Source organism: Patella vulgata, chromosome 1 (genome assembly GCF_932274485.2).
Source record: "Patella vulgata chromosome 1, xgPatVulg1.2, whole genome shotgun sequence".
In the NCBI taxonomy this organism is placed as follows: domain Eukaryota; kingdom Metazoa; phylum Mollusca; class Gastropoda; family Patellidae; genus Patella; species Patella vulgata.
In genome coordinates, this window is record NC_065879.2 from 31,106,433 (window position 1) to 31,167,380 (window position 60,948).

The window sequence follows — 60,948 nt, forward strand, 5'->3', positions numbered from 1 at the left end:
TAGGTATAATCAAACGAAACATTTCGAGGAGTATGATTTAACTTAGCCTAAGCAGAAACTGTTGATGATCGAATTTATGTAGTGAAACTACATACCAAGTTTCATCACTCTCATTCAATAAGAATCTAACTTGTTCCTAAGAAGCCAACAATCAATCTACTTAGCCTTAGCGGAAAAGGCTAATCACCGAACTGTTAAACATACATTATGCAAGAGCTAAATCTACCTATTGCAGGGCCCTTATTCACGAAAACTAAGATACAATCGAAATTTTAAGAAATACTGCAATTCGATTGGCTGACCAATATGTAAATTGGATATATGCAAATTGATTTTACTGGTCAGCCAATCGAATTGCAGTATTTCTTAAAATTTCGATTGTATCTTAGTTTAAGTTTTCGTGAATAAGGTCCCTGGTCTTTCTGTGGCCCTGGAATGTTTTCTAAATTATTAATTAAACATTAATTAACTGATCCAAGCTATAATCAACTCTCGATGGCACCCGATTTCTCCGATATTAAATAGATTAGAACGATTCAGCCATATTTTGATTTAATTTAAAAATGGAGGAGCGAGACTTAGCTTCGAACAACCAGTACAGTGGTTGAAATAATTGCACATATCTCGTCAAACCTTCAAAGGCTGACATCTTCGCTTGCAATAAAGTAATTTGAATGAAATTATCAAATTGTTCATTTTACATTATTTGTTTTCGAACTATTATAGCAAGAATGGCTAGCTCTTTACCTAAATCTTACATAATGTATCTTTAATCAAGGCACTCATTTGTAGCACCATCGGTCGTCTGTCAGACATGGAGGGCGGACCCACGTTAAAAAACCGGTCGCCTCTTCCGGCGTATGACCCATGCATTCTTTTCTTACTACATATCTTAGTATCCTTGTGGTCGTCTAGAATTTTCTCTTGTGTTTTTTGGCTTCCCTTTCACGTTGTGTATTTTCTTCTTATCTAGTAGTTAAGGCGGTTGTTTTCTCAGTAGCTAAGACGTTTGTCTTACCAGGAATAACAACGCAACAGCTCAGTTCTACATTTTATATATCAAGCTAGATACATATAGTACAATGCATAGATTACAATAAAGTCATTCCCTCAATCCCAGTCTTGTAGCTTTGAGTGTGGACCTTCAATTGTCTAAAGCAGTGGACACATTAGCCGAATCGTTCGGCCGAATGGGTGGACACACTAGCCGAATGCTTCGCCCGATTTAACCTGCCGATTGCATCACCTTTCACGTCACATGATTAAACATGGCGGCGCCTATGTCTTCAATCTATCCATTCGGCAAACCTCGACAGATTCTACGCATCTAATCTCGGCTGTATCACCATTTCCGCCATATTTGAACTATTTTAAAGGTTCCGAGAGTGTATTATATCAACAAACGTCACGTTTGGCATTGGGTTTGGGGAATTAACAGGGAATTTTATCAAACCAGCAGCCTTGAGACAATATCTCTGCTCATTTAGGTATATACACTCTACAAAAGACGCAATTTGGGACTTTTTTGTAAAAGCGACACGTTTTCCTGTTTAAAGTAAACCGGCAGCCGCATCGCAAATGTATTGGCGTAGGTACATATCACTTACTGTCATACAGCCGAGATAAGATGTAGGGTAACGGAATCTGTCGAGATTTGCCGAGTGCAATCTATCATGTGACTTCTCGATATGAGTGGTGATTGGCTAATGAATTCTATATTCGGCCGAATGCTTCGGCGAAGCGGACACACCAGGCGAATATAATTCGCCCGAATAAATATTCGGCCGAATATATCAAACCTGTTTGATTCGGGCGAATCATTCAACCGAATGACAGTGGACACACTAGGCGAATTTCGACGCCGATTGATTCGGCCGAATCATTCGGCTAGTGTGTCCACCGCTGAATTGGTCAAATATGGCGCAATTACATGTAATTATAACGATTGGTTAATTAGCCGAATGACATCGAAAACCACCCTTATATGGACAGTGGAAACTTACACCGGAAGTGTCACACGTGTTATTTTGTTATTAACCTAGAATTAAATGTTTACCAAATTATAACTCTTTTTATGTACTCATTATTGGAGTACATGAGATCTGACTTCTATACAACACATGTATGCAAACCCAGCAATTATTTAAAGATTTAATATAACGCTACCACCAGTTTAAAGAGCAAAAGGTCTACCTATCTTACTACACATTTAATAAACACCGGCACCACGTTTCAACATTCTAACTCAATTAGAAACAGCGTTCTTGTGTCCGAAAGAGTTTGACAAACAGGCCCGTTTTAATAGTCCCCTGCTTTCTTCGAAGGGGAACAGAAAGGGGAACATAATAATCTTGTTTTGTAAATAGATCTAAATACAGGGACCGTGAGAGAGAGAGTTGGGGCACTTGTCCAGGAGCCCGGGTTCTAGAGGGGCCCGGGGTTGCGACGAGTAATGTTTTTTTGGGTTTTTTTTTTAAATAAATGTTGGTATAAATTAATAAAAAAAAATACACTGTTACTTGATCATACAGTAGGAGAAACTTTGTGACTGAATGTGGGTACCTGGTGGCGTGGGTAGGATTAGAATCGAATTCTGTCAGCCCACTTTGTTTGGAAACATTGGTGAATTAAAAACTGTAAGCCACCAGTACGGGCCTTCGCACCGTGGGTACCCGGTCCGTCATCGTTCCGTTTGAGGGTCTCGTCACCGTCAGTATACCCGGGCCACCTTCGGTTGGAATCCAGTTCAACATGATTTGGGGTATTGAAAAAATAAACGAATAGTTAATGTTATGAAAAAAATTATTTTCTTTTTGATATTTTGGCGTCTGATGGTTTCCTGTAAGTGTCGTTTACATCTGAATATTGTTACATCAGTAAAACTAAAACGTAGTACATGTATTTGGTATGTCATATGTTGTTGTGTTAAATCTCAGTTTCTGTGTTTTAGCAAAGTGACCTCCAGTTACCCCAGATATACGCCAAAATGGCGGTAGACACCATGTATCTTTCAAACATTTTCGAACCCGGGGGGAGAGACCACACATCCCCCCTCCGATTAGCTCTGGGCCCTGTCGCGGGCCTTCTCTAAATGTGTCCCTTTGCTCTCGAAAATGTTCAAATTTGACCACTAAAGACCAGTCGAACAACAAATTTTGTTTAAAGATGGGTTCCCAGAAAGTATTTATCGGGTGGTTATTTCCAATAAAAGTATGGTAATTTTGGTCTATATGGAAAGTAGAGATATCCAATCTTACTAGAAAAATAGTGGATTCCCCGAAAAACACTCATGGAGCGTATACAGGACAAAAATGTAAGGGTTCCCATAATCGACAGCTCGACGATTAGTAATTTCTGCACGCGTGATGTCAAAGGTCACACGCGAACATTGAGCGCTTGATGTACAAGTTGATAAACTTTATGAAGAGTTAGACGTACAACACTTTCTGAGATAAAAATGACGGAAAGGGACGCGGGTAGTGGATAATCCGAGAATTTAATTAAGATTCGATATTTGTAATAAATAGTAAGCGATTAAAGACAACATCGTCTTATGTATGCAATGAATTCTCCTCTGACTTCTAAGAGAGGTAAGTCACGTGACGTAAACATGGCCTGGTTTGATCGAATTTTTATAGCAGGACAATCCTTCGCAATTACAATGTTTGAGAAGGATTTGAAGCAAAGTTATGACAAATTAATTAGTTTGAATATGTTTTTAGTCCATATATACCATTAAATCACCCAGTTTGTACGGGGGAACCCATCTTTAAGCGGTTTCATATAAATTTATTTTGTCAGTTCGTTAGACAGTGGAAGACATGCTATGATAGGCGCTTATTAATTTTCTGAAAAGTTCGCAGTTCGCCCCTACATTTTGTCAAGATCTGAATAGTATGCGTCCACGCCTCTTTACATCATTCTTCTGGGAAACCTACGGTGGCTGATTTAGGACAAGCAAATTAAAAAATAATATCTCAAGCGATCGCAATACTAAGTCGAGCGATTGAGATACTAAGTCGAGCGCTCGAAATAATTAAGTCGAGCGCTCGAGACAATTTAGTCAAGCGCCCGAGATAATTAAGTCCAACGCTCGAGATAGTAAAACCGAACACGTCTCAATTGATGTTTAAGCTGTATATTTTTGTGCATCATTTAATGATAACATTGCAGAAGATAAAATTAAGTCGAACGCTCGAGATAATACAATCGAATACGTCTCAATCGATGTTTTAAGCTGTATAATTTTTTGCTTTATTTAATGATAAACTTTCAGAATAATGATATTCATTTGTTCGTTTTTACAAACCATCCAAAGCTGCAGTGGCGGAGCTGATACCCCCCCCCCCCCCCACATGCTCATCACCAGCGCTCGACATAATAAATATTTTTTTTCCATGACCTAAATCAGTCACAGTAGAAACCTGTAGTCTGAAAGCATAAACTTTATTAATTTCTTTGAAAAACAGAAAATTGCCATATGCGTTACATGGGGATTGACAAAGCATCCATCTTGTGTCAGAATGAGAGTTAATTAGGAACATAATTGGACAAATAAACTCAAATGAGAGAAATTTTAATAGTGTTGCTTGCTATCTGGGGACGTAGGCTAATCGACGACACATTTCTTTTTCTTGGCATTAATGCTTAATGATTACCTACGTAAATGGAAATAACTTTCCTAATCAGTGTGAAAATTTTGATAGAAGACGGATTATAAGACGCTGTTATTATGTTATTTCAAAATACATTTATGTATGAGCTAAATCTGCCTATTCAAGTATTATATAAATTATTATTTACATCACAAGTCCATAACCACTTCTCAAGGCAATCGGATGGCCGAGATATTTACTGGATTAGAACATCCGGACCAATTAATATTGTAACGTTAAACTGATAATCAAGCCTAAGTTTATCATCGTAGCAATTGTACTAGACAATCGATACTATTTGGGCTAAATCTTGTCAAAATGCAAACATTCAGAACTTCGCTTAGAAAAGAGTAATATCAATTAAATGTTCAATATTCATTTTTTTATTATCTATTTTTAAACTATCATAGCAAAAACGACCATCGCTTTGTCTAAATCTTACATAATCTATATTTTGTAATCTCGCTAATAAATCATATGTATTGGCTTTAATTTGTATCTCAGGTGGGTGGGGGTGTATGGTCGAATGGTTAGCACGTGCACGCTGTATCATAAGGTCTGTCATTGAGTCAACTGGCGAGGTTTCGATTCCCCGGTTGTACGTGACAAGGAGTAGGGTTGTCTGTCCAACCTCGTGGGTTTTCTCCGGGTCCTCCCACTGCTAAAGACCCGTACGCGCAAGCGAATTATTGAAATAAAATTGAATCTCGCAGTACTGTAGAACTATTTGGCAAATAAAATACTATAATATGCCACATCTTCCAGCTTCTGTGTTTGATTTAGGGTTTATGGACTTATAAGCGTACGTAGTTTATTCTACCAATCCTCGGTCAGCGCTAGTGGGAATTTTAGCAGCGTATTAAGAGATTAAACGTGTCAACAGGAAGTAGCACGCCAATTACTTCCTCTTTATATCGGTGCGAATGTGGTTCCAGCTATTTAATGCCTTCCTTTACACCAGATTTGTGTGTTAATTGTTGTTGGGTTTTGCTCGGCATTTCTGATCTTAAGGTGAATGGATAGGGCAGTAAACAGCCAAGACGTGTAAAAATGTCCTGGTAAAATGTGTCGTTTAATGAAACTCTTGTTAGGAATTTCAAGAGTCGTGACTCGAAATTTGGATGGAAATGCCGAAGCAAGACTGGAGACTGAAAATGATGCTGCGTAGTCACAGTGGCTTCCAACATAATTTTGGAAATCTGCTGCAGCTGTGCGTATTTGAGAAATGTAACATTTGTGTCAGACCCTTCGTAAGTATTTAACTATGATCGAGATGATGGAGTTCCAGACTAAATAACTTCATATCAACAGTTTTATAACCATTTAACATGGCATTTCCGATGTGACAGTTTGAATTGACTCCCGGTGTGTGTTTGCTCCTGGGCACTTGCGCATGTCCGAAACTGTTAGCGTTAACAACAAAGCTATTTATATCTACTTCCGGTGGTGTGAGATGGTTCCTGATTACTGATTACTTCAGGAAAAAGTAGGCCTATTACGTATTTGGTTAGAGTTTTGTCATTAATAAACATACTTGTTATCGTGATTAGCTGTTGTTTAAAGCCAGGCGCAGACGGGCAACTTTTTCGAGCAACTTTCAGGCAACAGTGAAATCGCTGGTCGTTGAAAGAAAAAATCGCTCGTCTGCGCCAACGGGCAACAATAGTTTGATATTCGAGAACAGAAAATCGCTCGTCGCCGAGAAATTGTTCATCTGTTGCTTCAAAATTGCTCGTCTGCGGCGGTAGGCGACAACAGGCAACAAGCAACTGGTTAACTGTCCAATCAGCGAGCGCTCTACTGTCATGTGATACTTCAAGATGGAACAGCTAACAACATTAACATGATCACGTGATATCGGCATTCCGGATACATCCGTGGAAAAATTGCTTCTCGTTGCCAGTCAGCGCACACGGGAGACCTCGAGTTGCCAATTGCTCGGAGTTGCCAGTAGTTGCCTATTGCAGCAACAAGCGACGAAAAGTTGACCGTCTGCGGCGGTAGGCGACAACAGGCAACAAGCAACTGGTTAACTGTCCAATCAGCGAGCGCTCTACTGTCATGTGATACTTCAAGATGGAACAGCTAACAACATTAACATGATCACGTGATATCGGCATTCCGGATACATCCGTGGAAAAATAGGAAACCTATTTGACCGTGAGAAAAAGTTAGGGGCAACCCTAACACGGGGGGTCAATGCACACCGTGTCCATAACGGTGTGAGCTGACTCCTACAACTGCGCATGTGCTAAACGGTAATCACACACCAGGAACCATCTCACACTGTCACATCGGTCTGAACATTGGCACATTGGCACGTAAGAAGACCCTTGCTCAACATAGCTATAGAAATGACAACTACCATGTTAGTCTAAAAAAAACTATTGTGTTGAAAAGACGTTAAACCTCATTCAAAACTGGTCGTGTCTCCTTGTACATCTATTCAAATAATTAATATTACACGTGAGAGAGAGAGAGAGAGAGAAAGAGAGAGAGAGAAATGGGGTTTAACGTCCACTCGACACAAACTAGGTCATTTCGGGACTAACATAGGGTTTAATTTTATTTCAATAATTCGCTTGCGCGTAGGGGTCTTTAGCAGTGGGAGGAAACCGGAGGACCCGGAGAAAACCCACGAAGTTAGACAGGCGACCCTACTCCTTGTCACGTACAATCGGGGATTCGAAACCACGCCAGTTGACTCAATGACAGGCCTTATGATACAGCCGCACGTGCTAACCATTCGGCCATCCAACACCCCAATATTACACGTAATTTGCTTTCTCATGGCTGACATTTTGTTTAAAGCAAATCCCATTATTGATGAAATGAGGGAATTCGCTGAGCTTAATCCACGTTTATTAGGACAGTTTGTTAAATAAGAAAACAAAGACTATCATTCACACAAGACAAGACGAGAATCCAAACACGGGCGGTAATCTTCGACTAATTAATGAGCGACACAGGTGTCAGATATAACACAAATTGTTTAGTTGTATTCATCTCGGCTTTGTTTTCACAATTAGTGATTAAATTGGTAGTTTGAAGACTACGGTCCCCAATTAGCTAATCCAGGTGCTTCCCGATAAAAGCACGCTCTATGACATATATTCGATAAGGATGAATCCATAAATTACCACATATCAAATAGTATTGATGCCATTAACACGATCGATTTCCCTTGGGTGCTGCAACCATTTTTGAAAGTCTACGTGACTATTTCCCTACAGAACGCTTTTTCGCGCGCTCACTTTGACGTTTTAAGAGAAAATTCACAGTAATTAACATATCACTTAGTCGGAAGCGGACTTTAAATAAAACTATTTCACACAATAATGAGCAACTTGACCCCAACTGACCGTTGCCTGTAAGGTTATTGTTCTGATGTGGGTAATTCTAACGATTGGTTGTCACAAAAGAAGAAGGCATGGTAACATCAAGTTAACCAGCTGCTGTATTAAGCCACCTTTCTAATATTTTGGTGTGAATGAGAGGCAATTATTTGGCCAGGCAGCACGACAGTCTGATATGGCTATTCCCCAAAAGTTCAAGTCGCGTGGTGATGTGGGCCAATGTCTTTGATTGGTTTTGGGGAACAATACCTATTTACACTTACCCTAAACCCCACATCAGTACATAGTCGAAACGCAATAGGATTAGGATAGGGCTTTCAAAAACCAAAAACCTTTCGTCGTGAAAGTTTCCATGCCAGCTTTTGTATTGGTGATTTTTATCATATGCAGTATTTATTCAAGATGTTTCCATTAAAGTTTGCCACAGAATAATCAATCTTTGGTTCCACCTATATACTCATTTCTTGTGTTACTGCTCTAACGAAATGAAATGAAATGGGGTTTAATGTCCTACTGTTCTGCTCCTATACTGGGCTAATGAAGACGGGCATACGCCATACAGTGTGCTATGAGGGAAATTTTCCCCGGGCAGCGGCACTATCGCCTACTCTTATATCGAATTCCAACTGCCAAGGGATCTTTTACGTGCATTCCAATGTATACACGGGACCTCAGTTTTTCGTCTCATCTGAAGAACTAGACAGCTGTCCTGGTCAGGCCCTCCGTCCTGCATCACTGACAAGGGGGAACCACGCCGGAAAATCTGGATGAACTTTCTCGGCCAATGCAGGGATCGAACACCCGACCTCCAGGCTAGCGAGCCAGCGTCTTACCCACTTAGGCACGTGATCCTTACTGCTCTAATAGTACCGGCATCAACTATGTGTTATTGATGAGATAGGATACGCTTACTCTTTCTAAAACACCTGATACATGATATCACTTCTTATTTATGTACCTTTGTATATTCACCAGATTTAATAATCTAAACAAAATCTTTGTAAATATGTTTACAATTTTAAACCGTTAGGATATACATTTCATTTTATTAAATTTAAAAAAAGCTTATTTAACTCTTTCATTGACCCCGTTTGATCTGCTTGTAGAACAATCTTCACAAGTACTTCTTGCACGTATTATATATAAATTTACCCGAGATTTCACACGTGACCCATTAATCAAATCCAAAATCTGTCATGAATTTGTAAGATTCTTTAGTTATACATTTCTCGCCCAGAAATCTTGTCTTTTAACTTGTATTTACATTTGTTATATAATCTAAGCGGTTGGCGGCATATTATCGAAAGGGCGACATTGGAGCCATGCATCCATAACTAATAAGATTCTAAGCTTTTAAATGAATAAAGTCCACTCATTTCACCAGATTATTATGGTGCCTGTAAGGTTTCTGGTCGTGATTAGGAATCCCTTGCAAACAACGATTTTGTAAAAGTTGAATTTCTAAAAGGAATAGCCATCGAAACGTGATTCATTTCCGTTCAGTATTTCCAGAAATAAGCTGCTCGAGACACCACCGCGAAATCTAATTGATGGGTATTTTTAATCCGTTTTAATCTAAGCCGTAAGATTTTGATTTTGTTTTTTTTTAATTAAATGTTTAACTTATCAATCTGAGTACGTATTAGCATTGATTAAGCCGTTAAAAAGTGTGACGGTGAGGTCCTTCAGCTATTACAAGAATCTGGAATTGTTCTTCAAATCTTTAATACTGAAAACTTATAATAATATTTATCTACATACACCTACAGGACCGCGGATAACCGACTAGTATCTACTGCTACGTCGGATAGACCTAAAAGACTGACGTATCAAGTACAATCACATATTTATATGGAATTACTTCTAATCACTTGTCGAGATCAAGTCTTAGTGTTGACATAAATAAGCATTGACGTAATAATGTACAATATAAGAAATAAAACAATGGTAAATAAAACAATTGATAGATTAATAATATGACTGACATGTTCACGAGACAGGCCATATTGATAGTTACTGTCTATCTATAAAAGTTTGCGTGGTCTCCCCTTGTCAGTGATGCAGGACGCAGGGCCTGAGAAGGACAGCTGTCTAGTCGTTCGGATGGTACGTAAAATCGAGGTCGCGTGTACACATTGGCGTGTACGTAAAAGATCCCTTGATAGTTGTAGTGCCGCTGTCCGGGCAAAATGTCCCTCATAGCACATTTTATGGTGTATGCCCGTCTTCATTAGCCCAGTTTGGAGCAGAACAGCAGGACGTTAAACCCCATTTCATTTATAAACAATAAAGGGATTAAAATAAATTAACATGTCATTAGCATTACATAACATTTCATCCTTGGCTAGTCACCTTTTAATAGTACACACATAATTAATGTTTTGAAGGAATAGAATAGTTATTATCCCTGGGCTTTAAATGAACTCAGTTTGAAGGCTTTTACTCTTAAAATTAATAATGTATTATCTTAAATATTCATTATTTAAATTATAACATATAACTACTATAACCTGTACGGTTATAAAAGCTTTATATTTTCCGAAAATGTACATTTACTTTAAGTAAACAACAACACCACCGCCTTCTTCTTCTTTTAGTGTTAAACGTCCGCTTCCACTGATTGTGTTATCGCAGTCAAGTTGTCTTATTTCAGTACCTGTAGTAAACACACGAGGTTGAGAGAGAGAGAGAGAGAGAGAGAGAAATGGGGTTTAACGTCCACTCGACACAAACTAGGTCATTTCGGGACTAACATATGGTTTAATTTTATTTACATAATTCGCTTGCGCGTAGGGGTCTTTAGCAGTGGGAGGAAACCAGAGGCCCCGGAGAAAACCCACGAGGTTGGACAGGCGACCCTACTCCTTGCCACGTACAACCGGGGATTCGAAACCACGCCAGCCGACTCAATGACAGACTTTATGATACCCACGAGGTTGAGAAAGCGCCCCTATCTCTAAGCCACCCACACACGCTCACACCAGGGATCCAAACCACGACCGCAAGCCAAAGGTGACTGGCCAGCTAGAGATCGAAGCGCGAAACTCGACCACAAAGTCACCCCAACCCCCTACGCCGCTGCCATACCCGTGTTAAAGTTATTGAAGGTTTGGTTATCTGATTATTTCAACCAAATTATATATTTTTAAGGTGAACAATACACTTCAAATTGCAACAGTCGCCATTTTAATTCTATTCTTGAGCAGTTTGATAAGAGGTTATCTTTCTTCAACTAGTAGACATCAAGTCTATGTTAATGCTATTAGTAAAATATGACAATGATGGAATCTAGGATTACAGTCGTCAGTAAATAAAGCCTATTATCAATTCACAACGGCAACTATTCTATATTTCTTTTTTTTAATTTACGTGCCGATGACTGTTGTAAAAGAAACAGAAAATATTTCTCTTCAAATAACCGGAGAGCCACAATTGTGAATGCCATTTGGAAGATTATCCAAGACAGGTGCAATTGAAATGGGGACATTTTGATGGAATTCATTTGGAGAAATTCTCTTTATTTCTCTGTAGAGACCTGTATGTGAATTGAAAACCAGTATTCACTAATTCAGAACGACTGAAGTACGCGATTCCTGGTAATAGGTTTAGCATCGATTTCGGTGTGTATCGTCGATTGAACAAGCTTATTAACGTAATTGACACGCAGAATGACAGACAGAAAATATCCCAATATTAGTAAATTGCTGTTTGTAAATTCCATTTCTCTCGTGACCCTCTTATCTGTGTAGGGGGCGCCCCGGGACATTAGGCAATAACTCTTCTTCAATTGGAATTTACATCTATTCAGAAGACGAAAGCTTGGGTCACACCACTTACCCATAATGCATTTAAGAAATTCGTCATTTTAAGATTATTGTAAATCGGGAAGGGGACAGAAATTGAAAAGGAACCTATCATTCTCAATTTCTGTCGCTATAATTGGCCTAGCCGAACTGAAAGCAAGAGCTCTACCTAATTATCAGGGTCTGGTGGCCGTTCATTAAAGCCATGATTACTTGGGTTAATAAGAAAAGGAAAAGGAGTGTAATTTCTGTCGACGACATCCCATCTGCTCCAAGTTAACTCGTTAATTTGGAGATTTCGTGACTACTGATCGCCTTGCTCTTGTCAGTAGGCTTCAATTCAATGAATAAGATAGACGAAATGGAATCTCTGACCTAATACACTTTCATTAGATAGTAATAGACACCAGGCTACTCCGTGTACCAATCAAAATACTGCCTTGATTAACATATAGTCTTCATCTTTGGTATAGTATTTAATAGTACACATATTGAACTAGTAGTCATTAGTACACAAATAGTACCGTTATACAAAAGTTCAAAGGAGATTGTTAACAAAGTGAACTTTATAAACAGCTTATTTGTGGTTAAAGGGACAGTTCAACGTGTAGTTTGCCATGGGGGAATTATTGCCCAGATGGTGGTGTTTCTGCCATTTAAATTGGACCTTTTGCGTACACGCCAACGTGTCTGCAAGACCTTAGTTTTTTGCCCCATCCGAACAACTAGACACCCTTCCATTCCTGTACTAATACAATTGAATAGAGGAAAACCAATCTAGAAAATCCCGATGAACTTTCTTAAACAACACCGGGATCAAACTGAGCCAGCGCGGCTCCCGAAAGTTCAAGGGGAAGCTTATTTAAATGGTAAAAATTTGGTTTCGTTGCTATGAAATTGCTGTACCCAATACATGTACTATGTTTATACAGGAATAGATAAATGTCTTAATTATGTTCGGTCTAATTAAAGTTGGACTTTTTCGTTTCGTTTCTTATTCGTTTATTTTGTATGGTTAACATTTACACTCCGCTGTTGTAACATTATTAAGACAAGACCCGACCGCTCATTCAGCCAGGGGATTAATCTCTTTGGTCATGATGGCGTTAACCAATTATAATTAAATATACATCAAAGGGAACGAACAACTGCTAAAGAACTTTTCAGATTTTCATTTAAAGATGCATTATGTAAGAGCTAAATCTGCCTACTGGAGGTCTTTTTTCTAGCTTCAAATGTTATGTAAACTATTATTTAGACATTTATTGAATTGACAGTCCCATATTCAACTCTATTTACTATCTGGTGTGGATTAGACAAAGTCTAACATAGTGTCGTTAAACTTTGAGACCCCGCTTATTTCAATGACAATGGTAATTGACAATTGAGACTACATGTATATAGGCGGTTTCTTGTCAAAACTTTAAACATTCATAACTTCCTTCTAATAAAGTAATTATCAATAAATTCATTTTGTTTTATTATATACAAACAGTATACCCGGCTTCGCCCGGGGCCCAGTTCACACAGGGCCCAAATTCGACCGGACCCAAATTCGTCCGGGCCCAAAATCGCCCGGGATCCAAATTCACGGGGTCATGCTGGTTAATTTGATACCACATAATGTGCGGATGCCGAGCGACGACGAAGCGTTTTTCGCCCATGGCCCAGGCACAGTTCGCCCAGGGCCCGAATTCGATGACCGCATTCACGGGGTAGTTAATTTGATAGCTTATGTGGGGGTGGGTCGCTTGGACGAAGCATAACGGGCGAATCCTCACATACACACACAGAAGGATCTTTGATTTTATTTGTATAGATAGATTTTAAAGGAGCTAAATCGCTAATATTTTGGACCTAGAAATTGACACAAATGGGTAGCACCGCATATAATATTGTAATATGAATGTGTATAAACTGATTTACATTCAATCATTTCTGTTTTCACTATAATTTCTAATCAGTTATTTTCGGCGAAATACGCCAGGAGTCTCAATCGATTGGCAATCTTTGGTGTCTGGTTATTCCAGTCTCCACCGATAGTCTTTATTGGGCATGCTCTCCAGAAAAGAATATGACGTCGCGTTTGACATGACTTCTGAAATATGTCTAGCACCGTTCTTCGAGTCCCTTGTTACAAATGGCACTGAAAGGCATTATGGTACAAATAGAAATAAAACAACGATCTAATTTAAAACAGATTATTTTATGTTACTGAGTTGTATCAGTATCCGAGATAAACTTTTAACTCTTATATTATTATTTGACGAATAGAAAACAATCGGTAGTTATTAAAGGTGTTCCCCAAGGATCAGTATTGGGCCCACTTCTTTTCCTTATTTATATCAATGACATTACTGAAAATATCAATTCTAATACATTGTATACGTTTATTTGCAGACGATACGTCGTTGTATCTAACTATTGAAAACCCAGGCGAATGTGAAAATGTAATAAATTTAGATCTGAATTTGATAAATAGCTGGTCGACTAAATGGAAGGTAAGATTTATCCCCCTAAAACAGTTTCCATGACATTCTCTAGAAAACAATTCCAAACCTCTTTTGAATTAAATTTTAACAATGTTAGATTTAAAGAGACAATAACACTCTTGCTGGCTTGACAGCTCCAGAAAATAAAAAAATAGCCTTATTCTAAGTACTAGATGTGTTAGTGTCTTACCTGTTGTGTAAATTATCCATTAAATCCTATTTTACTTGTCCAGAGGGTTCAAAAATATTTTTAAATCCAAGTCACATTTGAAAAGCTTTACGTCAGGCTTTTTAAATCATTTAGTTGAATTTTTCCAATTTTTTAAATTAGGTGTGGTAAGATGAAATTTATATCACCAATTAATTTGAATATTGTAAAATAGTACAATTTGTTGACCAGAATAAAGATTGGGACATATTATTCAGTTACAACAAGAGTGGTATTGAGCCTTTAAGGAATCGATATACCACAAACACCTTGGTCTTATTTTACAAAGTAATTGTCAGTGGGATAACCATATTGAATATGTAATATCTAAAGTTAAACGCTCTATTGACTATCTTAAAATATCGTATTTCTCGTAAGTCTTTAGAGATTATTTAAAATGCATTTATTGTGCCCTTATTCGACTGCGCTGACGTCGTTTGGGACAACTGTAACAAATTTGAGTCATTAAAATTAGAAAATCTCCATCTAGATGCACTGAGAACGATAACAGGTCTTGCTCGAGGTACTTCCCATAATGTACTTTACCATGAATCTGGATATAACCCACTATCAACAAGACGTATAAGGCACAAGCTTATTATTATCTTATGTATAAAATGTTCAATAAATTAGTTCCCCCTTTCTTAAGTCTTCTAGTACCACCTAAAATTTCTGAAGTAAATCCTTACCCTGTTCGTAATAACAATGAATTGAAAAATATAGCTTCTAACACTAATTTAAATTACTATAAAAACTCATTTTTGCCCTCAACAGTTGACCTCCACTATACAAAATTTCAAAATTAAAATAAGCGTTAACGATCATGAAATACCCAAATATTATTACTATGAAGAAGAAGAAGAAACTTTATTGCATAAAAAACCTTACAAGGCTATGTGCATATACAAATAAACATAATAGAAATATACATGAAACAAACAAAGGATACATACATGGGCATAATTATACAAAGATACACAGCTTTATAAAGACATAAACGAATTGTATACAAAAGCTCCTAAACATTTTAAAATTTCTGTATTTTTATTCATCAACAGTATTTTAAATTGTTGTAAATCATTTAGTTTATAGAAATTTGGTTCACAAACTAGAATTAATCTGAACAGTTCTTTTCTTTTTTCGTCATGTCTTTTACAATTTGTTATCAAATGAATTTCGTCTTCTACCTCCTGACATACATTACACAAACGATCGTTTACGTCTAATTTTAAATATCTCCCTGTTTCGATTTTCAATTTATGTGCGCTTATTCTTAGATCTGTTAGTGCTTTTCTGTGTTTTCGATTTCTTATCACATCTAAATAATTTTCATAATTTATATCATTTTTTTATAATTGCATATGTTTTTAACTTATTTAAGGACGTTCCATCGAGGCCTTTATTATTATTTCTTTTTTCGGACAGTAAATTATTATAGTATGATTTCAAATCTATGTTTGATTTTATATATTCACAATTCTTTATAAATAAAAACCAGCTATATCTTCCGTCTGCATGCATCTTTTGATTTTCAATCAAAGCAAGTCTTGTTAAATTTGAAGTTGGTAGTTTCATAATTCTTTCATAATTTTTAAGTGTTAAACATCTAATAAAGCTTTCAATTGGCGTGCATCCCATTTCTGCACGTACAGCTATGTTGCTACTCTTTCTGCTTGTTTCTAAGGCATATTTGCATATTTTAATGTTCAATTTTTCTATCATTGTTGAATCTATATAGGAAAGATGATCAAAATATTTGTCTTTTAAAGTACATCTGTTTTTAGCTTTTTGTTGTTTTTCGTCTATATCCATGAACCATATATCCGAATTATATGTAATGATCGGCCGAATTTGGGAGATAAAAAGTTTCTTTACAAGATACGGGTCCGGATTTATTTTTGTTAATTTGTTAATCATAATGTTGAATGCCTTACTTCCTTATGGAGAACGTAAATTTCAGATTATACATTCCAGACTTCGTAATTGTAAAAGTGCTCTAAACTTCCATAGATTTTTAATGCATATTTCACATAATCTGACATGCAGATGTGGCCATATTCAAGAAGACAGCGACCATTATTTTCTGCACTGCCCAAATTATTCGTCTCAGCGTATCTCAACATTAAAAACCCTCCCAATTAAATCCATACATACAAAGGCGTTCCTATATGGCGATCCCAACGAAAGTAACTCGTACAACGAAGTGAATTTTAGTAAAGTTCACAAGTATTCAAAACTAACCAAGCACTTTGAATAGATAAGGTAATTGGCAGGCGACGGTGATTGATGTTAAATAATGATGATGATGATGGTGGTGATGATGACGATGACCATGAAGATGATTTATTTATTTATTTATTTGTAAAAATGTAAGATATACTATCTTTGAAATTTGTACATTTTAGCAATGTTATTGAAATTTGTAATTTACATCGAGATGAATTTATATAAGCTATGGCTTGTTTTCAGATCTACAATATCAGTACTGTAAATAATCATGATGTAATAGAAATAAAATATTGTTTGAACCAATTTCTGTTACAGACCATAACATGCTATGTTTGCATTTATTTCGTAATTTCTATTTATTAGCTCGTTTTAGATTTTTGTCTTAATTTCTTCCACAATTTTATTAATCGTTGGTAACAAATATGTTTCATGACGCAAATGCAGGATGTGAAGTTCAACATCCAGGATGATTCTATTAAAAATATTTATAAACTATTGCAGTTATGACAAAAAGTTATAAATCATAATGTTAATCTGCCTGTGTACAATACTGAAATCACATCTCATAATATATTACAAAATACATAGGTAGGTACAGGAAAAAACATCATTCTGGTCTTTTGTGTAACATAAATAATAGCTTTATATTTGTGCAAGTTGGATTTTTTGCTTTTTTTAAGTATTACTAATGAGATTAAAATGTCCCCAGATCAAGATAAATCCCTTTTTTTATGAATTTCTGGATATATTTGTATAATCAATTTATGATTGTAATTTTATAAAATATGTATTGTGCATTTTTTTTCCTCAATGCCAGATGTGCAAACAAAAACTGTAAGCGCACGCCAATGCAAACTCAACCGGCAATTATATTTATTATTCTATACAACTGATAAGGAGATTATGAATATCGACAGTTCGACGCCATATAAGACAAATAGTGCAACTGTCCTCACTCTCACCCGACCGCCCCACCCTAACCCTTGATGTTACTTTATCAGTGTCATTATTGTGGCGGAATTTTATCCGTAGGCAGGCGGAAATTCGAAAACCAAAGTGTCGTTGCGTAACAAATGAGACATTTGCCCTAGAAAGAACGCTTTAAAAGAATAAAATATACTGTTCCGTCTACACAATACAAAGGTCGTGTTGTGAAAACATACTGTTATTGTTCTATGGTTATCCAATGCAACCAGCGCTAGGGTGTGTGTGTACCTGCCTACACTTCGTTAAATTCCAACTGTCACAAAACTTTCCAAAAACGCAACCCCGCTTACTTGGTTAAGAACTCAGGGAAATAAATTATGAAAATCTTTTGTTAATTGCGTGTATTCTAACCCTACAACACAAACAACGAATTCTAAATGTGCCCGTCTTTCTGTCCTTGTAAATCATTCTTTATAAGTTTAATTAACAAAAAGGTTTGACTTGGTTTGATATTGGTAATTTTCTGATATATTATGGTGTTCACATGTCCAGGTATTTGTATTGCTGCTTTTCCGGTTTTGTGTTATACGTTTGTGAGGTGGGATTCTTCTGTTTTTTCTAATAGATAAACGAACATTGCTGAATATATTGTATATGATACAGCATTTAGATTCATAATGTTGTTGAAATGCAATTTCAGATTCCAAAAATAGAATCATAAAAGAAAACAATAATTAAGGTATTTGTTAGATCGTCAGCTTATATTTCCAAACACAACAGATATTTAATAAGCGTTAATTTCATATTAAACACGATTTTATTCGAACAATTATCTAGCCTAAAAATATTACAATTGCTATATTATATAGGTTATCATGTTTCCATGGTACATTTCCTGTTCAAAATTAGGTGACAGTCTGAAAGTTTTTCGATCACTATAGTCCTACCGTTTATTAGATAACTGTAATAAATCATATCGCACTGAAAATCCTGGAAAGGGACGCTTTATCCTTTTTAATTAAGTCTGTTCATTTGTAAATCAGCGAAGCGCTAAAATCCTGTAGCAGATTATTAGATAAAAAAAAGATCAAATAGATTTTATTGACGTGTCATCATCAACATGTATACAAAAGTTTTAAAATATTAATACATAAAATAATATACATGTAGTTACATAGCAGTAAGAAGTAGTTACCAGCCGATGAAGAATTATGAGACATAATAAATTACATAAATAAGAATAAAACAAGAAAAATAATACCAAATTACGAAGTTGTAATATCACATCCTTATCAAGCGCTTTCTCAATTCAAAAATCTTAAAAATACAAGAGGCAAAAAAGGGTAACATCTGTTCATTTGTCATTAAGATTTTAAAATAAAAGCTTATGTTGGTTTGATACATGATTAAAATCAGGGTTATAATGACATGCTTTGACACAAAGGCCGTATCTAATTGATGAGTATCTATCACAATTAAAAATAAAGTGTTCTTCGTCCTCAACTTCTCCTCTATCACAGTAAATACAAATACGTTAAGAGATATTTTCAGGGGGGGGGGGGTCTACCAGTCTCTTTTCTCACGTGTAATGATCCACATCTTGGCATGGGCAGTACTTTCCTATGTGATCTATTTCTAATTTTAAACACATAATTTTCAGTTCCTATTTCGGTTTTATACAATCTATATGACCCTAATTTATATCCATTTGCTTTATTCTTGTCATTCCACAAATTCGAGTTCCATGTGTCCTTCGCTCTATCCCAGATTGAACACCATAGATTAGTTATATTACAAATATATTGTAGAATGTCAAGGTTTTTACCTAGACTAAATGTGCGATAATCCCATGATGATTTCCTCTTTATTGATCATTTATGGACAGATTTACAGAAAGCATTGCTGGAATTAGACTTGATTCTAATCTAAAAAGTTCTATTTTAATTATGTCGTCACCTTGAAGCCAGCCCATATCACCCCTTGCGGCTATAATACTAGTTCTTTTACTTAATCCAATAATACACTTACGTACATTAATACCCCAATTCTTTTGCAATGAAAGCATGCAGTAATATGTAAATTTACATGCATTAATATGTAAATTATTAATTCACTTATGTACATTAATACCCAAAATTCCTGACGCATATATGTAAATATAGGCCTTACAAGTATGTGTATATACTTCATAATTAAATCCTCCAAATTTTATAAACTTTGTTTTAATTACCCTAAGAGGTCGATAAGCAGACTTAGGAATTCTTTTTTCACTGAAAACATAGTCACAATATCCATTTAACCACACACCCAAATACTTGTAATGACTACAGTAATCCAACATAATGTTACAGCATGTAAAGATAGCATTACTCCTGCCGATGTCAGGATTTCTAAAATAAATGGGGGGTGGGGGGGTGGATGGCCGAATGGTTTAGCACGTGCGCGCTGTATCATAAGGTCTGTCATTTAGTCAACAGGCGTGGTTTTGATTCCCCGGTTTTACATGACAAGGGGTAAGGTCGCTTGTCTAACCTCGTGGGTTTTCCCCGGAAATCCTCCCACTGCTGAAGACCCCTAAACGCAAGCGAATTATTGAAATAAAATTGAACCATGTGTTAGTCCCGAAATGACCTAGTTTGTGTCGAGTGTACGTTAAACCCCATTTCTTTCTATCTAGAATGAATAACCTTCGTCTTAGCTTGATTTATTAGTATTCTCCATTTACTGCACCAGTCATTGAGAATATCTAATAGTTTTTGTATCTTAATTTTATCAGGAGCTAATAGAACAATGTCATCAGCATAGAGTAATGCTGATATCATAGTATCGTCAATACTAATGCCACAATTTGCATCATTTAGAACATTTACCAAATCATTGACATATATTGAGAACAAAGTAGGTGAAAGAACACAGTCTTGTTTGACGCCTTGTGAAACTGAAAACCATTCAGTCATGTGATTATTCACTCGAACTCAGCACGTAACGCCATCGTACAAGGAAGATATAATTTTCAGAAATTTACCAGAGACCCCCACTCAATTTCGTCCTTTGCGAAAACCATTTTGTTCTTCTACTAAAATGTCATTATTTTCTAACCAAGTAGAAATCCTGTTATTCAGTACATCAGTATATATATACTTTACAAAGAATTGCTATCAGTGTTATGCCCCTGTAAGACAATGGGTACCACCTGCACCACCCACCAGATTTTGGGATGGGTTTAAGAATCCCTTTTAATCACGGACCCGGGACAACCGAGTTATGAAAGTATCACTGTATGATTTGATATAAAAGCTTAACACAAGTATCATTTCTTATAAACTCACTACATTCACTACATATTAAGTCCGCGCCAGGTGATTTACCCAACTTAGTCTTGAAAACGGCATTGTGCACTTCCTGAAGTTGCCACAATTGAAAGAATCACAGTTTAGGTTCGTAATTGCTACCCCCCACGTCTTATTTATCCAAATGAGAGTTGTCGCAGTTATCAAACATATCACAATTTAACAGGGTTTCATAGTCTACTTTTCATTATCAAGAACATTCTTCACGTCTGTATAGCGAAGCCATCTTTAGTTTCAACTTTCATTTGAATCATTGTTTTAGATTCATTCGCTATTCCTGTGTTAACAATTTGTTCCCAAAAGTTGCGTTTGTTGGGTCTACCAAATAAATTCAAAAGTCTATTTTGTTCAAATTCTTGATGTTTGCGTTTATATTTACTATTTGTCCTATGAAACAGATTCCTTGCTTCACAAAATTCATGTCGCAGCTTACGTTTGGATACTGTAGAAGACGTTATTCCACATATTTGTTAGTTCATCATTCCAATAAGGTTTATATAATATTTTCTTTCGTTTATTTGTACCTAGTCCTGTCTACAGTTTTAATATTGGCACCTTTTTTCTATAGTTCATCTGTGATCAGGTCTAAGAATTTAAAGTAAGCTCTATTTACATCACTAGTGGTAGTGATATCACTTTCCAGGTCTTTTATCTTTTGAACGATCTCTCCAGAATATTGCATAAAATCTTGTGGAATTTTACGAGTATCATATCTAATGGTTTGTATGGAGTTCGTGACAGGAACATAGTTTTCGGTTATCTTTTCAATACACGTCTTCCAAACTATAGGTCCACGATCTGGTATAGATTTTTCAAGTTGTAATATAAAATCGGACATTAAATATACCCCACATGATGTGGAGTTCAACAGCTGATCATAGGGTGTAACTACATAATCTACTACTGATTTACCACGTTTTCAAATACAAGTAAAGTTATTTGAACCCCCATCACCATACACTCTTCCATTTAGCATACATAGGTTGCAATATGTTAACCACGTAAAACCCGAGACATCAATGGATTCGTCGTACTTTTAAAAAAGTTTCACAAACAGACAATATATCAGCATCTAAAAAATTGAGAATACTTTCACGGATTAAATAGTTTTCAGATGATTTGTCACTTGACCAGCCATTAATGTTCCATGTGCTAAACCCGGCGTATTCCTATCTTCCATCTACCACATTTCTCTGGATTCTGCCACCAGCAACTCTAAAGTATCGTTCTTTGCCGACTATTTTCAAAATGTTTCTCAAATTGTAGTCATTATTTCTCTCGGTTCTTGAAACATCATTCTCGACATGCACTCGATGATAATGTTCACTTGAGACACGATTTAACACTCATAATACTTTTTGTTTCTGCATACTGTTTAACACCTTAGCAATTATCTATACTAATATTTGTGACTGTCGTTTGTCTGTTTGTTTGTCTGTTCGGGGTTGGCGGCTACACTAGGTCTGCCCCGAGTCTGAAATTTGGGTTATAGGGGTAGCTCGGACCGGGGAGTAGCATAGGCCAGGTGGCGTTAGTCTACCACTTCCGGTTTCGGAGTTATGACCCCCGAGCGAAGCGGGGTTGGCGGCTACAGTAGGTCTGCCCCGAGTCTGAAATTTGGGGTATAGGGGTAGCTCCGACCGGGGAGCAACATAGGCCAGGTGGCGTTAGTTTACCACTTCCGGTTTCGGAGTTATGACCCCGAGCGAAGCCGGGTATCCTGCTAGTATAAGATATTTTATTGCCACCACGATTGGTCAAGCGTTTCGCTTCAGTTACTTCAATTTCACGTAGTCCAAGCCCATTAATTAACAAATCATCAACTGTAGTCACTGTTAACTCTTCATCATTCAATTCAACGAAACTGGGTAGTAGAGTTTTAATCAAAATGTTCAACTTGCGCTTTTCGCTGTCGTTCTGCTCTATTTGTTCTGTATTTTGGTTAATATTATGTTTTTATTTTCCGAAATCCTCTTTTAAGACTTCACTTCCTTCCTTATTTCTTCCTTCACAACTTTATAAATTGTATCGTCTATAAATGATTTAGTAATCTTTTCCACTAGTGTATTATCAATTTGATTGTTCAGTTTATTGAACGAATCTATCAGGTTATACATAAATCAGCACTAGAAATTCCACACTTATCACTATTATTTTCCTCTACATTTTTGTTGTTTTTTTTTCTATTTCTCAATTTCACAACATCATCATCATCATCAGTAATATAAATATCCTCTTTATTATTACCTAAGCGGTTCTTGTTCCATTATGTTCGACAATCTTTCTATATTTATCTAGGTATGGTTTAAAACTTTAAAACAAAGTTGCTTTAACACTATAAAATATTCTCGGACAATGACACGCTTGATTTTTATTAGAGATCCACAACACACGTTCAACCCCGACGACATCTACTTATATCTTAAAACGCATTATGTAAGATTTCGATGCAGAACTGCACGTCCTGGCTATAATAGTTCAAAAATAGATAATGACAAATGAATTTTTATTCTGAGCGAAGATATGAATGTTTGAAGTTTTGACAAGATAGTCTCGATTGGTAAGTACAATTGCTATGATAATAAAGTCTCTATTATCCATTTTATTGTTAAATTATTAAAGGGCTCGGTGTTCAGATCCATTCAATATCACGACCATCCGATAATCAAGAGAGGTGGTTTTGTTGGCATGTGTTTTAAATGCCTAATTAAAAATTTACATCACATTTGAAGCTAAAAAAAGAACTTTTATGTCGCCAACGTATGTCCTAAGCCTATAGACCGTGGAAAAAAATACGTAATATAAGTCAAAAATAGACTCTTAGATCCGGACGAAATATATAAATAACATTTGTTTTCTGTTCTTTTTCATTAAGAGTCCTGGAAAACAGAGGCGATATAATTGATTTAAAAGTAAGGTGTGAAACTAAAGCTGTAATTTTCAACATGTTTGATATTTGTAAATTGCCATGATGATTATAATTGTCAGCGCCGTGTCACAACCATCTAATATTTTCGCGAAAAAAACTAATGAAATAATGTATAGGTGACTAGCTTAGATTACCAGGCTTCGTACTCTCGAACAATATGACTGAAGAATTTAAAATTTGACACGTACACTTACTTGGCTCAGCATCTAATCAGGAAGTCGGTTATTATATTGGAAGAGTTGTATGTAAAGACATTAAGTAGCACATCAGACAAGTGCTAATGATATAATCGATTCTGGTGAATACCCGGTATCATTATAATCATATTCAGTATACATAAAAACAATTTGATTCCCACAACGCCTACCCACTACAACAACATAATCAATTGGATTTTGAATCAAAATGATTTTAATAATGTTGAAAGATTTCCATACTTGAACAATCTTAAATTTCCGTCATTATTTTTTTCAGTTTTCAATGGTTTATAACAGAGATTAATCATTCTGGTATGTCGAGTCATCCTATCAGACAAATTGGGATAAAAAGTACGGAGCTAAAATAAAAATAAAAATGTAGGTTGATGTAAGCGTGTAAAAAATCAAACGCATGAATTCAAAATACTGAACAATAGAAATGTGGGATAAATAATCACGCGAAGCTGTTGTAAAACAACTGACGAATTCAAAGTTGACTTTCATGACAAAATAATGTACACTTCAGCTATGAAATATGCTTTAGGAATTATCCGTCGACTCTTTTGAAACTCCCTGCTTTGACAGTTGAAAACAGTCTGGACCCAGTTATGGTTTATGAAAGGCAGCCTATATTTAGTATGGGAACAGTTTTAAAGTAATATACATGTAATATATACATGTATTTTTTTAATGTTTTCCTGTACCATTTAGAGATTTGAGGTACATGTATATCCCCAGGAATAATCAGAACATGACGAAATTGTACAGGAATAAATATTTTTCAATCTGTATTTTAGAATGTTGTATATATTGATTCGAAAAACTAGAATCATACGAGTGCATGGATCACCACTTTAAATATGTGATCTTGAAATGAATCCTTTTATTTTAGAACTGTCAGATATCCCCCTTTATAATAGACAAGTAGTGATGCCTATTACCAATATGACATTTTTTTTATAAACATCTCTTAATGAAGATGATGTGTGCCTCGACGAGATTACGACTGTCATAAACCTTTCAAACTAATAAAACGATCTCATTTTCTATTAGCAGTGTATAAGTTTGAATATCACCGTATATATATAAAAATGAATTGATGATTATGGATAGGCTACAGAAATCAACATATAAATGCTATATAATAACTTATTCAGTTATTCAGTGAACAAATTAGATAAAAGAAAATAGCTACGCAGAGCATGGAAATACGTCCACGCAGCAACTGTGTGATGAAAATATAGCCATAGATATCAACTTATCCGAAATAAAAACTTGAAAGTTGGTCAAATTTGATAAACACCCTGTATATCTTAAATAAATCCGATTTCTATCGTGGTCACAGGCTTGAAAAATCCGTTAGAACTATGACTTCTATCCAGCTCACATGTGTTTTGGAAAAGGAGGATAACTCTAGAACGAAAGGTCGCGGAAAGCTTAATATCTAAAGGGTATAAAAATGACATCAAAACAACTCGGTACGTCGAGAAAACCCCCATCTTGACAGGTGATATGGAACAAGCCATTCCCGGTTTCTCGGTGATCAGTTTGGAGTTCGGAAAACTCTGACTGACCGACACCCATCAAGGGGACCCTGGCACATCTTTCCGCCGTGGGACAACGTATATACGTTCGGATAGCACGAAGAACCGAGGTCCCGTGTACACATGATCGTGCACGCAAACATTATCCCATAGTACACTGCATAACGTATGCCCGTCTTCGTTAGCCCAATCGGTGCAGAACAGTAGGACATTAAACCTCATTTCATTTCTATAACCAGTAGAAAAACGTGTCGTGCACGGAACAGGTTATGGTTAATCTTTCTATAACTCCGTATTTCACTTGGACAGTCATCATAGTTAAACATTTTCCTTCTAGCATTAAAGACTTGTGTTCAAATGTAAAGGGAGCGCAAACGGGTATATTCCATATATCCACCAATATACTTACGTTAGCCGGGAATATACTTTATTCAAATCCCGCTACGTGACGTACTAATTTCAGAAATTCTCAAATCTAGAAATAAATTGGATTGGAATTGAAATATTCGAACAATGCAAATGAAAATAAAAACAAATTGTAGGAAATCAAACACGGGCGTTGTAGGTAGATTCAGCTTGCCAACTTCTGTTTCTAAATAATGTCGCAGCCTTTGTGTTTAAAGAGGAAACCCAATAAAAATAAACATGGCGGTCTGAGGAATGTCTATGGCGGCCATGATAGAATGTTTCTGATGCTAGTTGAAAAATGGTTCTATGCTTGTTACTGATAAATTACATGTGTAAGAAAGATGATTACTGATAGAGGCCATATTGTGTGCGTTTGTATTGCAGGTAGTGAAACGTCTGTTAATAATAACCGTTCATCTTGTTTGTTGATGGTTTCTAATAGTAATATGGTTCGCACAACATGACTGGATGTGTGTACGTTATCAAATTATTATATATTGGGAATGTAAAGATCATCTCTTAAATTTTGTAATCATTATTGCCCCCCCCCCCTCCACACACACACACACAATTAATGGAGACCACCATCAATGAAGGATGTATGTCAATATACAAATGCCAAACTTGACACTTAATATTTCTTATAAAGTGACTAGCTTATGTCATATTTTAATCAAAGAATGGAGAAAAACAGATTTTACAAATCACCGCTGTTTTTTCTAACCACACAACTGTATTGTTATGTCTCTATTGTTATGCAGGCGAAAATAGTACGTTAAAATATGGAACATCCAAATAAGTGAAAATGCGTTTAGGTTGCTATTTTCTTGTATCTTGTCATAATAAAGGCAAAACAAAGAAAACAAAGAACTGATTGTGGGTAGTAGTCCGATATTTAACCTGGATGTCTCTGTGCTTACGGTATTCTTTCATTTCTTCTTTAAAAGTTTCAGTTGTCCGAAGGTTTCGGCTAAAAATATTCCGCCGTGGGTCTTTAGCAGTGGGAGGAAACCGGGGGACCCGGAGAAAACCCACGAGTTTGGACAGGTGACACCATTCTCCTTGTCACGTACAACCGGGGATTCGAAACCACGCCAGTTGACTCAATGACAGACTTTATGATACAGCGCGCACTCGCTAACCATTTAGCCATCCAACCCCCCGGTGCAGGACGGAGGGCCTGACAAGGACAGCTGTCTAGTCGTTCAGGTGGGACGAAAAAAAGCGAGGTGCCGTGCACACATTGGCGTGCAAATAAAAAATCCCTTGACAGTTAGAATTCGACATAAGAGTAGGCCGTAGCGCTGCTGTCCGGGCAAAGTTTCCCCCACAGCACACTGTACGGCGTACGCCCGTCTTCATTAACCCAGTAGGAGTAGGACGTTAAACCCAATTTCATTTCATTTCATTTCCCTCAAATGACGATCAATGAATTTAAAACGGGCATAATAAATTGCAACGTTTTCTCCACCTCTACTCATTTCATTTCCCTCAAATGACGATCAATGATTTTTAAACATGTATAATAAATTGCAGCGTTTTCTCCACCTCCATTTTTTTCTGAAATGATAATATTGGCTTACATGAATAATTCACTACGAAAAGAAATTATCCGGATAATCATCGAATGGTGGGATAATTAAATTATGTTCTAATCTTTTAGATAAATCCTTTATACTAATTATTGTCAGCTAATTGGTAAATGGTATTAACTTATAAATAAATCGTGATAAAGGTATTTATTTATGTTGCCGAAGATAAATCTACATTGGTTGAATATTCTTTATTAACTAAGATTATCTTTTACGACTTTTTGTCTTTTGATTTGTTTGTTTAATTATGTTATGTAAATATGTACACGATCCGGTTAAAGGCAGATTTATTTTAACAACTTTATCTTTCAAGATGCAGTATCTAAGATTTAGATAAATAGCTTGCCTTCTCCATAAAATAATTCGAAAACAGATAATAAAAAATGAATATATTGAATATTCAACTTAAATTACTTTTATTCTGATCGAAATTATGAATGCTTAAGGTTTTGACAAGAAATAGCTTCAACTTAAACATATTCAATTGTCGAGTACCATTGCCACGATAATAAATACAGTCTCGTTTCCCAGTATTTCGATCGAATATGTGTGTAACGTCCATATAAACTATTAACGAAAAAGTGGTGGGGGGGGGAATCCACTTAATATCTCAGCCATCTGATGCTGTAGAGAGTTGAGTATATGTGGATAAATGTCTAAATAATAATTTGACGCCATATAAAAGACCTGCAATAGGCAGATTTAGCTTTTACATAATGCATCTTTATAGGGGCAGTCCCAGAAGGACTTACCCCAACTCTTTTCAACTGTATAAATCCATTTCATATTTTCCCCAATAAATACCACCTTTCAGTCACTATTGACACCATGTTTCGAAATTCCATTCAATATTACTGCCTGGATACCGGTACTTGTATTTGACAAAATTATAGCAGTCTGTGATAATCGAGATTATTAAGTCAATTATGTAGCCTAATTTACATATGAAATCTTTTCACCGGCCATTTAACCCATGTTAACTTTTACAAGGATTCCCGGTTTAAAAACCTTATTGGATTTGTATCACCAGTTTCACAATGTCGAGAATACTCTTCGAAACGACGCATATATAAATTAGTAGCTGTATTTTTATAAGTATGTGTTATATTGTTATTTATACAGTAGGATAATTCAAGTCACGGGTTAAGATCAGATTATGGTAGGGTTATGGCTTTGTTTAGCTAGTGTTACAGTTTAGGCCTTAACCTGAGCTGTATATATCTGTGTCATACAAGTTTTGCTCACTGAACTGTCTATATTCAATATTTAAAAAGTTAAAGGAGAATTATGTAAGATTAGATAAAGAGCTGACAGTTCTCGCCATAATAGTTAAAAATAGATAATGAAAAGGGAATATGTTGAAAATTTCTGTTAAATTCCTTCACTCTGAGCCGAGTTATCGCCGTTAGAAGAATAGTGTATAGCCTCGATTGCCATTGCTACCATTGTAAAGATAATCCATTTTTAAATTAAATCATTAACTGCCAGTCGTGTGTAAATCTGTTGAAAAACTCCGGGATCCGAGGGCATCCAGAGCTGGTTATAGTTTCGGTAAGTTAATTAATGTCTAAATAATAATTTTTATAAAATTTAAGACCTAAAGAAAGACCTGCAATAGGCCAATTTAGCTCTTGCATAATACCTGTTTAAGTTCTCCCAACAGTAACATTGATAGTATAAGATTGTGCATGGTCCTTGCAACGTTTTTCATTGATGACTTTTATTTTATTCCCTTTAATAATGTCATATCAAATATCAAACTACAAATAATAATTTTTGAGTAAATTACACATAGGTATTCGATGGATAGTATTACTAAATAATGATGAATATATTTCTGTTTGACATCGAAGTCGACATTACTTTGCAATGCGGTTTATTATCTTGGAAGTTTACTGAAGTAGAAAGGAAAGATAAAAAAAAAATAACAATTCCCGAAACAATTTCTGCTAATTACTATTCAATAGCTTTCTATTGAATAAGCCGCTAAGCATTCACACCATCTTGGCTTGAGATGAGTATATTTTTTTTCAATCCCGAGGGAGTAATGTTAGAGGTATTATAATAGTTATCACCGGAATCATAATAAGTAAATGAAATGAAATGAAATGGGGCTTAACGCCTTACTGTTCTGTCCCGACTGGGCTAATGAAGACGGGGAATCATAATACCTTTTCGTGTAAAAACATGTGATACTTTTTATTTTAAAGGAGCTAAATCTCTATACTTTGGCACCTAGAAATTGACACAAATGGGTCACAACGCATATAATAATGTATGAAGCTATATCGGCTATAATTAATCAAACATTAAATAACGGCCTTTTTTCTGCACCAACCGGGATAATGAAGACGGGACATAATCCACTATTTGAATTAAAATTGTGCTATTTGCATTGTTTTAAGAAAATATCAAATTCGTAACGACTTAATGCACGCTAATGTGTACTCGGATTGATTTAATATATAATTAAGAAAAAAATCAATATATCAATGCTAGATTATCCCGCAGCTTGGATTTAATCGGATTAAAACGGGCTATCAATTAGAATTCCCGAAACATGACGTCATCTGACAATAAAACGACTTGTCATTTGCGATTTCCTTAGATTGAAAAATGGTGGAAAGTTCAACTTCCAAAAAAATAGACCGGTCAACGTCAAGAATAAAAAGCGATAAAAGAGAAGAGAAAAATAGAAAGAGTAAAGTCTACCATTTATAGAGACCAGCATGGATATATGGAATTTCAGTTCATCATATGTTTGTAAATACTGATAGGAATTGAATCATGTTTTTAATTGATATTCCCATAATTTTTACAATTTTGGAGTTTGCAAAAGATTTTTATATTGCTCAAATCACGTCAAGGGCCTTTATTCCAACCTCAACGGAGGGGTTGGATGGCCGAGTGGTTGCTGTATCATAAGACCTGTCATTGAGTCAACTGGCGTGGTTTCGAATCCCCGGTCGACGTGATAAGGAGTAGGGTCGCCTGTCCAGCCTCGTGGGTTTTCTCCGGGTCCTACGGTTTCCTCCCACTGCTAAAGACCCCTACGCGCAAGCGAATTATTGAAATAAAATTAAACCATATGTTTCCGGTTTCCTCCCACTGCTAAAGACCCCTACACTCAAGCGAATTGTTTAAATAAAAAATTGAACCATGTGCTAGTCCCGAAATGACAAATTTTGTGTCGAGTGGACGTTAAACCCCATTTCTCTCTCTCTCTCTCTCTCGCTCTCTCTCTCTCTCGCTCTCTCTCTCTCTCTCCAACCTCAACACATACACCTCTTAATTCAGCTTTTAAATCAGATGGCGTGGATTCAGATTGAGTTACACCAGTGCTGTTTCATGCTAACATGTTTTAAGCACCACACCTTAAACATACATTATGCAAGAGCTAAATCTGCCTAACGCAGGTCTTTCTTTAGGCCTAAAATGTTAAATAGACTATTTATTAGACATTTATTAACACGGCAAGGCCATAATCAACTCTCGATGCCTTCTGATGGGTCCGATTTTCAACAGATTTGAATCCGATCTGCTGTTCAACGGCCGTTGATGATTAGCCGTAAAAATGGACAATCGACACTTTGTTTATCATCGTTATAACGGTAACAATGACAATCGAGGCTACAGTTTTATTAAAATGAGAGTTTCACGGTTCAGAGTGAAATGATTTGACTGAAATGTTCAGCCTATTCCCTTTACATTATTTATTTTTTAACCATTATAGCGAGAACTGCCATATCTTTATCTAACCTTACATAATGCCGCTTTAACAATAGAATTTAAATGACCCATTATTTACCTTCCCAACAGATATCACAGAGATTTCTACGACTTGTATTTGGGAAGTTGTTTTTCGAAACTCCGGTCCTATAATTAATCACCAACAAGAACCGACAAGAGCATTTTATTGTCAATAGTATTGCAAAAAGTGACAATACTTTTATCATTTTTTATGAAGCCATTTAAATTTTGGATGTGTAGTGCATATCTGTAACATATCTTCATTGTCGATCACTTTTAGCAATACTTTGGGGGTGATATTGACAAACAAAAGCTGCCTATCAATGGTGCATTTTGGCGAACAATTTAGAAATATAGGTACATGCAGATCTGTTGTTTTGTAGACAACTATAAATTAGTCTCAAGGAGTTCACATCTTTGGGAACGCGACTCATTTAAAATGCAAGGCATTTCAAGCACTAAATAATATGTTAAAATACTAAAAGAAAAGAAAAAGCCTGGCAAAACAGTGTCATTTTGGTCGCTCTGTCTGATAAAACAAAATGAAGAAAAAACAAGATGCTATCTTCTGGCTATCTGGCACTGGCCGTCGACCATCACAGCAGCCACCAAAATGGCTAAGAAAGGAACGGCGTCTTAGACATTGCGGACTTATTTGAGAAGTTCGCATGGATAACAAACTTCACTGTAATTCTTTGCCAGCTGTTTATTTATCATGGTCAAAATCTTTATATTAAATTTTTTTTCGGATTTAATTTTCTCAATGCACTACTCGCTATTTTTTGATTTATGTTTTTAAAGTAAAGATTTTCAATAGAAAGAATTTGTTTCTCTGAGTATCACTTAAAGTATCTTCTCTTTGATTTACATTTGAAAGATGTCATTATGGAAATATTTTTAACAAAATGTAAACGAGAAGATGAAAAAAATAGCAATTTACTGAGAATTGGTCTTGAGAAGATTGATAGTCTTGGCTGAATAAAGTTTCAATTACGAAGTGCTCCCTAATTACATAAATTCAGACTAAATCCTCGTTTATTTGCAACTATAATCAGAGTCCATTTACAATATGAAAACGTTTTCCTATATGATGTCCGCCCGGAGAAGAAAATGAGAAAATATTCAAATTTCTTGTCGAATTCTGACGAGGCTGTTGAATAGAGGAAAATCAAATCATTCACCATTAGATGTAGCCGACAAATTTTCAATAAAACCAAACGGTTTCCTACACAAGAAAGTTACAAAGACTCGCTGTGCTTCTCAATCAGTCATATTCTCTTGGGATTGGTAAATCAACGTTATTCATGTTCGGCTTATCAATCGCCTATTAATCTAATCAACAGAAAATAGTTAGTAATTGGGGTGAAAAGGATTTAACTTCAATCCACCACAAATGCATCCCATTCGCTCAATCATGTCTTATCTTGTTGGCTAACTTTTTGATGTGGCATTTTCTTAATATAGCCCCCTTTGGCCCCTATCAGTCAAGCATTTCATACACAGCTTACGATCAAAAATATTTCGACGCAGTAATTCCTCTCTCGTCTTCGATTTTCCTTCAAACAATCAAATTACTGTGTGGCAACATTACGTTGGTTGGTATTGGCGGTGGAAATTGAGAGTAACTTGTGTTCCAAACGTCTAATTATACTTCAATTGTCTGAATAGCAATTAATTGTAATTGAGTCAAGTCAACGTATTTATTAGCTGGGCGCCAATTGATTTGATATTATTGTGATCCGTGAGTTTGATTTAGGCAATGTTTCGACAGTTTACTCAGTGAATCACGCGCTTCGTCGAACCTGTTTGTAGATAGAGACAACGGTAGTTGACGTCTGCTCATAATATTTAGACATTTGGTCAATGTGATATGAACCGTCATGATGGGGTTAAAGGTTATCATGAAAACATTGTGGAATGAATATAATTAGGCAAATGGTTGATCTTATAAAATGGTAATATCTTTGATGAAGTATTTTCCTTTGTCGTTTTGCATAATTAGCTTTGTTGTCATACTAAAAGAACTAACAAGAATTAGTTGTCGATTAGCCTGGCATTCTTCTTTCGCTTCAGTAAGTATATTTTTGAAACTTCTATTTTCTGACAGCTCAAACCATTAGAAGTCTCAGCGGTGTCTCAATTCCTGATCTCTTTTTTGATTGTTGATCGGATTAATAAAAGATTAATTTGTTTATCTAGATAACTTTGTTTTACCTCAACAACATCACTGTTCTTGGATTCTTTTGTTCGAGCAAAGACAATGCCAGGTCGGAAGGCTGAAGGGAGCTGAATATAGATATATATTGTTTATATGTATATACTTTTGATTTAGTATAAAAATATACAAACACGATTACAAGAATTTTAAACTTAATCAGTATTTTCTCCCTGGTCTTGTTATTGAAAAGCGAATCAAAAACGGTAATTACCCGATCACGATGTTCGTGATGAATACGGTATTATTCTAAATAAGATATTATCTTATTGATCTAGTCTATCTAATAAAGATACTTTAATAATTTTATTTTCTTTAAATTGAAAAAAAAATCGGCCTAAATACGAGATTAACTTTCGTTAGTCGATGTGAAGGTCAGTTGAGGATTGTCATCGCAAGCCATGGTTTGAGAAATAAAATGAAATGGGTTTAGCTAGCGTATTATGTGTTTTCACCAACCAGGATAATGAAGGCGGGCCTAATGTGTGCCATGCAGTGTGCATGAGCGAATGTTGCCACGGCAGGGGTGCTACGGCCTACTTTTATTTTGATTTCCAACTGCCAATGGTATACATCGGTTGTTCGTCCCATTCAAACAACTAGACGCCGTTCCTTGCCAAGCCCTCCGTCCTACACCACCGATAAAGGAAGGCTAGACTGGAAAATTCCGACCAGGATCGAAACCGGAAAGTCTTGGTTAATGAGAGAGCGCCATACTCATTGATTAGTCTCCACGGGTTAACAAGTTATTATGTTAGAACAACCTACACCATTCCCAAACAAACGCTGCATAATTATTTTATCATCACCCCACACGCAAGATATCTGGCTATCAAAGTTGTTTAGGTGTATATATAGAGTCAGCAAAGAGGTTCGCGAGGATGCGATTTTATTAGTATGGGTAACCATATTTAAAATGGCGGTGTATGGCGGTGCCTATGCGGGTGCGGGTGTTTTTTGTTTTTTTGTTTTGTTTTTTTTTTTATTTACCTTTACTCCCCACAGGTTAACAAGTTATTATGTTAGAACAAACTACACCATTCCCGATCCTGGCTTGCGAAAACAAAGGCTGTATATTTTAACATCACCCCACACGCAAGATATTCTGGCTTTTAAATTTGTTTAGGTGTATATAGAGTCAGAAAAGAGATTCGCGAGGATGCGGGTAACCCTATTAAAACGTTCGTGTATGGCGGTGTGTTTTTGGGGATTTTTGTTTCATTAAATTGGCGTTTAACTAGTGACTCGACACGTTTAAATACAGCTTATTCTGATATAATAGCATACGGTTCAATTTTTTATTTCAATAATTCGCTTGCGCGTAGAGGTCTTTAGCAGTGGGAGGAAACCGGAAGGCACGAGCTAAACTCACGCGGCTAGACAGGCGACCCTACTCCTTCGAAACCACGCCAGTTGACTCGATGACAGACCCCTTGATTTAACGCGTATGCTTTACCCCCCCCCCCCCCCCACATCCCCCCACTCGTGATTAGTGCATAATATTATGTAAATCAAGTCCGCACTACCCTTAACTGAATTCGATATGTTACCGAGTTAAATTCAGTCCAAACCATCACTCCGGTTTGCTGTAGTAAACCGTGACGGATGTCGAACACGAGGCAAGGTATGCGTGCTTTTCTTTAGCTACGAGGACGTAGCTAAAACGTTGAGATATACTGATGTGCTTGTTTTTAGCTACGATTGGGTGCCTTTAGTTCCAAGTGGCAAACTCAGTTTCTTTATTAATACATGTAACATCTTTAAAGTAAGATAATTTTATACTATTATGCCTAATTAAACTTACAGGGGCCAATGTAATGGTGCAACTATGGCCTAACTCCAAATATTCACGTTAAAAATAATGAAGCCTTGTTTTTATCCGACATACACCGTCATACATCTCCCATCTAAAAATGGCGTTCCCAGTAACAATAATCAATCGTCGTTTTGATGAAAAATATTATCAATTTTGCTTACTGAGGCCCGATGTGATTTGCGTTGGGATTTGCTACGTGGAACTATACTAAACAGCACAAAAACCACCCCCCCCCCCCCAAAAAAAAAAAACAACCGTCAGTACGATTTCATAATCAGAGAGGCACTTTAATCTGCTGTAGAAAGTCCCGAGTAACTCTGGCAGTGTTGACACGGGCGTTGTCATGCTGGGAAACGTTGTTTCGATGACGTGCGAAATGTGGTATCACGTGGGGTCTGAGAGCTTGATCGATGTAGCGCACTGCTGTGATGCCGCCTCCTCTCCCTGGACCAAGATTTTAGAACACCACAGGACCCACTCTCTGGTTCAGGCCGATTCCACACCAAACCATTATGCTTGGACCTGCCCATGAGTCTCGTTCCATGACACATTGGTCAGAATAACGCTGGTCACGTCGACGCCATATTCTGGCCCTGCCGTCTGCAGTTGATACGCAATACCGACTCTCATCTGTGAACAGAACAGTTCTTCATTGCCTGTGTCGCCAGTTCTGGTCGAGTCTTCCAATCGCCTGGTTGAGTGGTTCCTCTGAGCTGTCGTGAGTCGTGGCATGCTGTTGACGTTGTAGAGTGAATGATTCAACCGGGTATGGGGGTGCATTTTATAGGGCTGGTCCCGGTGAACAGCACGTGCAGCGTGAGTTACATGAAAATCATGGAGAACACATTACCATCTCAGAAGTCAGGTTGCGTTTTTGAGAACATTTCCTAGGCTCAATTCTGTATTTGGGAAGGAGCCTTATATAAGGTAAAGTTGGAGATGTGGTCACAAATATACAATAAAAAACATTTGGCAAGTTTTATGCAATGCGTCTATTCAGAGTAACATACCAACCTGAAGTTTCTTTTGCTGCTTAGTATGTATAGCATCATCTCTTATCTCAAAACACGGAGTGTTGAGAGGTGAGGTTTGTTATCTAGCTTTTCTTGGGCACTTAGTAGCCTATCGCCTGACTTCTCAAAGAAAACAATTTTGGTTGTACTTTTGTTTCTTCGAATGAATGGATTTTGCCGTTCATATATAGCCCGTAATAATACGTAAACTAGCAGTTGATTCCATTGGGAATTGGGATGGAAATCGAGAGATTGGGTAAATGAATGTGGTCTGAATCCTTAGTAATTTACGGAGGAGTTGCTCGCGCCGGAATATCTATATATATATATATATATAGACGGCGCTGAAAAAAAGATGTCAGCGCCCACATAGAAAAACATGCAATGTCAATATTTTGTTATTCGAATGCCTTTTAAAACGATTTAGGTTTACAGTAACGAAGTCGAAAAGAAAAAGTTGGTTAGAATGGACCTGTTACCAAAATGTCACACAGAGTTTGATTCTCCAGAATATTGGGACAAGTTTTTCAAGAGACGTGGTTCTAAAACCTTTGAATGGTATGTCATATATTTGTTTATTACATTTATGATTTCCTGAGTGTCGTACTGATAGAATCTACCGACCTAGTTTAGCTCCGAACGTAGGTCTGATTACACTCGTCCTGTACGTTCAGGAACCGTCCTATAAAAAAAATCAGCCCCCAGTCAATTTTAATTTTAGTGAGAAAATAAGACCTTGCTTAACTCGCTAGAGTCAGTACAATGTATGTGCAACACAATATGCTGTTAAAAACTACGCCCCCTTCTGCTTTACATAGTTCAGGCGTTCGCAGAGATTGACACACGACCGTTTAGAAGTAAAAAGTTGCCCAGTAAAATTGACTGGATTCAATAGGACGGTTCCTGGCGCACAGGGCGAGTGTAATGAGACCTACGCTCAGAGCTGAACTAATACCGACCCTAGAGTAATGTGTAGTTAAAGAGTTGTTATCGGTAGGTTCCTACAGGATAGATACTAAACACAAATTAGGGAGCCACCTAAGTGCCTGTGGTGGCTCAGTCACTGTAGTGAGTCTAAGAGTCAAGACGTTGGCTCTTTAACCTGGAGATCCCATCTTCAATTACGGACGGTGTAGGCCTAGAAAGTCCATCAGGATTTCCTGTATAACACAACACAGTTTTATGAATAACAATCATCATTATTATATACACTCGACGTTTCGACAAGATTTCACTGGTCGTTATTTCTAGTGTTCTTCCCCCTTGTCAGTCTAAATATGCGAAAGTATTATATAAGCTTACTCTTCAAAAAAAGTAGGGGATATTCAGAAAAAATACAAAACTGAGGAAATGCACGACTGTTTTTATTAGAGGTAACCAGTGTAATGAGTGTATGTTAATAACAGACCAATTGCCTACACATGAACATAAACAGTTCATATGGGCGGCTTAACTGACGGTCCCATTTCACTCGCAAAGAGATACATTTTTCATTTTTGTCTTAATAATGAGTAATTGCTCCACCAATCCTCAGACATTCAGCAATTCGTCGTGGCATGCTCCTAATCAACCGTCCAATCACGATTTGGGGCAATCTGACCCACTCCTCTTGCAGTGCCATGGCCAATTCTTACAGTCTTGTCGGTTGACATTGACGTCGACGAACACATCTCCCGATCAAATTAAATGTAACACACTAAAGCAAAGATACACTAAACAGTAAATCTTATGCAAGAACCGATAGGAAAGCAAACATGGATAGGATAAACCAGCAAGCGGCAGTTTTCATCAAAGCGGCAGTGTTAAATTTGACAATGAACCCCTTCCACGTTCACATGCAGCTCAGTGATTCTGTTGAGGCAATAAGTTCTTCATCTGTGAACATACTCTCAGGTAGGATTATATGCTTAATTGTATGCAGAAGTGTAATAAATGACAATAATCAATCGTTGTTTTGAAGAAAAAATTGACAGTTTTGCTTATTGAAGTACCATACTATCTGATTTGCATCGTACTTTGCCAGGTGAATCTATATAGTACCATCTCTTATCTCAAAACACGAGGGTTGAGAGATGAGGTTTCTTATCTAGAACATACCTACTTCACCTCACATTTTCCTGTTTGATTAGATTAACTGCCACATCTCCATACTGATGTTTAATATAATCTTTGAATGGCATTAAGAGATTAAACGTAATATAACACAACACAGTTTTATGGATAACAATCACTATTATTATATACACATGTTTCGACAAGATTTCACTGATCGTTATTTCGAGTGTGGTTCCCGCTTGTTAGTTGACCAGGGTGGGATGTAAAACTGCAGGCAAATTTAGTTCTGCATATTGCCTTTTTAAGTGCTCTTATTGAGTAGATCATTTTCGTGGCAAATGTAGGAATTTATTAAATAATTTTGACTGTTTAGATCTTTGATATTTTTTAACATTTATTTTAATTGTTACTTTATATATTGACCAGGTATGGAGAATATCCACAACTATGTGGTGTGTTGCATAAATATATTAAAATTAAAGATAAAATTTTGGTTGTGGGGTGTGGTAATTCACAACTTAGTGCAGATCTATATGATGTCGGAATTACCAACTTGGTTAACATTGATGTTAGTGATGTTGTCATTCGTCAAATGACTGACAAGAATAAAGAGAGATCAAAAATGTCATTTGTGAAAATGGATGTTACTCAGGTATAACATTAATTCACAGCTTAACATTTATATAAATCTATTGAGAATGGCCACAAGTTTGACTGACAGATCTTCAATAAAAATATCAGCTGATAATTGACGAGACATTGGCAGAGGGCATCTGCTGATCGTCAATTAAGAATTGTAACTATAACCTTATAGATGATATTTTGCAACTTAGTAATATATAAGATACATATAGATCTTACTTAATATAATACGGTCCATGGTCTTACTGACTAAAGTGTGAAATAATCTTGACTTTGTTGTTGTAAGATGCTAGTTGTCAAATGATCCCCTTGTTCGTGTGGCCTTAAGATATGTTGATTCTGAAATTCATTCTATTATATTATGCATTACAAATTATTAGAATAACTTAACATTTTAAATATCCAAGATATTTTACAAATAATGTAATTCTGTGATACACTTTCAAATAAAGGATAAATTGAATTTCCAATAGCATCTTGGATAGAATACAGCATGTCAGAAAAATTTATGTGTCTGCGCAGCCACCAACAGGACGATTTACCCAATACCACCTCTATATCACCACATACTACAACATAATGATGCATAATGGCCATATCATTTGATTTTTTTTTCGAAAATAGAGAGTTACATTGCGGAAAATGTACTTCAAATGTGATACCAATTTCTGGCTGTTCCATTTGCCTCTCTGTATCACCCAAAACAAGCAAATAATAACCCAATACTACCAAATACTTATCAAATACTACTCAATATTATCAAATAACAACCTTATATTGTCAAATAACAGCTCATTAGTATAATTACTGGAACTGGAACAAATAATTGATAATTTGCAGAAAATTCAAATGCAGTTATCTCCCTTTTCAACTGATGAATAAATTTTAGATTGCTATTCAGATTAATCATCTTCTTTGGCTTTGAAGTTGGTTTCCAAGACAACAAACTACTTCAACCCCTCCATGGGTATCGTCAAGCAGTGGCTATAACAAAAAGTTATTACAGATCAGATGTCCCGGATATAGTTATCGTTTTCATTGAGGTTATATTATTCAATATTACACTTTAAAAGCATAATTTTATCAACACATGTACAGAAGAATAGACAAATATTACACCTTTTAAAGCATATCAAATATATAAAATAAAATATAAGAGTTTCAAAAGAAGTTTAAAAAAAATGTAAACTATTAAATCATTGCATATTTACTTAATGGTCGATGGTTTCTTTTAAAATTAACGAAATTGCACATGTTCATTACAAGTGTGTAATGCTCTACACGTATATAAATTCTACCTGACTTAAAAATTAATCAACGGGATTAAAATTGTTGATTGGGTATCGGGTTTTGTTTTGTTTGATCATAAAAGAAATCAACAGAGATGTAAATGTTTAAGCAGAATAGTGAAAGGGAGACTTTACGTCAAAATTGTTTATGGCCATCCATCTTATATAATAATACAGTAGTTAGCGATTTTTGATTTAACGATACATAATGATTGAAATATACACAACAAAATACTTGTTTTAACTTCGTTGTTTTGGAAAACAACTGCAAAGCCAAAAAAGATGATGAACCTGCATGAGTAGCAATCTAAAATCTATTTATCGATTGCATAGGGAGATAACTAGGTAAACATTTCAATTTTCTGCAAAATATCGAATAGTCGTTGCATTAATTACACTAATGTGCTGTTGTTGACAATATTAAGTTGTTATTTGATCATATTGAGTAGTATTTGATGAGAATTTGGTAGTATTGGGTTATTATTTGCTTGTTTTGGGTGATATAGGGAGGCAAATGGAACAGCCAAACATCGGCATCACATTTGAAGTACATTTCCCGAATATAACTTTCTATTTTTGAAAAGAATTAAATGATATGTCCATTTTGCATCATTATGTTGTAGTATGTGGTGGTATTGGGTAGTATTAGGTAAATCATCCCACACCGCAGCTACTTGGATGAAATTTTAGCACTATAATAATGCGATGGCAGAGATGATGATAGTGGAAATCAATATGTTATAATTTTCTATTTATATAGATGCCATGTGAAGAAGGTGAATTTTCTGTAGTTTTAGATAAAGGCACTTTAGATGCATTAATGGTCAGTACAGAAGCTGAGGTTGTTGATAATATTAATAAGATGTTTAGTGAGATTATGAGAGTATTAAAACTAGGTGGAAGATATATCTGTATCAGTTTATTACAAGATCATATCCTCAAAAAATTACTTTCATATTTTACTGACAGGTAATTTAAAGTTCCTTATAGTATTTACACTTACATTATATCTGCCATATATTTAACATTAAGCATTATTCGGAAATAGATATTTTGACTGTAGTTTAAAATACTCAAAAGATTAAATTTCAAATTAAATGGTTGTCTGACTGATATATGTTTGTGTGGAATATAGATACTGTCTGCGATATCACCTCGGTGGAAGCGGACGTAAAATACAACTAACTAACAACAACAACAACATATAGATACTGTTTGATTATGAGCAACATGGTAGAATATAAATTGTGATGGGGCAGTATATTTATAATTCTGTATTTCCAGTTCAATTATTAAATGCCATTGAAACAATTTAAGCTATGTGTGTTGCCTTGGAGATGAATAAGTTTCAGGAATTGAGAGACTAAAGGGAGATAATTCCATTTGAACACCCCTAGTGTTCTGACTAATTTAGACAGATATTTTTATTTACGTATCTGTAACTATGTTTACATCATGAATAACTAATTTACATGTATTTTATTTATTTTAGTGGTTGGCCAATCAGAATCCATCGTATAAATACAGAGAGTACATCTGAGTTTCAACTGCCAGTGTTTGCCGTCGTTTGTACAAAGTTTAAAAAAATAGAAGGCATGAAACAGGTGTGTAGTCTGGAGTGGTTTTTAGGCCTCTGCTCAGTAGGCTGTTTGAATTAAATATCCTTTTGTTTTTTGTTCCATATTTGAGTTGCAGTCAACTACTTAACTTTGCCACGACTTGTGATTTTCTGTTTTTTGTGTATGGTTCTCCTGCACTTACGACCTCTTTAAAAAATTGCTTCAAAAGAAACTGGAATTTGTATTGTGACTTTCAGTCTTTTTGATTAAATAATATCAAACTTTCATCATTCAATTGAATTATTATACAGAATTTTATGCTATGTTTTTTTTATTTTAGATATTAGAAGTTTCTACATTTGAGAGTAAAATAGAGAGGCTAGAAACAGTTGAAGGTTTAACTAAGGTAGTTAAAGAAATGCAGTATTATGGCATATTAAGAGAACAACTAAGCAATAAGTGAGTTTTAGAAAATTAACATTTTACAATATATAGGCTACACTACATATATCTAAATTCATGATATTGTTAAAAGGACTATTACTTACTTACATACTATTATAATTAAGTTATAAAAGTATACTGACTTAATTCTATTACCAGTCCATTTTTCAATGCTAGTTGTAGCTTATGATTTCCTGTACCGTACTGTAGTTGTTCATATTGTCAACAAATTATTTCAACTTACATATAGATTCAGTTCCCTCTCATAAACAAACTGAATACACCATGTGTTTGTAAAGTGCCCCTGAACATGTTATATGAAAGGGCGCACTATAAATATGCTGTAATAATAATAATAATAATTATGCATTTTTTCTGCACTGCTTATTAAAATGTATGATTTTAATTTTGTTTTCAGTTCTATGAGTGATCATCAACTATCGCTATCTTTATATAATGAACTAGCTAACACACCAAGATATACACTATTTATAGTAGATAGTACTCAACAATATTCAAAAAAATTTGCTATATTTATAGTTCCACAAGGCAGGTCAGTAACTTACACAGATATATATTTATTTCAATAAAAGTAGAATAATTAGTGGACCCTTGTCAGATTTTCACTATTTCCCCATTCCCTATAGTGCAAGTTTCTTAGACAGTCTGTTTAAAAATGGCAGAAAGGGAGGACTTTGAATACGACTAATTATCCAAATATTAGAGTAGAATGACAAAACTGGAAGTGATAGACAGTTCATTGTTCTTCTAAAAGACTCTGAGCAGTTGAGTTTTAGAGCCAGTTTTTATAGCCTATGCTTCAATTTTATAGCATAAGAGAAAATTAACAACAACTTTTATATCAAATGACAAAAAATACATTTTGTAGAAATTTAGTCCGAATTAGAAATCAGATGTATATTTTGTGGAACAAACTCAGCAAACTAATACATGCATAACAATAATGTATAAAATCACTCTATACATTAATTTATTTTCAGAGAAACTGATTGGTTATTTAGTACGGATAAAGGAAGACTGCAGTTATCAGATAGTGCTGGTTATCAACGATTGGTTGTAGTTACACTAGATAGAAATCATTCATATAATGATATAGACAGTATACAGTCAGAGTTATCTGGAAAAGTCATGGAGTTAGCCCCCCCTTCTTACAAATCTGGTACAAAGGTAAGCACTATATAATATGGAGCTATAATATGTTCTGATTATGTTGGTTTGAAAATTAATGAAAATATTTAATATCTGGTAACATGTATAATTAATGTGAACTTGTCAAAAATCAAGATGATACTGGTTTTAGTCCAGGAATTGCCCTAACATGACAATATGCTACCCAAATGCTGCTAAAACTAGCCTACTTACCACACCAATAAGTATATGTATCAGTAAATTGTTTCACGCTGAAGATAAAATTCTAATGACACAGATTCATGCCACGTTTAGGTTGATAATGTTGGTATTGATTATCGTAGATGCTTGATTTTAGTCAACAAGCCATGTATTATATTTGTAGGTACCGTTCTTATCAATAGGAGGTGATATAGGTCAACGTAATATCAGACAGAGATATATTAGTGATATAAGCGGTGAATGTATTGTAGAAGATGTAACTACTGATCAGGCAGAAACATTCAGGCGCCTTATATTTTTAAGCAATGAGAATCTCATACAGTCTGAAGCCCGTTTAGTTGAAGGTACGAAATTATGTGAAGATCCATTAATTGTTCAAAATTTACTATTAACCCTTTGGATATATTCCAGAGTAATCCAAACATTCCTTTAACCCTATGCATGACATATATTGCATTCTATTATATTTATGATAAGAGTAAAACATCGGAATGAGAGAAAGAGAGAAATGGGGTTCAACGTCCACTTGACACAGACTAGGTCATTTCCGGACTAACATATATTTGCTTGTTCATAGGGGTCTGTAGCAGTGGGAGGAAACCAGAGAAAACCCATGAGGCTGGACAGACAAGGTATCAAAACCACGCCCCCAACCCCCACCCACCCCATTTTAGCGGTCTGTGTAACAATGGTGAGAGAGAGAAAGGGTGTTAAACATCTACTCAACACCATCCAGGTCTTATCAAGTCTAACTTTGGGTATATTCATTAAATATTTTGTGCACATGGTTGTTTGGAAAGACCTGGAACTGAAATAGAGTACCTGTTGCAAACTCACAAGGTTAGGCAGGTGAAGATCTCTTGGTAAATTAGATATGGGTAAGAAGCTTCAGGTTTAATGGTTTGAGATCGAATAAGTTGAAAATAATTTAGATATTACTTAAAGGGACAATAACACTCTTGCTGGCTTGAAAGCTCCAGAAAATAAATAATATCTCCATCTAAGTACTAGATGATTAAGTGTCCTACCTGTTGTGTAAATTATCCATTACATCCTATTTTACTTGTCCAGAGTGTTCGAAAATATTTTTAAATCAAAGTTTCATTTGAAAAGGTTTACGTTAGACGTTTCAACGCATTATTTTGAATTTTTCAAAATTTTTAAATAAGGTGTGTTAAGATGAAATTTGTATCATCAATTAATTGAAATAATCTAAAATAGTACAATTTGTTGACCAGAATAAAGATTGGGAAATATTATTCAGTTACAACAAGAGTGGTATTGAGCCTTTAAATACCAGGTGGGATGGATTTAAAGATACATTTATTTTCAATGGAAAATTCGATACTATTTTTTCAGCAAGTGCTATAAAAAGTAAAAAGAGGAATAAATCAAAATGTGATGAAATGGTAATTGACAACAGTTATCTAGCTTGTCAACATCATCTTACAATGATTGGTGGATTAGCTTTTTTGCCAAATATAGATGATAACAAGGGTGAGTCAAAACTTCTTTGTTAATGTGAAATACAATTATTAAATATCTAAGTTTCCTTACTGCGGCACTGAGAAATGCTTTTTTTTTCTTGGACACAGAGTTGTGCTTGACACCTTGCCTTTCCTTGCAAAATGAAACAAAAATTTAACTCATCTTTGTACTGTTAACTGTGTTATATTATTACACAACCTAGTACTGCATGTTAATTGTCCCCCGCCTTTCGAAGAAAGCAGGGGACTATTAAAATGGGTTCGTCCGTCTGTCCGCCTGTCTGTCCGTCACACTTTTTGGGACACAATAACTCTCCTTCTAATTGAGCTAGAATGTTCAAACTTGGTGTAGGTGTTTATTAGGTCAATGCCTTGATGGAGTTCAAAGATGAGCATTTTCTGCTTAGGGTAAGCAGAGATAAGCAATTTGATTGGTTGATGCTTTGGGACACGATAACTTTAGTTTTTATTAAGTGAGAGTGATGAAACTTGGTGTATAGTTTCATTACATCAATACCTTGACTTAGTTCGATAATGAACATTGTTTGCTCAGGGTAAGTAGAGCAATAAGCAATTTGATTGGCCGAGACTTTGGAACACAATAAGCTCTCTTTCTAATTGTGTTAGAATGTTCACACTTGGTGTAGGTGTCTATTAGGTGAATGTCTTGATGGAGTTTGAAGATGAGCATTTTCTGCTTACGGTAAGCAGAGATAAGCAATCTGATTGGTTGATGCTTTGGGACATGATAACTTTGGTTATAATTAAGTGAGAGTGATGAAACTCTGAGTATAGATTCATCTTATCATTACCTTGACTAAGTTCGATAATGAGAATTTTCTGCTTAGGCTAAGGAGCGATAAGCAATTGGGTAGAATGTTTAAACTTGATGTAGTTGTTCATTAGGTGAATATCTTGACTGAGTTCAATGATTAACATTTTGAGCTAAAGCTAAGCAGAGCTAAGCAATTTCATTGGTTGATGCTTTGGGACAAGATATCTTTGATTCTATCTGATAGAGAGTGATGAAACTTAGGGTATAGTTAATAATCAGTTTGATTGTTTGATACTTTTGAAAAAAATAAAAAAATAATTGTGCAATTAATTAATATGTGTCATCTATTTATTTTGGGATTTCGGCAGGGGACATCAGCCTCACTGTTGGCTTGTTAATAGTATTTTCTGAGTTATACTATTACACAACCTAGTGCTACATGTTTATTAACAATATTTACTGTGTTATATTATTATACAACCTAGTGCTACATGTTTAATAATATTTACTGTGTTATATTATTACAGAACCTAGTGCTACATGTTTAATAATAGGTTTAGGTGGTGGTGCTTTACCATGTTTTCTACATCAACATTTAACTAAGGTAAATATTTCTTCTTTCATATATTCTTAGAAAGAATCCATTTAATTGTACCTTATTCTCATGGACTATGCACAAATCCTGCCTGTTCAGATTATGATGGGGTTTATGTATAACTTATGTAAGAAATTCGCAACCAAAAGATGCTTGACTGTAAACATTGTGAAATGTGAGTCATGGAGTATATATTTATATAAGTATTTATATTTACAGACTAATATAGATGTAGTAGATATAGATCCTACTATTGTCGATATTGCTAGACAATGGTTTGGTTTTAAAGATGGCGATAATCTTAAAGTACATGTAGATAATGGTATAGACTTTATTAAGACAGCTTGTGATGAGGGTAGGTTGATAGCCATTATAATTTCATTTTTATGACCCATAGTGATCCAGTAAGATTCAGCACATACTGCCTTGTATATGTCATAACTTGTATAGAGTTTATTGAGGTAGCCATACAATTCGATATTTTATAAATAAATCTTTTATAGCTTCAGTTATTCATTTCATTAACATAATAATATTTGTTTATAGTATACTATCTATATGTGTGTATATTATATAGATAAGGAATATCGATAACAAAGTTTATTTATTATAGTATATCTATATTTATGTATATTATACAGGTAAGAAATATGATGTAATAATGTTTGTTTATAGTATACTATCTATATGTGTGTATATTATATAGATAAGGAATATCGAAAAAGTTTATTTATAGTATATCTATATTTATGTATATTATATAGGTAAGAAATATGATGTAATAATGTTTGATATTGATAGTAAAGACGCAACTGTAGGATTGACCTGTCCACCAGCAGTGTTTTTAGAAAAAGATTTCTTACTGAAAGTCTCAGCTCTTCTTTCAACATTAGGTATGTTATATTCATTCTGTAATATCTTAATATAGACAAATCTGTGTAGGACCAGAGGGATTGTGTCCGACATTGTCTGTGACAGGTGACATATTTCCAGGCTTGTCTAATGTACAATTTAAAAACAATAATTGGGATGAAGAATCCTTTCTTTGAACTGATACACACTCTCCCAAGTGACTGTTATCTGTGACTAGAAGTGCTTCTTCTTCCCTTTAAAAGATGAGGATAACTGCACAACAAAACACAGACAGGAGAAAACATACAGCAGAGACAGTAAAAATAGATACACATTCCTAGAGAAGATAAAACTCATAAAATAATTAAAGAAAACATCTGTAGTTGTGGTTAATTCATTATAAAAATTAGATTCATAGACTACAGTCCATAGGTTATTATAAAGTTGTTTGGGGCTGAGATGTCTCTGGGTGTTGCAGGTATAATCCCTGTGTTGACAAAGAAGGTTTCTTTCATAATTTCTGGCATGGTGTATTTATCAGTGGTGTATGACGGAGCGCCTGGCAAGGAACAATGTCTAGTCATTCTTCAGGACAAATAAAGAGGCTGTGTACACATTGGCGTGCATGTAAAATAAACCTTGAGAGTTGGAATTCAAAATAAGCAGTAGTACCGCCGTCTGGACAAAATTTCATCATAGCACACAGCATGGCATACACCCATCTTCATTAGACTAAATGGAGCGGAAAAGTAGAATTTTTAACGCCATTTCATTTTGTGTTGATAGTTTCTTTGATTTATTTTTAGGTATTTTTGTGTTAAATCTGGTTTGTAGAGATGAAGAATTAAAGAAAGAGTTAATGACGCGTATTAAAACAGTTTTTACTTCTGTATATCATGTGAATATTGACGACGAAGTTAACGATATTGTCTTCGGACTTAATCTAGAAAGTGATGCTGTGTGTCCTTCAGATAAGTTTATTAAAACAGTTCAAGAAAATGTTGGGACTTTGAATAGGTTTATTAAACGTAATGCTACCAAAAAATCTGAAATAAACTTGTTGGATGCCATGGAAAAGTTAAAAGTAGGCTAAAGATCTCATCTGTTTTCTTACTGGAATAAAATATATTTTGTAGGTTTTTCGTTTATTTCTTTGTACATACATAAAAGAAGTAATGTTTGGGATCATTGAATCAAGTGCTGCCACATCCACTAATGTCTTTGTGATAGTTGTGTTCATGCTGTTGATTGTCATTTACAGTATTTTGAATCACTTGCAAACTTAAATATTGTGAAAGCACTTTATTCATTTTTAATAGAGAAATAATTGTAACATTTCAATTAAACATATGAAAAATATATATTAATATAAAAATTTCAGTGCACTATTTATATTGCAAAAAACATCAACACATATTTTTTGAGATTATTTAAGATCACGAGGCATGTGATGCATTTAAAAAATTGGTCATCTTTTAACTTCAACAGTTATTAACAATTAATTAATTCAGTTGTTTAGTTCAGTTGTAGATCACACAATGCAAGGTTTAAGTTCAAAGTCCGTTTCCATGTACATCAATTCCATCCTTTATTCTCCAGAGATTAACCAATTAAGACCTTCTCGGAACAAACATCTTTGGGAACATATTTCTTTGATATGGTAGGTGGAGCACCCTCTGTTCTCTGATACTGAACAAGGAAAGGAAATAATGAAATAACTACGGATGTTTCTTGATATTTTAAAATTTGAAGATGCATTATGTAAGATTTAAAGGGACAATAACACCTTTGCTGGCTTGACAGCTCCAGTAAATAAATATTAACCTTATTCTAAGTATTAGATGTTTAAGTGTCCTACCTGTTGTGTAAATTATCCATTACATCCTATTTTACTTGTCCAGAGGGTTCGAAAATATTTTTAAATCCAAGTCACATTTGAAAAGGTTTACATTAGGCTTTTCAAATCATTTAGTTGAATTTTTCCAATTTTTTAAATTAGGTGTGTTAAGATGAAATTTGTATCATCAATTAATTGGAATACTGTAATAGTACAATTTGTTGACCAGAATAAAGATTGGGACATATTATTCTGTTACAAGAAGACTGGTATTGAGCCTTTAAATAAATAGCTGATCGTTTTTAGTGTAATTGTTAGAAAATAGAGAATGAAATACAGCCTTTTTATCATCTCTGAAAAACTGTCAGCATTGTTAAAGCTTTTTTGAATGCACACTTTAATATAAGCCACAATGTGAGCCAATCGTTGACAGTACCAGATTTATCTATAAGCTTGCTAGGCTCAAGTATAGGGCTCAAGATCTGCCATAAGTCTTTCTTATACACACCGTAAACATCCGTCATTATCCTCGGATTTGCTGGAAAATGTGTTAAAATACACTTTCATCATCTTCTAGATGTAAGGGTTGGGGATTGAAAGGGGTCTCACAAATGGAATAGTCTGGGGCTTCTTTTCATCTAAATCCAGCACTAATCGCCAATGGAATGTCACAGCAAGAAATTGACAATGAAAAATCATTAAAGTGTGAGTGGACTTTTTAAGCCAATACTTACCGAGGAATAGCCTTCTTTGCCTATACATGTGTAATAGTGACGTGATTGTTGAGTGGATTGTGAAAATTGATCTTGGATTGTTTTATTGGTCCAGTCCATAGTTCCAAGATCTTTAATCATCTTACGAACGTTTTCATTATTTGGTCCATTTTTCAGATACATGTCGTATATAGGTAAGCTCGAACACTGTCCTATATCAACACGTGGATAGTACATCAAAAATACTAAACACATCTCTTCATTGGTTGACAAACCTCCCTGTGGGAAACAATGTAAAAAAAAAAATATTTAAGAATTAGTTAACAGAATAGTTGTAACTGATTCCATCAGCAAAATTGGCAACCAGAAAAAAAAGGTACTATAACTGAATCGATCTGAAAAAAAATGACAACCAGAAAATGGTACTAAAATTTTAACTCTCAGAATTACCAGGAATAAAACTCAGGACATTCTGGTTGTGATTTCAGTGTACACTTGCCATGTGACAATCTCTTGCCCAAAATAACTAGAGAGAAGGCTTTGATATCCACTTGACACACACCAGGTCAGTTCTAGATCGAAACCGTGTCACTTGACTCAATTACAGACCTTATAATCTAAAGTGTATATGTCAGACCACTCAACTCACCATTAAAATTACAAAGGGTTTAACAAAAACATGCCTTCCCACAGCAAAAACTGTGATTTGATGATATTTTTGAGATAAAACATATTAAACTAATATATTTATCAAAAGTTTGCTCAAATCCGTCTCAAAACATTTTAATTAGGAAACTGCACCAAGCCGTAGAAATCTATTATAAACATCTGTGTCTGTCACGTGACTTCAAGTCCCTCGCTGTCTCATAATAGATATCTATTCTATCGACACCATGAAAGGGTATCTACATCATTCGAACAGGCAAGCCAATGGGCTGTCAGTAATACCCTTACATTTTCCCCGGCGGACGTCCCATGGGTGTTTTTATACGCCCACGTTTTCATGTGGACGTATTATGCCGCCGCCCCTGTCCACAATTTGTTTGTCGACACTCTACAAGTCACAATTTATATCCGATTTTGACGAAACTTGAGATATAGGTCTGTCTCCCAATGATCTCGGTTCCTTTCGATATTGGCATGTATCGGACCATAACTTCATGGATTATGGCCCCTGATTTTACGAAAATAGTGTAAAAGTATTTAAGACCAAGATTGTGGAGTGGACACTCTAAAAGTCACACTTTTTATCCTATTTTGATGAAACTTGAAATATGTTTATAATCCAAAGATCATGGTTCCTGTTGATATTTGCGTATATCGGGTCGTAACTTCCTGGATTATGACCCCTGTTTGTACGAAAATCACGTTTTTGGCTTGTGAACCCTCTAGAGGTCACAATTTTTTTTATCCAATTTTAAAAAACGTTTCAATTTATCACCGTTACAACTAATGACGATTAAGTTCCAATTTCGTGAAAATCGGACCAAAACTGCCTGACAAAATGGCGGCTCCTTGTACGCAAATAGTGTAAAAGTATGTTATACCAAGGTTGTGGACCCTCTAGAAGTCACAATTGTTATCAGATTTTGATGAAACTTAAAATATATGCTTATGTTCAAACAATCTAGGTTTCTGTCGTTATTTGCGCATATCAGACCGTAACTTCCTGGATTATGGCCGCTGGTTGTACGAAGAATCGTGTTTTTTAGCTTGCGGATTCTCTAGGCCACAATTTTTTATCCGATTTTGAAAACCGTTTTAATATATCACCATTACGACAAAATGGCCCCTCTTTGTAGGCGAATTGTGTAAAAGTATGTAATACAAAGGTTGTGGACCCTCTAGAGGTCACAATTTTTATCCGATTTTGATGAAACTGAAAATATATCTTTATGTCCCAAAGATCTCAGCCTCTTTAGATATTGGCACACTTCAGACCACAACTTTCTGGATTATGGGCCCTGATTTTACGAAAAATCGCTTTTGTTTTTAGCTTCTCTATCCATCTCTTGCAAAATGTGGGCGTATCTTGCCTGGCAAGCTCTGGTTCAGACTGGGTGTTTGTATTTTCCATATATAAACATGTACATGTACACCATAAATACTTTGGTAGGAATGTATCTTTAAGGGTATAAACTTAGATAATACTTACGAGTGTAACAGTAGATTTATCATCAGATTTATATCTACATTCAGTTTCTATAATGTCACCCTGTAATTATAATAATCAATAAAATATTCACAATATAAAACATTTACAGTTTACCAGTAGTTTGACAAGGACTGCAGCCTGCCATTAAAAAAAATAAAATACTATACAAATCATAGACATAGTGGTTTTCAACACTCGCTCCTGCAAAATGTATTTTGATTTATTAGTAATTATTTGATTAAATTCGACAGATAGTGCCTCGTAAAAACCTTATACTGAAAATAATGGATTTCCAGATTTTTGGCCATCTCCACCCTTAAAAGCCTCTGCCTAATACAGTTATGGATAAGTGTACTTTATTGTGTGGGTAAAATTATTGTATCTGGCATTTTAATATTTCTAAAATATAAATTATAACATTTCATTTACTCACTGGTTTGATAACGACCTCCTTACTCAACAGACGTGATTCTTGATAATCAAAATCATAATTTTCATCATCTGCAATAACAGTTTCTACACCATTTCTGATAATACGTGATCTAACAGCTTCACCCAACAGGTGTGAGTGTGGAAATATACCAAATACCTTGACACCCTCAGGATGATCTTTAAAAGCCTGAATAACACATTTAAATATTAATTTGTTTTAATACAATTAAATATACATTATTTAAGAGCTAAATCTGTCTATTGCTGGACTTTATTTTGCTTCAAATGTTATATAAACTATTCTTTACAGATTTATTCACCTGACAAGTCTATAACCAACACACCGGACAATCGAATGACCAAGATTTAAATGGATTAGAACTCCCGCAGAATTTGAAAATTTAACGATATAATGGATAAGTACCGTGACTACGATAATGAACAATCTACGGACGCTACATCTTGTCAAAACACACGGTCTGTCATTGAGTTAACTGGCGGGGTTTCGATTCCCCGGTTGTACGTGACAAGGAGTAGGGTCGCCTGTCCAACCTCGTGGGTTTTCTCCGGTTTCCTCCCACTGCTAAAGACCCCTACGCTCAAGCGAATTGTTTAAATAAAAAATTGAACCATGTGTTAGTCCCGAAATAACCTAGTTTGTGTCGAGTGGACGTTAAACCCCATTTCTCGCTCTCTATCTCGTTCTTGTCAAAACTTTAAACATTGCTAACTTCGCTCAGACTGAAGTAATTTGAATGAAATTTTCAATATTGATTTCAATATCTATAAACTATTATAGCAAGAAAGGTCAGCTCATTATCTGAATTTTACACAGTGTATCTTTAAAAGTCAGTGTACATTGGTAGCTTGGAAGATTTGAGGATATCTATTTCAAGTTAAAATATTGACATCCATACAGTACGGTTAGTAATATGCCACTATGATTTTTCAAAGATAGTCTAGGCTTGTATATTCCAGAAGTAATGGTAAAGAGCATTTTCAAATAAATGCATCGTCTGTAACTACTATCTAAAGCAGTGGTTCTCAACCCTCTTTTGCCAACGGCACACCTTGGAACACGTGAAAACATAGAGGTACACCTGGCTAAATATATATGAAAAATATTTGAATTTTGCAAAATAAAAACATGGCAAGTCATACGACATACAACTGTAGACAGGGACAAGTTAGACACGTATAATGACTCGAACTAAATAAAGAAAAACACAGCTATGAACTTATCAGTAGACACCAGTGAATACTCAATATTATCATGTGGTTTTTCGCATTTTCTTAGTGTGCCGTTCAAAATTCTGCGGCACACATAGGAAGATCTCGCGGCACACTGGTTAAGAATCACTGATCCAAAGTGACTCTGATCAATCTATAATTAATATGCCTTTGGTATTCGTGCAATTCAAAACATAATATTATTTATACGAGAAACTGTTTCAATGGCATTTAGTAATTAAACTAGGGTACACAGGTCACAATTCTATGGAATACAATTACTGCTTTTTACTGAGCGACGTTTCGACTAGGCTTCTCGAAAAGTAAAAAGCAGTAATTGTATTCCATAGAATTGTGACCTGTATATTTATACGAGACTATGATATTTTGTTTTCGTACATAATACCAGAAAATATAATTTTACGTCCCATCCTCCAGTCTCTGTGTATATTAAAAATGATAATCGGTTGCAATTAAAATATTTTTTTCTAAATTGATAAAATTTGGGTGTTGCTATTGTTACTACTGTAAATGTTGGGACTTGTGATTGTTTCATACAAATACATGAAATGAAATTGTTTTTTTTTTGGCACCAACTAGGACACAGAATACAAACATACCCTGTTAGTACAATCAACGCCACAGTAACCAGTAGATAAGAAGCTGGCATAACCTGGTGGTATCATTTGCAAGGAGTCTACAGCAACTCCGGTCTGCATTATATCGCCATCAAATTTTCTTAGTGTAGGTGTAAAGTACATCCTTAATCCAGAACTATCAACAACATCTAAACAATTCAAATATAACAAGCCAACAGTGAGGCTGATGTCCCCCGCCGAAATCCCAAAATAAATAGATGACACGTTAATTAATCGCACATTTATTTTTTTCAAAAGTATCGAGCAATCAAATTATACACTAAGTTTCAGCACTCTCTATCAGATAGAATCAAAGTTATCTTGTCCCAAAGCATCGACCAATGTTAATAATTGAACTCAGCCATGACATGACAGCAGAAAATACTCATTATCAAACTTAGTCAAGGTAATGATATAATAAAGCTATACACCAAGTGTCCTCACTCTCACTTAATTAGATCTAAAGTTATCGTGTCCCAAAGCATCAACCAATCAAATTGCTTATCCCTGCTTACTCTAAGCAAAAAATTCTCATCTTCACACTCCATCAAGGCATTCACCTAATAGCCACCTATGCCAAGTGTGAACATTCTAACTCAACTAGAATGAGAGTTATTGTGTTCTAAAGTCTCGACCAATCAAATTGCTTATCTCTGCTTAACCTAAGCACAAAATGCTCATCTTCGAACTCCATCAAGACATTAACCTAATAAACACCTACACCAAGTTTGAACATTCTAGCTCAATTAGAAAAGGAGTTAATGTGTTCCAAAGTCTCGGCCAATCAAATTGCTTATCGCTCTGCTTACCCTAAGCAGAAAATGCTCATTATCGAGACTTAGTCAAGGTATTGATATAATAAAGCTATACACCAAGTGTCCTCACTCTCCCTTTTAATTAGAACTAAAGTTATCAGGTCCCAAAGCATCAACCAATCAAATTGCTTATCTCTGCTTACCCTAAGCGGAAAATGCTCATCTTCGAACTCCATCAAGGCATTGACCTAATCAACACATACACCAAGTTTGAACATTCTAGCTCAATTAGGAAGAGAGTTATCGTGCCCCAAAGTATCAACCAATCAAATTGCTTATCTCTGCTTACCCTAAGCAGCAAATGCTCATCTTCGAACTCCATCAAGGCATTGACCTAATCAACACATACACCAAGTTTGAACATTCTAGCTCAATTAAAAGTTATCGTGTCCCAAAGCATCAACCAATCAAATTGCTTATCTCTGCTTACCCTAAGCGGAAAATGCTCATCTTCGAACTCCATCAAGGCATTGACCTAATAAACACATACACCAAGTTTGAACATTCTAGCCCAATTAGGAAGAGAGTTATCGTGTCCCAAAGCATCAACCAATCAAATTGCTTATCTCTGCTTACCCTAAGCGGAAAATGCTCATCTTCGAACTCCATCAAGGCATTGACCTAATAAACACATACACCAAGTTTGAACATTCTAGCTCAATTAGGAAGAGAGTTATTGTGTTCCAAAAAGTGTGACGGACAGACAGACGGACAGACAGACGGACAGACAGACAGACGGACGAACCCATTTTAATAGTCCCCTGCTTTCTTCGAAAGGCGGGGGACAATAAACTTTAATCTATAACTATCCATCGAAACGTCGCTTTAATTGAAATAGTAATTGTGTTCCTTTATATGTTTTTGTGTTTATTATAGCATAATTATTAACAAATCTAAATTTTAATCTACAGCATAACTATTAACAAATCTAAATTTTAATTAATTATTAACAAATCTAAATAAATTTAGCATAACTATTAACAAATCTAAATTTTAGTCTACAGCATAACTATTAACAAATCTAAATTTTAGTCTACAGCATAACTATTAACATCTCTAAATTTTAGTCTACAGCATAACTATAAACAAATCTAAACTTTAATCTACAGCACAACTATAAACAAATCTAAATAACTATAAACAAATCTAAATAATTTTAACCTAAGCATATCCATTAAAAATTAAACTATAAACACCTAAATACGTCATCAGTCAACAGCGTGTTTTATAATTGTTTTATAATAGTACTATGTAGTCTACCTGATAAATATGTAGGATTATTATAATGTGTCTCTAGTACAAATACACCACTGTCTGTACTTTCACCTATAGGCATACCAACATCATCAGGGAAATAGAATGGCTGTAATAGACAAAACATTCATAATCATAATAATAATATTGAGAAGAATCAAAATTTGAGCGAACTGCTGCATAATATAGCGGAACGGATGGAAATAAATCTCAAGGTAATGCTAAGATGAACTGTCACACCAACTACCCCCACCACACACAAAAAAATAACATTTATACCTTAAATAAACAATAATAACAAGTACCACCATATTATGAACCAAGAACCGAGCATGATGTGTTGGAATTTTGACGCCATGTTAAAAATCTAAATCCGTCAAACGATTCACAATTATCCAAGGAATAAGCAGGCCAAGCTTTGTGTCGATTGTACTTCGAAGAGCGTCGCCCCCAAGCAGGTTTGGTGTGAGCGCTTGTGGCCCAGTTCCTAACCCAAAATCCAATATTATGTGTGCTATCCCCAAAAGACCGTTCAGTTGCGTCTGTATCACGTTTTTCCGACCTGGTTTCCTCGTGTCAGTGGTGCAGAGTGGAGGGTCTGACAACGTAAAAGATCCCTTGGCAGAGAAGGCCGTAGCGCCGCAGTCCGGGCAAATTTTCCGTCATAGCACACTTTATGGCGTAGGCCCGTCTTCATTAGCCCAGTCGGAACAGAACAATAGGGCGTTAAACCCCATTTCATTTCATTTCATTTCGTTTCTGTGTCACATTAATAGTGATCGGTTCTTTTCATAGAAAATTTATAAAAACTCACTCCGCCACCAACAGCCCAGGCCAACATAATAGCTCGACATTCATTTAATTCGCGAGGTGCATCTTCATAGCACTCATATTCCATATTAATAAATTTATCAGCATATTGTTTCGATGGTGGACAATGGTAAACTAATATATGGTGTACTACCCCTTCGTTACCTTTCTGTAGAATTGGTTCAAACTATTCAAAATTGTAAAAAGAAATATAAGATTATTAAACGTTCACAAATTTTAATAACTAAAGTGTTTATAATACACACAAGAAATGTTTTTCGTTATTATCAAGATGTAGCTATTACATAGGGAAATATTTGTTCATTAAATTTTGTTTGGATCACATATTGGTATCAATATCTTCGTATTGGAGAATTGTTGATTTGAGATCATATATATTACTTTATCCTTACCCTTGAGATTATATTCTCTACATGTATATAAAAAAAAGAAAATTTATTCATTTACGATCATATAATTAGTGCCTGCTTAGTAAGCATTACAGGCATGTATTAAAATATGATCTAAATGAAAACTTATTTCACTTATGTAAGCAGTGATGCCTTTAATGTAATGAAAATAGGGTACATTTTTCAACAGTTTGTATCGAAATATTATTCATTGGACTTACCATCACCATGTGATTTTTACCACCAATATCTGGTAATTTAAATGATGTACAATGGTAATAGGTCAAACGTGCTGGTAAATGAAACTGGAAACCGGAATGTAACAGTGTTTTAAATAGGCGGAAAATAGTTCATTCAAGAAATATTTTAAAACATATTTGATGATAACTTCCCCTTATAGATCATTAAAGTTTGCAAGTTTTAACAAATTTCAATCTTTAAAACTTAAGAAGTTTATATTTAAAATATTATAGGTCCTATCGAATGTAGATAAATTAAAATTTGAAATATGTAAATCTTCAAAAGTTGCGAAAAAAACCTTTTAGTTTATTTACCTGTTTGTTAAGAAAGTCAAAATGTTTGGCATCGGCAGGGAGATGTCTATGCTGTGTAGGACTCAGTAACAGAAGATTTCTAGCACCTCTATTGGTACCATGGTAAGATAAACCAGTTTCATGTATAGGATCTTCAGAATTCCAGGCATAAATAACTTTAGTTGTACCATCCTAAAATTACAAATACACACATACGTTTCATTTACTTAATTCCACTAAATGAACGAATTGCTGCGCAGTTTCGTGATAGCTTTGTTTGGCTCTTTATATACATCAAATATAAAGTATTTGGCACCAGCGGTTACTGATCAGTTATGTTCATTTAAAGTTGCAATTGCAAATTTTCAAGTTATATAAGTTATATTTTTAAAATGTATTAAAATAAAGCCTTAAAATAGATGGTATCCATAAACAGTCCTACCTTGTTAAAGAATAATCCTATTAATCCTATAATTCGCTATTGCCAGCTGAGAAATTGGCAAAAATATCATTTTTAACTTCAAATTCCAACTTTGGAAAATGGCTGCCCCATGTTGTCAATAGCAAAACAGGGGAGGTAATTGTGTTGTTATTCCCTGTGTCATAGTTTTTTGATGGTGGGAATTAATGCCCATGATCGTATAATAGTGATTTGATAACCTATTGAGCAAAAGACATAGAAATAATTATGTTTTGACTTTCTTAGAAAATTTGAAATTCTCGCTTTAAATAACTTTTCTCTGATTTTCTTAAAGCAACGGTTATTGCCATACAAACCTCAATGGAGATATCTTCGGAGTCACACAACAGAATCTTCCTTACAAACTTCAATATAGTTTTACCATTTTCTTCTTTTCCAAATATAAGGAACCAGTCTTGAGATTGGTCAATGATGGGTTCGTAATGTCCAATAGTGTGACGATCCTAAATGATAACAGTAACACAATGATATAACATTATTCAAATAAAGAAAACAAACTCGAGCTTAACTTTGAAATATTTTAAATAATTTGTGTGTAGCTACATGTAATCCGAAGAGTTGAGAATACAAAATGATGCGTCTTAGACCCATGGATTAGCCCCGAACAACTTGAAATTGAATGTTCAGCTCTATAAGTCTTACGTGTGCTTTGTGAAATGAGACCCTGAAAAGAGTTTAGAGGAGAGAAAATAAAAATCAAGTTTATAGCGCCGTGGTAGAGAGTATGCAATTTTAATATAAATGACCTTTTTAGCTGGAAATTCTACGTCTACCATTTTGTGAGAGTACGAAAATACTTACAGTAAAATATGTTTTGCCATCTTTAACCCAGCCTACAACCACGTCTGCTGGAAACATCTTACCATGGGCAGATAGTCCTAATCCAACATATCCCAGAGTTTGAACATGGGCCTCGAAGGTGATGTGGGTTTCATTGTATTTCCAGAACAGCTCAAAGATACCATTATCATCCAAAATTTCATGATTGGAAAACTGTTCAGATGGTGTAGATGTGGCGTGAAGCACATCATGTGATGGCGGCGGTAAGGCTGATGTTGTCAAAAGACAAACACCACACAATACAAATAATCTATAACAAAACAAACACCACATAATACAAATAATCTATAATGATATAAACACCACATAATACAAATAATCTATAACGATACAAACACCACATAATACAAATAATCTATAACGATACAAACACCACATAATACAAATAATCTATAACGATACAAACACCACATAATACAATAAGCTATAACTAAAACAAACAACAAAAATAATACAAACACAAGTATAAACAAAGACAGAAAAGAAAACTCTATAGTTCGTTATAAATACCTTTGTCCACAAACAAAATGACAGACACTATAAAATAATTCGTTATACAGGGATTTGCCCAAAATGACAGACACTAAGAGTTCGTTATAAAGGATTTGCCCACTTCATTGAATAAAGATGCTCTCGAGGGATACTTGACGTTACCTCACCAACGTACTGCACACTTTTATTACCGCACACATACAAAAAGCAGCTAGATCGGGTATTATCTATATGCTGCTCTATGCGAACGTTTATATGCAATTAAAACTGATCTTATCTCATCTCTCCTATTCGTAAAAATGTGTGATGATAAAACCATACTATCTATACTGCAGGCGAATTCTATGATTGTTCTGCTGAATGATAATCAAAAGTCCATTCCATTGAGAAGTGATATCAAGTGTGCACGGCACCATTACTAATTATCGCTCATGGGAACAATGTTTTGGATCGAGATTTCAGAAGCCGAAGCAACTGATACTTTAAGATAACACAAAACATGAAAACTATAATTTTTAAGCATATATACTTACATGCTGTCCATTTTGTATGAATGCAAGACTGCAATCTAAGGATTCAAGAGAATTGATTTAAGTATATATAGGTTTTTAAAATCATATCAGTTTGATACATTACCATGTTATAATGAATCATGTGAATATCTCAGAAGACCTGATATTGTTGCTATCTTATCTCTATAGTATTGCTTCACATATGGTCATAAACATTTTTATTTTTGATATGGTTGCCAAGAA

General features: G+C 35.2%; 2 protein-coding genes across 2 annotated transcripts; one reads left to right on the forward strand and one right to left on the reverse strand.

Moving 5' to 3' along the window:
• The first annotated feature begins 36,831 nt into the window (after positions 1-36,831).
• Positions 36,832-47,407, forward strand: LOC126810679 (eEF1A lysine and N-terminal methyltransferase). The gene is made up of 12 exons (XM_056098562.1): positions 36,832-37,042; positions 38,966-39,191; positions 41,231-41,439; positions 41,963-42,074; positions 42,370-42,488; positions 42,892-43,026; positions 43,475-43,661; positions 44,008-44,188; positions 45,204-45,341; positions 46,634-46,710; positions 46,921-47,056; positions 47,343-47,407. The coding sequence occupies exons 1-12, from the start codon at positions 36,951-36,953 to the stop codon at positions 47,405-47,407; spliced, it is 1,677 nt and encodes a 558-aa protein (XP_055954537.1). The 5' UTR covers positions 36,832-36,950.
• A 1,614-nt stretch (positions 47,408-49,021) lies between these two features.
• Positions 49,022-59,856, reverse strand: LOC126820838 (DBH-like monooxygenase protein 1). The gene is made up of 11 exons (XM_050548975.2): positions 59,663-59,856; positions 59,158-59,304; positions 58,402-58,572; positions 58,069-58,152; positions 57,442-57,624; positions 56,634-56,736; positions 54,541-54,707; positions 52,692-52,877; positions 52,259-52,318; positions 50,125-50,382; positions 49,022-49,242 (listed from the first exon to the last, which is right to left on the reverse strand). Exons 1-11 carry the CDS (start codon positions 59,717-59,719, stop codon positions 49,156-49,158), a joined length of 1,503 nt encoding a protein of 500 aa, XP_050404932.2. The 5' UTR covers positions 59,720-59,856; the 3' UTR covers positions 49,022-49,155.
• Positions 59,857-60,948: the final 1,092 nt, after the last annotated feature.

Bases quoted from the DNA above. Each gene is read 5' to 3' on its own strand.
- LOC126810679 (XM_056098562.1), top strand. From the start codon at position 36,951: ATGGACCTGTTACCAAAATGTCACACAGAGTTTGATTCTCCAGAATAT. The intron at 39,192-41,230 runs GTATAACATTAA...CTATTTATATAG, and splicing joins TGAAAATGGATGTTACTCAG to ATGCCATGTGAAGAAGGTGA. The intron at 43,027-43,474 runs GTCAGTAACTTA...ATTTATTTTCAG, and splicing joins TTTATAGTTCCACAAGGCAG to AGAAACTGATTGGTTATTTA.
- LOC126820838 (XM_050548975.2), bottom strand. From the start codon at position 59,719: ATGTTTCCAGCAGACGTGGTTGTAGGCTGGGTTAAAGATGGCAAAACA. The intron at 58,573-59,157 runs GTTTGTATGGCA...TTGTAATTTTAG, and splicing joins CCGAAGATATCTCCATTGAG to GATGGTACAACTAAAGTTAT. The intron at 56,737-57,441 runs GTGAGTTTTTAT...TGTCTATTACAG, and splicing joins CCTGGGCTGTTGGTGGCGGA to CCATTCTATTTCCCTGATGA.